This window comes from Pipra filicauda, unplaced genomic scaffold, assembly GCF_003945595.2.
Source record: "Pipra filicauda isolate LSUMZ 115617 unplaced genomic scaffold, ASM394559v2 scaffold329_size807674_pilon, whole genome shotgun sequence".
NCBI classification, from domain to species: Eukaryota; Metazoa; Chordata; class Aves; order Passeriformes; family Pipridae; genus Pipra; species Pipra filicauda.
The window spans coordinates 118,226-173,742 of record NW_024104453.1 but is presented as its reverse complement, the minus strand read 5'-3'; the positions used below and the strand labels follow the sequence as shown (position 1 = coordinate 173,742).

General features: G+C 54.9%; 1 long non-coding RNA gene across 1 annotated transcript; it reads left to right on the top strand.

The window, feature by feature from the left end:
- Positions 1–25,313: 25,313 nt before the first annotated feature.
- Positions 25,314–47,394, top strand: LOC120323722. The gene is made up of 8 exons (XR_005564493.1): positions 25,314–25,357; positions 34,895–35,026; positions 37,130–37,250; positions 37,705–37,871; positions 40,505–40,723; positions 41,929–42,083; positions 43,853–44,203; positions 47,319–47,394. It is a non-coding gene; the product is annotated as an uncharacterized LOC120323722 (long non-coding RNA).
- The last annotated feature ends 8,123 nt before the right edge of the window (positions 47,395–55,517 follow it).

Sequence of the window (55,517 nt, the reverse complement as noted above, 5' to 3'; positions counted from 1 at the left end):
TCCTCGAGCGGCTGGAGGCTGCACCCCTCGAGTGCTTCAGAGTGAATGTTTCAGAGATAAACAAGGGAACAATCAGCCCCTCCTGAACGAGGGGTGTGGGTGGTGGTGCCTGCCGTGCCTTTGAGACCTCCCCCGTTGTCAGTGTGCTTTCTTCAGGAGCCGAGGCCAACGGGAGGGCTCTGCCCCTGCCAGGTTTGAGCTGTATCCGAATGTCTCCAGATCTTCCCTACAGCACGGGCTTCCTCCTCCTGGAGCAGTGTTGCTGCTCTTGTCTGGGCGAGCCAGTGCATCCCAGTTTGGAGAGCCAGCCTTCAGTCTCTCTGCATCTTGGCTCCTGAAAATCGAGTGTTTGGTGGGTCTTGTGAGGGTGAGTCGCTCTTTAAGGCTCAACATCTTTCCCCCGGATGCCTCTTCCCACATCCCTCCTTTCCCTGTGCATTGGAGTGGGTGTGAAGGAGCTGCCAGAACCTGACCTCGAGTACCCGTTGGGGAGCCCCAGGGATGGATGTGGAGGCCCATTGCTGTGTCCTGGCTTGAGCAGTCTCTGGCTTTGAGGACACTGAGATTCCAATTCAGTTCCAGTGTGTCCTTGGCACAAGCAATTAATCTTCCCCTGCCTCACTCTGAAATCCCTCTTGTTCCAAGTGGGCTTCTGTATTCCAGTGCTGTTTTTCGAGGCTGATGGGAAAGCTGCCCCTGCTCTGATTGTCAGTGCTGCTGCTTTTCTATTAGTTTTCAGATGCCCTGTGTTTTTTTTGGGGGGGAAAAAAAAAAAAGTCCCAAACCTTGCTTTGTGATTTTTCTCTTCTCTGTAATTAGATGTAGCAGGGATCAAAATATGTTGCATTGCACTGCAAGCTTCTCCAGGCAGATGTTTCATCACTGGAGGAGAGATGACTTCCTCATTTACATTTGGGGAAAATCAAAAGAGAGGAAAAAAGAAAAAGGCGAAGGAGAATGTTGGATTTCCTGTTGTGTGAATGCATCTTGCAAGGCTTCAGGAGAGTGACGTGTGAGGGAGGAACCAGGGCCAGGAGAGAGAGGGAGGGCAGATGTTTTTTACCCTGCTGGCATTCAGATCTTGTCGTGCACCCCTTGGTGTTTATTTTGCTGCAAAACCCAGGGATGGTGGCTGTGACCCACCCTGCTGCTTCCTTGGGGAAGGATTTTTAGCACAGGGAAGTCTGTTAGCTCCACATTTGGACTTCCTGGGGTGCACAGAGCCCCTCAGCTGCTGCCACCCCTCTGCAGCTCTTACGTGGGAGCTTTCAGAGCCACTGGGGGGGTTGGAAAGGTGGCACCAAGTCCAATTCCTGTCCTTTGGCGTCCAGAGCTCTTTGGTGCTTGTGGTTTGTAGTAGTGATCAGAACGGATTAATTGCCCAAATATGACCAGGAGAGGAAGGTGGAGCAGAGAAAGAGATGGGAAAAGGCCTGTAAGTGCCCATTGTTTGGGAATGCCAGCACCAAACACCACCAGCTCTGGGGTTTGGCTGGGGAGAGGGTGAGCAAGCAGGGAGAGAGCAACTCCCACACTGGGAACACCGAGCACGATTCCTCACGCTCAGCTCAATAAAAGAGTCATCAAAAGTAAAAATGACAGCAATTCTGCAGTCAATATAATGTGGCTGCAGGTTAAATAAATAATGTTTGAATGATAATAATTGCAAAATGATACTATTTCATCTGCCACAAACATGTGGTTAAGCTCTCATTAGCTGAGGCTGGAGCTTTGCGGGAAGCAGAGGCTCTTTGAAAGCAGATCTTTGGATTATGCCTCTATAGAAATTCCTGGACTGCTTTTGCAAGTGTTTAATAATGCCTGTAAGTTTGCTCATGGGACTGAGAGGAGAATTGGAAGGGTTGGCACTCTAAAGTGAAGCTGGATTTGTATTTATTTATATGAGGTTTGCTTGTTTAGGTTCTCGGAGCTTCTAAAAACAATAGGTTTATAATTAATGGACTGTATTATAGTCCTTGAGCTCTGTAGGGAGAAAAATGTATTTATTTTCAAGTGGCTTTTTTACATATAAAGTTTTTTATTTATAGATATGTGTATGCAGGCAAGTCCAGGCACATCTAGCAGAGTTTTCTCTGAACTTCAGGTTTAGTAAAAAAACTGCTCTGTCTTTTCCCACCTCCTTCCTCCATCTCCATCCTGGAGCAATGCTGTCCATGCCCCCCAGAGATGGTGCTCAGACCCAAATTGGGGAAACTGGTGTGCTCAGCACCTCGCCAGACAGGGCTTATTTCAGACTTGGCTGCAACATTGATCCTCACTTAACATAGTAATGAGAATCTGCTTCCCTAATCAGCGAGGGAAAAATCTTATTTTCCAGCGGCTGGGAGGAAATGAGCTTTGCTGAGTCCCGTTGGCTGTGGGGTGTGCACAGCGGGGTGAGCTGGCCTGGCTTGGCTTTGTGGCTCAGTGGGAATGGGAGCCTGTTGCAGTCGCTTGGCTCGTGTGTCCTTCCCGTCTTGGCCTCCCTCACACCCCCGTGGTTGGGGACAGTCTCCCTCTCGCTCGTCCAGCCCGGCTTTCTGTGATGGAAACTCCTTCGCGTCGCTCTTTGAAGCCCCTGGGGCAGTGGTGGCTTTCCAGCCACGCTGGGTCGCAGAGATGCAGAGCAGTGTCCGTGCCAGCCCCTCAGAGCCCAGCCTCGCACCTCCTCTTCCTCACCCAGTGTGTTTTTGAGGAGGAAAAGCCGTATTTGCCCTCTGTTCCTGTCTCGGGTCTCCCAATGCTCCTGCTGTCCGTGCCTGCCCCGGCCCCGGCTCCTCACTGGCAAATTGTTTTTTGATGGCTGACTCGGTATAACTGAACTCAATTTGCCTTTCAAAAGCAGCTAATAGTCGCATTAAAAAATCCATTTTCACTTGTGATTGAATTTGACGGCGGCTCAATCAATAAGCGAATGGAGTGTTTCACACGCGGTGCCGAGCGGGCGTCGCCATGGGAACGCGGGAGAGCACCGAGCATCCCCGAGCAGGGGTGTCACTGGGGGTGTCACTGGGGGTGTCACTCGGGGTGTCACTCGGGGTGTCACTCGCTGCCGTCACCCGGGGCTGTCACCCTGCCAGGGCCGCCCCGGGCAGGTGACACGGCAGTGAGGGAGGCCCTCCCAGCGCCCCTGGCAGCGATGCTGGCAGGATTCATCTCCTTTTCCTCCCCCCTGCCGCTGCTGGGTGGGACGAGTGCTTTGTTGGTGGCTGGTCCTGTCCGGCCTGACGGGGAGAAGCTGTGGTACCACGGCTGGGCCTCGTGAGGGAGGTGCCCCTTCTGTGGCACTGAGGGGATGGCAGCCCTGGAATGCCCTTTCCACACCTTTCCTACCCGTATCTTCTCAGACAGGGGAGGAAAGTGGGAGAGAACAGCTGGAGCAGCTCTGGGGCTGCAGTTTAGGGCAGCAAGGCTGGGAATGAGCTGTCCTGAGGGGCTGGTTTTTCTTGGGAAGGGGGGGGAATAATGAATTGAGGAAATGGATATATATGTACATGTATATTTCTAATAGGGTTCATCCACGTTTGATGAAAAACGAACGTGGCACTTTGGTTCATGACAATCAAGCTGCTTCCTTTCAGCTGTTGTTTGCGTTCCTCTTATTGTGGTGCAAAACGGGGATGAAACGGTTCAGTCAGGAACTCTGCAATTGAGATTTTTATTTTTTTTTTTTTAGTTATTATTATTTTTTTCCTTCCAAAGCGTTTTTCTGGGAGATCTTAATTAGGAACTCTCCCTCTGCGTGCCCCGCTGTGGAGGCAGGGAAGCCCTCCTGCAGGCTGAGTGATGCCAGCGTGGGGCAGGACCCCTGCACGGTGCCACCAGCAGTGCTGCCCACCCGCCCTCACCTCAGGCTTCCCTCAGCCCGAGGGGGCCACAGTGAAAGGAATAAGCTGCTTTACAACACGTTGGTGTTTTCTCGGCAGGGAGTTTGCCTGGGGCTCCACTGCCTTAAATTGCCTCTCTAAGCATCCGCCAACAAGGCATCCTGTCTTTGAGCTCAATTCCAGGGATTGATCCACACTAGAGGAAGAAAAGAAGAGTCTGTATTGAATATGAGCTAAAAGAAGAGGGAATCCAGGCACGTTGGGCTCAAGTCAAGCTGGAGACTGGAGCCCACCCCACTGAGGACTGGCTGTGAGTTCTTTGCCTCCCCAGCTCACCTTCTCAGCCCCCCGTGCTGCTGTGCCAGACCCAGGTGGTTTCTCAGGGCTGCCTCTGGCCAGGCAGAGCTCTTGGCCGTGGCATTGCATTTTTCACCTTGCTCTTCCTTGGGGTGTGAGCCGTGTCCTGGGGGGACCTCAGAGCTGGGGGTCAGGACGTGGGGCTGAGGCTGTGCCAGCCCATCCTCTCCTCTCCCAACGTGCCAGAGGTCATGGTATTTGCTGGAGCAGGCAGAAGAGTCTCTTGAGTTTGCAACCCCTCTGCTGAAGGCTCCTCTGCTCCTTGTGGAGGAGAGAAGCCACTGCCATTAATTTCATAGGCTGTTTCCACCACGGCTGTGCTCAGTGCTGCTGGTGGCTGAGGATGATCCTCTCTTCCCACCCTCACAAGTAGAAACAAAGCCTGTGACAGCGGTGCTGGAGTGATCTGCAGAGCTCTGGAGGCAGCCTGAGGGTCAGGGCTTTGTTTCCTGACAGGTGCAGGGCTCCCCTAAACTGTAATTTCATTGTCGGTGGGAGCTGATCCTTTGTTTTCTGTGCTGGAGGGAGCTGATGCCAGAGCTGGTTTGGGAGTGGGGAGGGAGCCGTGGTGGGGAGGGAGCCGTGGTGGGGAGGGAGCCGTGGTGGGGAGGGAGCCGTGGTGGGGAGGGAGCCGTGGTGGGGAGGGAGCCGTGGTCTCTTCCACCCGAGCGGGCACAGCTCTGCTGCACGTGGGGCCTGCGGGGGACAGGGACCTGCTCCTGCTCCTGACGCTTCTGCTCAGCATCCTGAGCCAAACTGCTGTGCCCCAGCTTTGCCCCCACCATCATCTCCCCAGGGATTTTTTTACCTGGGGTCTCCAGGGAAGGAAGGGACCCCTCGTGCCTGTGCCTCCCAAAAATCAGGGACAGAACTTCACCCCCCAACTGCTTCCGTTCCCCTGAACTTGGACTGCTGGCACTCTGTGCAGGTTGGGGGGGCTGGCTCCAGTCCTGGGGTGCTGGGAGAGCAGTGGTGGCTCCCTGGACTGTGCCCAGTTAGGGTATTGCTGGGTACCTGCCCTTTCTGTTGGGAATCACGACTCTTCCAGAGGCACCGTGTTCTCCCTGTGAGAAGCCGAATGAACAGAGTGCCCTGGTGAGATGTCTGTGGGCTCCTGCCCTCCCTGCAGAGACCCCTCAGGGAGATAAAGAGGCCCCGACAGAACCATGCCTGTGTTTATCTCGGCTCCTTGCTTTCACAGCCGCGCCGGCCCTGCTCGAGAGCTGGCAGTGAGATGTTTCCCGGTGTCCCTTTCTCCCAGATACAAAGCTGCCGAGGTGTAATAAGCCGAGGGGAAGGCGATAAGCTGCTCGGTCAGCTCCGCGTGCCGCCGCAGCACGTGTGCTGTCATTAGCCCTTGGAAGCTGTATCTCGTGGAGAAGTCACTTGGGAATTAATGGTTGGCTGGTGCAGCTCCTGTGCAGAGATGCTGTTGCATCTTGGCTTGGGAGCAGGGGGAGCATTTGATCTGCCACCACAGCTGGACCCTGCCTGTGTGGCCGGGGACCCCTGGTGCCAGATGCTGCACCTAAACCTGGGGATGGTCTTTACCCCAGAGATGCAAAACCAGAGGAGAAATGATCCCTTAGAGGAAAGGAGGTACCGAGATCAAGTGATTTGCTTGAGTCGTGCAGAGATCCCCCAACGCTTGGGTGGCGAGCTCGAGGCGGTGCTGGAGCTCGGGCTTGAGGTTTACAGTTTGTGATGAGGCTTAACAAGCTTGGCTGGAGGAGCTCAGAGGGAGAAAGCAGCATCACAGAGGATGCAAGTGTGGAGCTCTGAACTAAATCTAGTCAGACTGGGCTGTGCCATGTTTTGGGCCAGGCCATCGCAGGCCAGAGGCTCCTAAAGCTGAGAACTGGCCCAAGTCTGCTGAATCCTCTTGAGGAGACTGCTCCTGGGTGTGAGTGTGCCCAGCGCTGCTGTCGAGCTCTGCAGAGGAGCTGTGACAAGGGATGAACGTGCTCTGACACCAGCTGGCATCCCTCCATCAAAGTCAGCGAGGACAAGGGATGCTCTTCCCAGTGCAGGGGCTCCAGCAGCTGTGGCTGTGGGTCCTGGGGTTGCCTGGAATACCTGTCACCCACCTCTGGTGTCCATCCCACAGCCAGCTGGTCTGTGTGCATTTACATGACCAAGGGGGGCTCCGGCACCTGTGAAATGATCTCCTGTCCTCTGTGGCCGTGTGATTGTTTCCAGATCTTTCCCCTTTGCAGTCGTGTGGAGAAGAGTTAAGTCACGAGTCTGGTGATAATACAGAAATAAATAAATGAACGAGGAAGAAGCAGAGAAGGCTCAGGCTGTGCTGGCACTGTCATTAATCAGTGGTCAGCTGTTGCTGTGTGTGTGACAGGGCACTGTCACAGAGGGCTGTGTGCACACTGCTGCAGGAGAGGTGTGGGACAAGCTGCCAGTGGAACAGGAAGGCATCAACCCTGGAAAGCATTTTCCTTCTGTCTTCCTCTGCTACCCTCTGCCTTGGGCTTATCTGTGTGCCAAAGGGCTCGCTGTCTGATAATAGAGCTTCCAGGAGAAATGAGGCCCTTGTGATTGCATTCCATCCGTCTGTCCTGCCCTTTCCACCCCGGTAATCTTCTAACACATTATCCAATTGGAGCCACATTTGAGAAAAGAATCATGGTCTCGGGGATGTGCTGTTTGGTAACTTAGCTCAGTCTTTCTGTTGACAGTAGTGAAAGAGGACTTGATCTCTGAGGTCATGGGGCCAGGAACAGTTTTCCTGTTCTAGAGTTCTTCCATAGCCAGATAGAAAGAGTACCGGTTGCCTGCTGATATCCATGGCATATCTCAAAGCAATTGGTAGCAAGGGGGCCAAGAAATAAGATAATCTGGAAATAAGGATATTTTCCCCTCCCTCATCTTTTTTCTTAGAGAGCCCTTACCCTGAGGATCTGTGCCATAATCCTTCCAGCTAAAAGCTGCTGATGACTCCTGACCAGGCAGGCCTTGCCTTCTGCCCCCCTGTTTGTAGGATGAATGCCTGGCTCCACAGCCCCTTTCCCTGGAGTTGCACCTGGCCCTTTTGCCAGCAAGGCCCTCACAAAAACCCAAAGAAAAGCATATTTTGGTAATTCCTTTAGGTCATCCCTGCTGAGGAGGAAGGGCTGTTCCTAAGAGTGTCTTATTCCTCCCTGGAATGCATCAGACCTCAGCAAGTGGGTCGGAGATGATGCCTGGATCCTGAGGAGCAGCACACACACACACATGGAGACTGAGCTCCTTCCCTGAATCCCCAGCTCTCGGGGACCTGCCAGGCTCTGGCAGGGCTGGGAGCCTGGTGACTCAGGCCTTTGGCACGTGCCCAGCCTGATTGCCCCATGCTGGATAGCCCTGCTGGGCTGACAGAGAGGACACTCTTGGAAGGGAGACCTGGAAAGAGATGGGAGACAAACATCTCTTGTGGGAGCAGCTTGGCTGGCCCTGCTGTACCTGCAGGCTCTCCTGTGCCCAGGCAGCTGTGCCAGCAGAGCTCTGGCACCCTCTGACCCGGTGCCTGTTCTGTTTGTGGCTGCTGCCCTCGGGGTTGGTGAGAGCAGAGATGATGTTCTGGGACAGGGCAGAGCCTGATGCTGACTGATGTTTCTGGACAGCCAGATAGATTCTGCTGCCCATCAACTCCCATACCTACCCCCCCTAAACTCGGGGACTTTCAGCTTCCTGCAGCCCTGCCCAGGCAGGAGGCTGGCACACACCTTTGCCAGCTGTGTTAGGGCACTGCAGCTCCTGGGTTTGACTCGTAGCCTGCTGCAGGGCTGTGGATGTGTCCTGCTGCTGCCTGCCGTGCTTTTGCTTTCTGTTCTCTGCATAAGTGCTGGGAAAGGAGGTGGGATGAGCTGTGAGTTGGGGAGCAGAGGATGGAGGATGTTTGTGCAGGGAGGACTGGCTGAGGCACTGGCAGCTCGGCCTTGCAGCTCTAATTGTGCTGTTAATGGCAAGGGAAAGCAAACATTGTCAGGGACCTTTTTCATTAAAACAAACACGGCAGAATTTATCACTGCCATTAAATGCCTTAAACCGTGTCTGGGGGAGGAGGAGGAGGCAGGGCAGTTCCAAATGGCGGTGCTGGCATGTCCCTAACCCAGCTGCTGGCTGGGAGCGTGGCAGGGGCTGTGCCACCATGCTCAGATGATGTTCTGTATTGCAGCCCTGGTTGTTGGAGCTGAATAGCTCTGAGCGATTCATGAAACCCTGTAACTGCCTGTCTGTGCTGTGTGTAAGCTCTCCCCAGGGGCAGGAGTGTGTGTTTGAATGTCTTGTTTTGATAGGGCACTGCTGCTGGGTTTTAGCATGCACAGAGCCACAGTCTGTGCCTGGGATCTGCCTTTGTACGAGGATCAAGAGAGATGAACCACCCTCTTTTATGAGCTTTAGAAAAATAGGCCTGCCTGGTTTTGTGTCTCTGTGTGTATGTATGTGGGAAGGGATTGTTGTTATTTTTATTTACTGTCCCCGGTTAAACACCAATCAAAGATCTGGTACGTTTTTTGCATGCCTAGTCCTAATTACAGCACTGGCACGTTTGTTTTCTGAGAGGCTAAGCTCTAAAGCAATTTTCATCTGTGCCTTTGTTTTCATCACCCTGCAATGTGAGAGATCTGAGCAGCTGTCTCGGGTGCTTTGCTCAAAGTGAAGAACAAACCCTAGTGAGAAGGGCAGCTGGAAAGAGAGATTAATTAACCTGGCCTTGGTCGGCCTTGTAAACAGGGGGAGAAATCTCTCTCAAACTGCTTGTTGCTTATTTAGCTTGTAAAAAGCCACCTGATCTCACACTCAGTCTTAATCCAATCTGCCTTCCCACAAAGCTAATTGCCAGTAATGTACTTGCACATCTCTGGTGTCCTTCCCTTCCTGGCCGGCTTTACCAGCCAGGGACCAACGTGATGGAGAAGTACCAGTGTCCTCTCCTTGGCTACAGAACAGACAGCAAAAGTCAGTTCATCAAGGCCATTTGTCTTGATAATCCCAGGAAGATACCTGTCTAAAACTGGGGAAAGGAACAGGGAGCAGAGGTGGTGGTGGAGAGTGCCTGTCCTCTGTTCCCGCTGTATTTACTGTGTGATGTAATTAAATGAAGGCTGGGCAGTCGGATCCATTGATTTTCATCAGGGGCAACCTTGCTATGTTATCAGAAGTGAGTAATCCCTGCTCTGGAGAGCAGACATTGATAGATCAATAGGAGAGAACATGCTGTACCTCCTGGCAGCTCCATCAACCTTGGAGGGAGAGCTATCAAGGGCACCAGCATTCTTGTTCTGCTCCCAAAGCTTCACCACTTCCTTCCCCACAGTTCCTGCACTGTCTCCTCCATCCTTGGGACAGGCTGCTCAGCAGCCCAGCCTGAGATTCCTCATCTCCCTGGAAGTTCTGCTGTTTCCTTCCTACCCCATGGGACGATCTGCCACTAAAGCAATCTCCCTCTTGGTTTGCCTGTGCTAATTACTGTGTTGGATCCATTATTTCCAAGGGCATGGCTCTCCAACAGGAGAGTTCCTTCTAGCCCAGACCTGGGCAGGCTTTAGAAGGCAAGTGTTGACTTTTTGGAGACCCATGGAAAAAAGAAGTGAGGACCTCTGGGGGGGACCTGGACCTGAAGGTCTCACCCGTGAAAAGACTCCGGTAACAGGGAAGGCACCTATTTTGTGTATGGTTTGAGCATATTCTGGTTTCCTTTGGGAAATGGGACTCTGAATGTGAGGCTGGCACTGAAGGCTTGTAGGACAGCAAATTGAGATGGATATTGATTTTGATTTTTAGCAAACAATTGTAAAGAGCAGGTTTTTATCTGACGGTGGCAGTCAGCAGAAGTTCTAATGCCATTAAGCGCTGGATACACAACTCAGCTGCAGAAAGGCAGTCACAGCTCACAGTGAAGGCACTTGGGACAGAAGGGAAAGGCAGTGGGGTGAGAAGAATTAAAGACTATCAAGGCTGTTACAACCCCCTCCGAGCTCTGCTGTTGAGACTTCTGATAACAAAGTTGTTTTTGAAGATTTCACGCAAAGCCGCTCCTGGCTGGGGAGTGAGAAGATGCTGCAAATTGTCTTGATAGAAAATAGTGGTACTTTGGCCATTAGCTGCATGAAGAACCACTTTGTTCTGCTCTCTAATCGCTTTGCCTATACATAATTTGGTGCCTAACACACCACTACAAATACTGTGATTATTCTTAACAGTCATATACAGTGTGTATAATTTGAGGGTGAATGTGGGAGCTGTCAGAAGGAAATGTCTATCCTGTGAGCAGCTGAAGGTCATGTCACTGCACTGGTAGCTCTTCCTCACGCTGGGAGAGGGAATGCTCTGTGCCAGGTCTTGAGCTGTGTGGGGCAAGCAGGGAGGCAGGAAGAGGGAGAGCACGTGTGTGGCAGGAGCCACGGAATGTGTCTGCTTCTGTCTGTGTCTGTTTTGGAGAAACAGAGCCCAGTTTTGTCCCAGGAGACTTCAGCTGAGGCTTTCTAGTGGGATGTGCTTGAGCAGTTCCTCCAAGTGCCCTAAGGACAGCTCTGCCCTCCTCCTTGGGTGGGCAGTGGGTGCTGTTCCCCTGGCACAGCACTGTCCCACTCTGTCCCCGCAGTGTGGGAGGGACATGTCATGAGCATGGGCAGCTGGAGCTTCCCTTTGCCACAGGAGCTGAGGAGCAGTTGTTTAAGCCTTACCTGGAACTAAAACATGACAAAGAGTCGTCTTTGCCTCACCTTCACAGAGTCAATTAGATTGAAAAAGACCTCTGAGATTATTGAGTAAACCTTGAGTTTAAAGGAGACTGTGTGTGACTCCTGTGTGATGGTGGGACTTGCTGTCCTTATCTCACAATCTAGACTTTCTATCTAATATTCCTTCCTCTGTTCATGGAGCAGATTAATAAAATGCTGCAGTCCAGGGGGTAGAGTCCTAGGAAGCATCAAAACCCCGAGAACAAACAGCTCACGAGTGGTTCTTCTCTCGCACATCTTATCTTCCAGCATTAGACACAGAGAGACAATCAAAGCCAGCGCCACTCTTGTTGTGCAATCTGACAGTGTGGCCCTGCAGAGGGTACAAAGGAGCTGGAGTTGTTCCCTGGATAAGTGACATTCTTTTCCCTTGCTTTGAAGCTTTCCAGCGGGGACTCTGCAGCAGGTGGGACTCACTGGGATCTGTGTTACCTGAGCAGGGAAGTGCTGGTCACGCTTGTGTTCCCCTTTTGCTCCTGCCTCTGGGAGACTTGGGAGAAACCCAGTGTTACCAGCAACCTGCAGATGCACTGAATGAAAACCCAGGCTTTTGCCTTTACTTAGCCATTGTTGAAAAATGAAACTTAGGGAATGCACCTGACACTGTGGCTCCTGGAAAGCTGGAGGACTGTGTGGGAGGCAGGAGGGAGAGGAGGTTCCCCCTGGGACCAAGTCCTCAGTGTTTGCTTGCAGCAGGTGCTGAAGGTTCAGTTTGATAACCACAGAGTTCCCGTGAGTCCTGTGTGCACCCTGAGCCCTTGGAACATCATCCCTCATGTGTCTGGAGCTGTGCTGAGGAAGAAACACCCCCACACCCTCGTGCACCCCCTCTCCACATTCCAGCTGTCCCTCACTGCCCTGTGCTTTGCAGGCAGAGTCTCTCGTGTGCTGAGTTTGTGCATCCCCAGGGGCCTCTCCAGCCCCGCTGGCTGGGCAGGGTGGGATCCCTGATCAAACAGTGCTCCTTCAGCAGCAGGTGTGCCTGGCAGAGGTGAGATCTGGGAAGGGTGGATGTGGAGAGTGAGTAATTGGAGGCCAAGAGGCAAAAGTGTCTGACGGAACAGGATTGATTTGAAGCTTTTCACTGGAACACTTGCACAAAAAAAAAAAATCAATGCTTATTCCCTGGACTTGAGAGTGTGTTTACTGTATTCAGCAGCCAGCATTAAAAGTGAATTCCAGCAATTGCAATTACAGCTTTCTCCTTCGTTGCCATCTCCCCTCCCTCCCCCTTTCCCCCCCTTGCCGCCTGGATTTCGTCGTGTTTTGGAGCCCAAGGCAAAGCTAATGCAGTCAAACCAGAGTGGTTTTATAAATTGTAAAGCCCAACTTCCCCCTTCCTTCCCTTTCCCTTGGGATTTTCTTCTCCTGGGCACTGTCAGACTGGATTCAGGGAGCAGTGGGGGTGCCTGGCCGAGTGTGGCTGGAGCCCGGCTGGGCTGTGAGGAGATGGCCCAGCCCCAGTGCCCCCTGTGGGCCCCTGTGCCAGCCCCTGTGCCCCCTGTGGGCCCCTGTGCCAGCCCCAGTGCCCCCTGAGGACCCTTCATCTCATCCTGCCTGGTGGCAGGAGCCCGAAGCACGGACTGTCGGGGATGGGGGAGCGGTGCAGGGTGGTGGGATGGGGATGAAGGAGCCTGTGCGGCCCCTGGGGAGGACAAGGCACTTGAGCAGGTACCTCACCTGTCCTGCACCCCCGGGGCACACCCAGCCCTCGGTGGAGCTGCACGGGGTGCCCAGCCCTCCCCCATAGACCCTTCTGACTGGTCCCAGTAGAGGGCACTGATGTCTCTGCTCTGATCCTCCTCATTAACCTTTAATTAACGTGCAAGACCTGCACTGGTGCCAGCTCTGGGCAGAGTGGGGAAGGGGGGTCAGCTGGGAGCTGTGTGTTCATGGGATAGACAAAGCACCAGATGTGGGGGTCCTCGGGACAGGCTCCAGAACTTGGGGCATCTTCCCGAGCCAGGCAAATGAAGTTGGTTGGTCTTTGGTTTATATTTTTAATTTTTTACCGCCTGGGGTGAGGGCTCCATTGGGGTCGGGGTGTGAAGTCAAATGGCTCAGCTTGACTTGCGGACCCCAGCCTGCAAGTCTGGGGGGCAAAACGCACTCACTTGGGCTTCTAAAGTGACTGGGTTTGATCTGGAAGTTGCTGGTGGGGAAAATAAAGTATGGGAAATCAAGAAATCATTGTTCCTGCTCTGCTTTTCTGACTGTAATGGTTTTTGGCTTGGTGGTTTTTGTTTTCTTTTGGTTTTGTTTTTTTTAACGTGAGTCTGTGTGGAATAAGACAAGGGACTGCTGCCTGTGTGCTGCTTGTGCTTTCCATCTCTGTATTGATCTAATCCACCTTTCTGAAGTGCTTCCAGAAGTGCATGAACCTGCTGCTTTTGGGTGTAACAGAAGCTTCTGATTTTGTGGTTGTTTTTTTTCTTTTAATGTTTTTGCCAGTTTAATCCAGAGACCCAAGCTGCTTCTCACTGAACCCAGGGGTTGCCACTCACAGGGATGCCCAGGGGTGCAGCAAACCCTGCTCAGTCCTTCAGGCAAACCTGCCAGGAGAGGTGGGCTCAGCACTGACCCTGCTGGGAGAGGTGGGAAGTCCTGTGGGAAGTGAAGAGGCTCCGGGCAAAGAAGGAGGGACTGTCGGGAAAGGTCCCTGTGCTGCTGTGGGAGGGTGTTCTGCACATCCTGAAGGTCAGGTGTGATGTGCAGCTCCGGTGCCACATCCTCCTAAACAATTGCCAGGCAGGACATGGGAGCACAGGGAGGGCTCTGGGTCTGCCCACGACAGCCCTGGACAGGCCCTTGCATTTCCTCTGGGTCCTGAGTGCTTTGCATGTGCTTAATTCCAAACCCAGAGCTCGAGGAAAATGATTTTCCTCTTGGTTTTGAGGGACGTTGAGCCAGGCACAGGGAAATGGACTCTGTGATGGCCTGTTGTGAACTAATTCTGGGCTACTTTCCTTGGAGATGCTGTAGAGATGGAAAATTCATGTTGAGCTTTCAGATGGAGCCGTTGTGCCTATTTGCATGTATCAGGTGGACTGGGCTGGGGCTGCTGGCTGCAGAGCCTTCAGTTAAACTGCCAGTCCTGTGCAGAGCAGAACACATTCCATTGGTCTTGGTGACTGCAGGGGATACAGGCAGGTCCCCAGGCTGCTGGTGAGAGCAGCTCGTGCTCCAGGGGAAGTCACTGGAGATGGTGCTAAGTCAAAGTGCTTTTCCCAGGCAGTGTGTGCAGGAGTGTTTGTTTTCTTGAGTCCCTGACTAAAGTTGCCATACACAGCGAATAAATATTGACTTAAACACAGTTGTGAAGACAAGACCCTGGTGAAGCAGAGGAATTCCTTTTCCAGCTATTTGCAGAAGCAGGGGATGAATACAGAGAAGGGGGAGCTGCTGCAGGAGCCCTTTCCCACCACTTTCCCTGGGTATCTGTGACCAGGGACAGAAGTGTCCCCATGACCTCTCTGACTCTCTCAGGCTGTAACAAAACACTGCTGCAGGAAAGAATTTAGGCTGGGATGGTCCAGTGGTCAAATCCCCTTCCAGCTTGAAAAAACATCTTCATTTGTCTTGAGAGGAAAAAATAGACAGACTTGGGTCTGGATTGCTCAGCCAGGGCAAAACTCCCTGTGCATGGCACAGGAGAGACCGTTCACCTGCCAGGGATCCTTCCCATCCCGGGAATGCTCCTGCTCCCTCCTGGAGAAGGGGTTTGGTGCCAGACAGCACACGCAGCCAAACCCCAGAGGGGCTGGCTGAGCACACGTAAACTGATGTTTGCTGGAATGGATCAGGGAGGGATTTGGAGCCTCAGAGCTGGGCTGTGTGCTCGGGGATCCCCCGGCACGTAGAGCAGCCTCTTTGCTGACACTGCCTTTCTCTGCAGGTTGTGCTGCTCAACCTCTGTGTCCCAAGATAAATCCCTTCCTGCTGTAATTACAGAAACTCATTTGCCCGTGATTAAGCAGTTTGGTGGAAGGTGTTGGAAAGGTGGGAGCTGAGCTCTGCCAGGTTGTGCTTTAATTAGGATAAAAGGGCTTCTCCCTCCTGCAATTCCCCTGGCCCTTCCATAGGTCTGACAGAGACAAGTTACTGTTGGCTTGACCAGTCACTGACTTAAATGAGTTCATTCAGCACAGTGCAAGCTGGAGGGTGTAAATATGTTGTAATTATTAGTGTTTGTACTGGCAGGATTACCCCATCCCTGCTGGGCAGCAGCTCCCTGCAGGTCACCTCTCCAGGAATGGAAGGAGGGTACAAACCAGTGGGTTTAAATAAAGAAAGGGTGGCCTGGGGTTCAGGAGCACTGGTGAATGGGGTGTGAAGGAACTGAGGTTCCTTCAAGCCCATCAATTGGCTTGGACAGACATGCTCAGGTTCCTTATGCAGGCCCAAAGCCACGAGGGAGTTTGGGGATGTTTGAGCCTGTGGGCTCAATGGGAGCCACTGTCTCGCTGAAGTCCAGGAGCACTCCTGCATTTTCTGGCTGCCGAGGCTGGTGACTGCACTGCCTGCTCTCCTGGGGTGGGTGGAGGCTGTGAGGGTGCCCGGGCCTGACCTGGAGGTGATGGGCAAGGCTGGGAGTCAAAGATTGGTCCTTGTTTGGCAAAACTGGAGTGTGAAAAGAGTCCTCTGAGAAGGATTGAGTAAATGCAGTAACCTCAGCTCCTTCTCTGGGAGAGCTCCCTGCCCTTCCCTGGGAAGTGGGAGCAATCTCACAAGCGAGGAGAAAACACTAATCTCCTGGTGTCAACAAACTAATCTGAGTTTCTGTGCTTGCGCAGAGCATGTTCCCTTTAATGTCCCCACTCCCCGGCGGGAGCCCGGCGACGCTAATTGCTTGCGAAGGCTCTCTGAAGTGTTCTGTCGGAGGATGTGTTTGCGTGATCTCCAGGCTGCACTTGCGAGAAGTGGCAATTCGTGTCGCCTGATCCGTCCCTGATCGATTCCTGTGGGCTGCAGTGCTGAGTTAGACGCTGCCAGAGCCGTGGGGGAGAGGAGAGGGTCACTGGGATGAGATGGGGAAGTTGTCAGCAACCAGTGCTCAGAAGAGTCAGGGGAATCCGTGGAGTTGTAGTAACTGCTCTGGGTCTGCTGTCTCTTGTTTCTCTCCCCTCTCGGCTGCAAGAGGAGGTCTAAGAACACTGCCTGGGCACCTCTGTGGGATGGAGACTGGGTCACTGACACTGAAAGAAGTCGTTGGGATGAGCAGAATGATCTTCTGCAGAGGGTCATCTGAGATGATGATCTGCATCTGTCTGGGAGCTGCTTTTTTTCTTGTAGTTCACATCTGGCCAGTGTGGGCAGCTGTCTCTGGTGTTCATTCTCCTGCAAAGTCATTTGACTTTTCTAGCTAATAAAATCCGTGGTTTATGAGAAGGAAGCAGTTGTTTTCCCTCCTCCCCGTGGCTGGAGCAGAGCCCTGGGAGGGCTGTGCTGGCTGTGCTCTGCTGACGTGCGTGGGATGCTCCATATCACACTCAGCCCTTCCCCTACACAGCCCATCTGCAGGGGGAGTTTGGAGCCGTGCAGGGCTGGAGGTGCTGGGCAGCCCCCAGCACATCCTCTCCCAGCCCCTCGTGGGAAGTTGGAGCCCTGGGCTGAGAGGAGAGGAGAGGAGAGCTCGGGTCAGCCCCGTGCAGCACAGCAGGGCCATGGCTTGTACCTGCTGGGACCCTGGGGAAGTACTTTAACCTCTCAAGCTCTTAAAGTTCCCTTACCCTGTGTGCTGGACATGGACTGTGCTGGTGTGAGGGCAGGGTTTATCCAGCCTTTGAAAAGCTCTTGGGATTAAGCCCTCAGCCTTTGGGGACAAGAAGGTGACTATAAAACCAGCCCTTTGTGGCTGTCAGTGTGGGCTCTCTGTACCTGTGCCAGCCAGGGCTGGTGGCTGCAGTTTGCTGGTCCCACTGGCCCTGCGGAGGTGGCAGGTGCCAGGAGAGGACCTGGCTCCCCGTGTGCCTTCTGCAGAGCAGCTGGAATGACTTGCTCTGTGTGGCAGGAGCCCAGGACAGGTGTCTCCTCCCAGCCAGCGGGATCAGCCCTTGGCTCTCAGATCCCAGCAGGAGAGCACGGCTGGGGCAGCCAGTTGTGCCAATGCAGGAGGGCTTAAAGCAAATCTGACTTGAGTTGCCAGGGCAGGAATGCCCACGGTGGCTCTCGCAAAACCCCTCAAAGCCAGGCTGCTTCTGAACACCAATTAGTCAGTAGTGAAGCTGCTTTCATCCCCTGAAATCGTTTTAGCAGTTTGTGGTTCACTTCCAATTCATCTGAAGCCAGGAGTGTGTTCTCTGTATCCCGGCGTGCCCTCTGAGTCAGGCTGGGGTGCCGTGTGCTGCTGCTTCCCCAGGACTGGGAATGCTGGGAATGCTGCCTGCTCCTGGCTCACTGCACAGGGCAGACCTGCAGAGACTGTGCCCTGTGTGTGGGTGCAGAGGCCTTGGGATGGGGAGGGAACCAGAGGGAAGGTGGTTGCCCTTTCGTTCCAGCAATTAGATTTTCTTAAACTGGAGCCGTCCGTGCCAGGGAGGGTGTGAGCTCTCAGCAGATGTGAAAGATGTTGCAATCTGAACAGTCAAGGTGGGCAGGCACAGGATGAAAGCACAGCTAAGGCACAGCAGGTCGGTGACAAACCCAGGACGTGACCCTGAAGTGGGTCATTGTTTCCATCTGCCTGCACCGGCCCAGAGTCCAGCACGGGAGTCTCTTGCTTATGCCTTGGTTCTGAGGCTAAGCTGCTCCTCCTCCTCCTCCTCCTCCTGCAATTCTGGCCTCATTCAGTCCTACCCAGGAGGAAAAGCTTGTGAATAGTGCATGAGCCTGTGGCAGGTTCGGGCTGTCGGCACAGCCACAGGGTCCCGTCGGCACTGGAGTGGAAGGAGCCCTCACTTGGGGGGTGGCTGAGTCACCGGTGCCATCCTGCATCCCTCACAGCCTCCTCCCTGGCCTGTTCCTGCTGGGAATGGGGCTGCCAGGGACCTGCCTGGGCTCGTGGGCACCCGCTGTCCTCGGGTGTCTGGGACCTGGGGATGTGGCTGGAGTGTTCCCTGGCACCCGAGGGCTGTGGGATCTTGGCACTGCCCGCCAGCCCGTGGGGCTCCTCGTGCTCGGGGCTGGCAGGATGGGACGAGAATCCCCGCGGCGGCACTTCCCAGTGCCGGGCAGTGCCAGGGCACGGGAGAGGATCCCATCTGTGCTGGGATCGCGGCTCGGGCTGGCTCCGTCCCTCCTGTCTGTTCCAGGGGATGTTAGAACGACACGTTAAATAACTTTATCTTTGGCACATCTCCCTTTTTCTGGCTGTAAAGTGATGGCAGAGGGAGAATAGGTGGTTGTTTGCGAAAACAAAGAGCACCCGAAATGGGCAATCGCCAGAGGAACAAGGGGTAGTGAAGCACCCGTAAATCTCCAATCTGGGTTTAAATGGTGCAGGGTTTGTTTTTTAATGCCCCTTTTTTTTTTTCTTTCAGTGAGGATTATATCCTAACAGATGGGCAGCACCAACTGTACCATCACTCACCAGGCTCTGGAGAAGGGCAGGATTTGTTCAATAGCTCGAAGCTGAAGTCTGGATCCCAGTAGCTCTATAATTTTTTTTGCCTTTTTTTTTTTTTTTTTTCCTTAGGACTGGCCAAGCCTAGCTTGGTTGCCTGGTTGGTGTGGGAGGGTGTAAGAAGAAATCTCCAGCTGGAAAAGGCCTCACCCCCTGGTGAGGCTGTACCTGGGTCAGGAGGGTCCCTTCCAACTGGGGTGTTGCTCCCTGTCGTGCTGAGTTGCAGTGGTGGAAGAGATTTAGAGCATCTGGGAATCTTATCCTTTAGTATCTTAGGCATGAATTAGTTGCAGAAGGATTGGAGTAGATTTGGCAAGAGATGATTTGATTCCTGGCTTTCCTTCCTTCCTCTCTGCCTGTTTTATTCTCCTGTAAGCATTCATCTGGAAATTCCCCCTGGCCAAGTTGGATGGATGGCCCTGGGACAGCCAGTTGCATTCTGCTGCTGTTAGTGGTTTTGAAGGCAGTAAAGTTGGGTCCTTGTAGTGCTGTCAGTAATTATTTTTATGGTGGTCAGATTGCTCATTAGCACATTTGTTTTCAGATGTTTAAGCTGGAAAGAAATCCATAGTCCTTGCATTTTTAACTTGATAACCACTCAATAGAACAAATAGAGTTGAAAATTAGAGCAGAGATAGACTGGAAGTGAGTCCTCAACACTCACCTTTTAGCCCAAAGGTCTGAGAGACAAGTGCTTTGAGAACAGAGCTTTGGGAATCACACCCAATATAATAATATAATATAATAACAGCTCGGGTTTACTGTGGTGATTAACCTGGAGGGGGGTCTGGATCTGGAGGTTGCCCTAAAACAGGTGTGTTGAAAGTGTCTGCTCTGGGTTTGGGAGGAAACCAATGGCTGGATCAGAACTTTCATGTTCAGGTCACATATCAAAAGAAACAGTCCAAGAGGTCCTAAATGATGGTTCCCAGAACTCGGAGGTAACTGGCTGGAAAAAAAATCCGAGGATGCGATGCAGGAGGGCCTTTTCCTGAAGGGCCCCGGCAGCTGGTTGGAAACTGTTCCTTATCCTGGTGCGTGGTGGGGGAGATGCCCTGAGGGTACAGGGTGATCTGGCTCCGAGCCGGGCACAGCTGAGCTCCAGGAGGAGTCAGTATTTCCCCACACACACCTTCAGTTCTGGCAATAAACCAGGAAAGGGCTGGGGGACTGTGTTGGGATAATTTTATTTTTTGCGAAACGTTTTGGGATTCAGTCGGAGGCAAGGTGCTGTGCAGATGCAAGCTCGTTAGAAGATCATTATCATTATTTACCTGCTGTGTCTGTCTGTCTCTAAATAGCATTAACTGTCAGCCTATTTATCCACGTTCCCCTCTTACCCTTAGAGTGGCAAAGCTCCAGCTTGCCCCGTCTGCCAGCTCCTCGCATCTCCTCCCTCCCCCTTTCCCATGCCCAGAAACACTGGTTGTACAGGGCTGCGTGTTATGGGAGCTTGAGGGAAAATTCAGAGTTGTTTCTAAGCTTTGAAATGCAAGGAGTGTTCCCAGGCAGAGCCTGTCCCCCCTCACCAGCCCCGCGTGTCCCCCACGTCCCCCGCAGCCTCCGCAGCTCCGCCGCTGTGCTGCAGCTCGGTCGTGTTGCTCAGGGAAGATAATTAGTAAGAGGAAGCTAAAAAATTTTGTCTTGCACTTTTTACAGCCTCTAACCCTATTAGTCAGGTCATTTGGAGTCCGGGGAGGGTTGTTTCTTGCTACAATAGATTGCAAATGAATTGAGTTCCATTACATTGTTAATTAAAAGGAATAAGGGAAAAAAAAAAGAAAGGAGGAGGAGAAGTGATGGAGTTGGGTGAAACTCTGGAAGGAAAATGAAAACCTCTTGGGGATTTTCCATTGATGCTCTCACATGTGTTGCCTTGGTGCTTCATCCACCCTGGGTTTTTGATCTTTTTTGGCACTGCCACCTTGCCAGGGACCCCCGGCTGCCCTGGCAGAGCCCGGTGGGGTCGGTCCCCGGGGCAGAGGGTGTGGGGCTGAGCACGGTGGGGCAGCCGGATGGGGGGCACAGCCGGGGGAGCAGCACCAGCCCAGGGCTGGGGACCCTGGCCCCGCTGGAGGGGGAGCGGGTGGTGCTGCCAGGGGATCCCCCGTGCCCCAGGCAGCGCTGCTGCCCTTCCCCGAGCGCTGTCAGTGCCCAAAGCGCCTGTTCTGTGCCAGGGTCCCGCAGCCAGGGCTGTGCCAGGCGTGGCTGAGCTGTCTGAGGAGCCGGGCAGGTTCTTATCAGCCGCTCGCACAGTCTCAGAACCTTCTGCTGAGCGCCTTTGGTCCCCTAATGAAGTGATAACCCCCCGTAATCCGCCGATGGCTGATGGCAGAGCTGCCCTGTGCTCCTGTGCCAGCACAGATAAGGCAGCTCCAGCAGCTGGAGAGGGCGGGCTGGGGGGAGCGTGGCCTGATCCAGCGCGTCCCTGGCTCGCTGGGAGAGGGGATGGGACGTGAGGACAGAGCGATGAGGGTGGACTTGTCCAGCCTCTCTGTTCACCTGACGTGGGGGTTTTGCATTGGTCAGGCAGCCAGGCTCGTGTCCTGGGCCTGTCCTGCAGAGCACAGGTACAACTCACCCTCCCAAAGCTGCTTCCCAGTCTGCAGCAATCCCAGGAACACCCAGCCCAGGCAAGGGACCACCGTGCCCTTTCTGGCCTCACATGCACACATTGGAGTAATTTAATTTGCCGAGCGATAGAGAGGGAGGGAAAAGAGGTATAATTCCATGTTTTTACCATCTTGTCAGCACTGTCTTCGAGGGGTGTCTGATCTTTGGCCTGGTACAGCCACAGTCCTTGTTTAACAGATTCTGGGCTTTTTCTCCTTGTTTCTTACAGTGAAAAACAACTCATTAGCACGAGGAACACTGGAGCCCTGGAGACTCTCCTCCTGCTTTTTTGCACAGCACAAGGATGGAGTCTCTTTCTCCTGGCAATGAGCAACACTGTGGGCTCACCCCCGTGTCCTCCTGCCCCTCCTCAGCTCCCGTGTTCGGGGTTAACGCTGGCTGCTCCCACTCTTTGATACAGGCTTGGGAGCTGGGGGCATCAAATCAGAAGTAGGATCAATTTTCCCCCTGCCTCCTGTCCTTAATTGCGAGTGTTTGTGCGTGTGTTTGGCGCCGCTGGAGCGCGGGCTGAGCCCAGAGCCCGCTGGGTGGGGATGGGAAATGAAGCACCAGGACGACGCCGACAGGCGGCTCGCGAGGGCCTGATCAATCAGGAGGTAATAGAAAAATGGCTCTGGCTCCTGGAGGGAAGGGAAGCAAAGGATTTGATTAAAAAGTAAGGCAGTAGCCGGTTGGAGGGGACGTCTGGGAGGCGGATGAATCACCAGCGTTAGAGCAGAGCGAGGGGACTCTTCACAGCCCTGGGCTGAGGAGCAGCACTGCCCATCACCGCCTTGTCCTGCGTCTTGCTGCTCTTTTCCTGATGGGGATCTTGGGTTAGTGGAGGCAAAGCTGAGGTGGGAAGTTGCCCAGAGGCTGTGGACAGAGCCAGGAGTGGGACTGCACTGCAGCAGAGGTGCTGCCTGGCATGGACCCTTGGAGCAGGACACAGGTCTTTAAACTGGGAAATGTCAAACCCCAGGCCTGAATCCTCTTGAGAAAGAGACAAATTGTACCCAGATGGCAAACCCCGGTGTCTGATGTGGTGTTGGAGGTGGCTCTGTCCCTGCTCCTGCCTGCGAGCTGCTGGGGATGGAGCTGTGCCAGGCTCCTCGCTGCAGGAAGAGCTGGGTGCAGGTGCTGGGACTGACCCTGCTGGCATTTGGTGTGGGCAAACAGGCACTAAATAATCGGCAGCTCATCGATCCAAGGTCACCCATGCCAAGGTGTGATCGATAGGAACGGACAGCTGAGTGGTTCTGTAATGAAGTGCCTTCACCTTAGTGGATTTGGGAGAGAATAAGGGTATGGGAGATTAAATCCTCCTGCCATCGACAGCTCATCAAGCAAAAGATGTATTAGTGAAGAAAAATTATGCTTCCCAAGCCCTGAGGGGAGGAATCGAGCTGCTGGGAACTGTTTGTGCTCTTTGAGGGAACATCAGCCAGGAGAGCAGCTCTACTGCCTCCCAGCACCCCATCCCAGCACAGCTGGTGGGGAGCTTCCTGAGCAGTGGCAAAACCTTTGAGGGCTTTGAAGGGATTAGGGAATCAGTGAGGGAATTTGCCACGGGTGCTGCTGCAGCCCAGCACGAGGCTGGTGTGGACCTGGCTGTGCCACGCTAAACCCCAGCCCCTGATGCCCTTCCAGCCTGATGAGCTGTGACAGCAGCAAAGGGCACTGTGACCCCCTGTGCCTTGGGAGAGAGAGAGAGACTGAGAAGCACCGCGTGCCCAGCAGGCACCAGGACTCGTTCCCATCCCCACGTGTGGCGGGAGGGGTTGGCACTCTCTGGAGGGTCTGGTGTGATCAGGATGGTGACATCTGAAGAAGAGGAATGAGAAGTGCAGGGTTAGATTCTGCTCTGCCCAGCTTTCACTCGCTCCCCCCGTTCCCTGGCTCGAAGCCTGCAGCAGGAGGGCCAGGGAGTGAGTGACACTCAAAGCCGTGGGGGCCCGGGGTGACAGCAGCCCCTGACATCTCCTCCAGCTGTTCCTCAGGACAAACTGGCCGCTGTGATCCGTGCACCTCTTTATTGAGCTCTGTTTCCTCCGCTCTAACTGCAGCCAGGGATTGGCAGCTCTCGCCGGCAGCGCTGGGCCGTGGGCCCCGGGGCTTTATTGCCCTGCCAGGGCCCTACATCACAGTGACACGGACATAATTACATATCGGACCGGCAGGATGAAGCGCCCGGCACCTCCTAAACATGTCAGCATGATTTGAGAGGTTTGGGCTTGGCTGGACTTCTCAGGCATTAGATTGTGGACTCCAATCACACGGGCATCCGGGGGATCAATAGCCTCACACCTCAAGGCAGCTGGTGCACGGTGAGGGACGGGGGCACTGGGTGTCAGGGAGATCGATGAAGCTGATGTATGAGTTGTGTTTGGGGTTAGTCACTCTTCCTTCTTACTGAGAAGAGGAAATCTTGTGGCCAGACTCTCTTGGCAGCTCCATCCCACGTCAGCAGTTGCCAGCAGCTGTCCTGCAGCAGAACCCCTCGGCCCCTTTTCCCTCCTTCAACTTTCTCACCTTCTGACTCTCAGGTGGGCAAAGAGCCAAACTTCCCCTGTGTCTCCCTCTCTGCCCCGTGTCCCTCTCCACCCTCGCCATGTCCACAGGACCAGGGTCTCCCCTGCACACCAGGGAAGGTTTGCACGTGCTGGCAGGATGTTCAGCTCAGCCCCTCTCTCTTCCCATTTCGTTTGACATGACAAATTAATTTCCTGGTGCAGAGACTGTGCTGCAGCCCCGTGACTCTCCTGTCATGTCTCACAGGGGCCCTGGCTGGGCTGGGTCTGGGTCTGTGGCACCTGTCTGGGGCTCCCCTGCGTGCTGCCAGCCCCGATTACCCAGTGCCACTTAAGAGGAAAACACCTGCAAACAAATTGAATGTTTCTAAGTGCAAATTGGTTTTTCAATTGCTTGAGATTTAAAGTGGCACTACTGCAAAATAACATTATTTTAGGGCAGGTATCCTTTGAATACAGATTTTATTTTCTCTTTGGGTTGTCCTGGAGGAACGTGTTGTGTGGGGAGGGCGAGGGAGCTGGGAAGAGGCACGTCCTTGTGAAATGCAGTCATTTTTCATGTGGCTCCTGGCACTGTACAAGGCAGGCAGGTCCCGGGAGGCTGGTGGCGTTGGCATGTCTTGGATTGCCATCTGGAAACAGCCGGTGGGTGAATCTCACACCTGCTCGATGGTGCTCGTGTGGCAGGGGAGGGAGGACACGCAGTGCCCTGCAGGATCTGAGCTGGGAGGTGCCTGTGCGGGGGGAGGACGTGATCCCCTGCTCTCGAGGGTTGTACCTGACGGATCCAAACCAAAGGCTCCTGGTGAGGCTCTGAGCTGAGCTCAGCACCCTCCAAACCTCCCCTCCCCTCTGCCTGCTCCTCTCTGCAGTCGGCATTTCCCCTGCACCCCCTCGGCCGGCTCGCTGAGCGCTGGGAAAGCCACGCTCGGCATAGGATGGCTGATCTTTTATGACATTTACCACCATCCTGTCGGAGCTGGTGCCTGTTTAATTCACCTGTTGCTCTGCCACCCGTCAATCACTGTAAATGTTAGAGCAGTGGTGTGGCACAGCGGGGCGTGCGGGGGGGGGGTGTGGAGTGCTGGGTGATCCCTCTCCATTTTTTATAGAGGGCATCCAAGTGCAGCTGGTACTGCTGGTCCCCTGTCCCAGCGTGCTGTGGCCACGGGCTGCTCCGGCAAAGTTCATGTATTTGCTTGCACCTTATTGATTTGCTGTCTCAGCTGCTTGTCCCCCATCCAGCAAACACCCCCCCCTCCCTTTTAGGGAGCAGGAGGCTGCTCAGGAGATTGAAGCGGTGAAGGTTTGCAGGGGTTTGCAGCAGTTGGCATCCCAACAGCCCGTGTAACAGCCCATCCACAGCAAAAAGCTCAGCAGAAAAACAAATGAAGATAAAGCAGCCTGAGGTCTCACTTCTTGCCCTTTGCAAGAAGAGATGATATTAAAGCACCTGCGAGCCCTTGTGTAATAACAAAGCTGAAATCCCAGTGACACCCTGTTTGGGTGCAGGAGGGGTTGAGCTCACTGTTCCTGCCACGAGCCAGGACTGTGATTGATCTTTCAGCACAGGGAGGAAAATGCACCAACTTTGTGTGACTGATTTTTGCAGCGATGGTTTGTGTGGCGACGCTGCTGCAGCTGGAGCTGTGAGCAGGGCTGGGAGGTGCAGACCCTGTGCAGCTGAGGAGCCCTCTGTTCCCACCCCAGGCCCCCCTCCTGGGATCTTTGCAGGTCAGTGGCTGAGAACTGGGATCCAGCCCCACGGGAGCTGCTCTGACAGCAGGTGGGAGCAGCTCTGGACCGGCTGCCAGGGCTGTGGGACGAGCTCCGAGCCCGTGTGTTGCTCTGGGGGCAGGAGCAGCTGGTTGTGCACTTGCAGGCGTTTTGAGCAAATCTCTGATGCTCACATCTGGGCTTTGAACCTTGAGGGCTGTTCTCAGGCACTGGCACTTCAGATGTGAGGCTGGCTTGGGAATGAGCTGATGAGTGTTCCTGCTTGGGTTTGGGGTCTCAGGTTTTGAGCCTCGGTGAGCGGTGGGTTCTCCTTTGCTCCCCAGTCCCAAGGGACGGACTTGCCCCTCTTTCCAGGTGAAAGCCAAGACCCTCACTCCTTGTCTGAGGTTTCCCAGGCTCGCTGGGCATGGCACAGTGTGTGGGCTGCTCTCATCCCTCCAGCCAAGCTGTGCAGGAAGGCCTGGGTTACACCTGGCCTGCAGGTAGCTGAGACTGACCCTCCCGAGGGGCTGGTTTATGGGTGCTGAGCATGGGGCTCATCGTGGGATGAAAGGGGGAGGAGGGCTGTGCAGGAGTGAGGAGCTGGTGGCCAGCCTGGGAAGGGGGAGGCCGCGGGCTGCGGTGGGCAAAGGGGTGGCTGCAGCAAGTGCTCCCGGCTGATTCCCTAAACCCTTGAACACGAGGATTTATAAGGGAACGGCTGCCAGAGCAGGAGCCAGCACAGTGAATGGAGCTGCTCTAATGGATATTAAGTGATTTGCGAGCCTGCTGCTTGCAAACACAGCTGTAAATAGAAAAGAGGAGGGGGGAGCAGATGAAGGAGGCTCAGGCTCTTTAGTGGCGGCGTGTGAAAAATGGGGAGAGGTTCCTGGGCAGGGCCGGGGCAGCCAGAGAAACAAAAGCTGCGGCATCTATTTTCATATCTTTTATGTCTTCCTTGCACTTCATCTTGTTTAGCTCCGCAATTAAATTTTAAGACGCATAAGAGTGTTCGCTTACACACTTGGATTCTTCGCAGATTGAATTATTTAATAGAGTGTGGAGCGGCTCCACGATCCCGGAGCTCTGGCACCGAGCGCAGCCAAGCAGAAAATTAATAAACAGAGGCTGCTGCCTCCACGCTGCCACCCCCTCCCAGCCCTGCTCCAGCCTTTCCCTGCCATTTCCTCCTGCCTTTCCTGTCTGCTTCCTCCTTTGCTTTTGCTGTTTGTCCTCCTGCTCACCACCTCTCTGGTGTCGTTTCGGCCTCGTGGGGTCCCGTGGGCTGGAGGGTGCAGGGGGAGCGGAGATGTCCAGGGTGGGCAGGGATGTCCAGGGTGAGCGGGGATGTCCAGGGGGAGTGGGGATGTCCAGGGGGAGCGGAGATGTCCAGGGGGAGCGGGGATGTCCAGGGTGGGCGGGGATGTCCAGGGGGAGCGGGGATGTCCAGGGGGAGCGGAGATGTCCAGGGGGAGCAGAGATGTCCAGGGGGAGCGGGGATGTCCAGGGGGAGCAGAGATGTCCAGGGGGAGCGGGGATGTCCAGGGGGAGCAGAGATGTCCAGGGTGAGCGGAGATGTCCAGGGTGAGTGGGGATGTCCAGGGTGAGTGGGGATGTCCAGCCGGTGCAGCTGCAGGGGGGAACAGGGGACAGTCTGACTGGTTGGACCCCATCCATGTGGGAGCTGTGACAGTTCCATCCCTGTCAGCCTGGTCTGTGGGCGTGGGGGAAGCCCCTCACCCGGGGAGTGGGGCTGCCCTGCACCTTTTGGCATCCCTTGGCCTGGAATAAATTGTGTTTCAAACGCCGTCAGCTTTCTCTCTCCCCTTCTCCCTTGTTCCCCTGCCAACAAAGTTGTTCTTCTCTTCCTTCCTTTCTTTTGTGGTAACCTTTCCAGGCAACAAATTGCAGGGGGCAATTACGCCGTGTGCTAAGGAGAGCATTAAGGCAGGCACAGTTTCCAGGAGGATGTTGCTCGGCAAACAGCAACACAAAAGCGCTCTGTGAAATTCAGCAAATTGCCGCTTGGCTGAAGCACACATTTACAATGCACTCACAGCCCCGGTGAATTATCTGAAATCAGTTTGTTATTTCTTTTATTTCCTCCTTTTTACAAGGAAGCAAATAAAAAGGTTTGAAAATTGCTGTTGAAGAAGGGGTCTGGCCTCGGCGCATCCTCGGAGATGCCGGCGGTTTTCCTCCATCAGTTCTTGGCCGGGATGTGCTGGGGTTTGTGGCTTTTAGTGTGAGTCTCTATCACTCATAGAATCATTGAATCCTCAACTGGTTTGGGTTGGAAGGGACCTTCAAGACCGTCTTGTTCCACTCCCTGCCATAGGACACCTTCCACTAGATCAGGTTGCTCCAAGGCCTGTCCAACCCAGCCTTCTTCCCACAGAGCCTCCTCTCCCGGCTCCTGCCCCTCATGCTGCTCTTGTGATGGCTGTTGGACTTTGTGGTGGCATTTCATGGGGCCCCCCTATGTGGGTGACAGCAAACAGAGGCACCAGCAGGTTCAGCTGGTTGTGCCCACGGAGCCCAGAGGTCTCCTCATCCCAGCCCTGTGCCCAGTGTGGAGCCGCTGCCTGTGATCCCCAGCACTGCTCTGCTCAGGAGCATCCTGCCCTTCCCAAAAGCTAAGGGGGAAGCTTCCTGCTGAATTGAATCGAGATTATTTCTTCTCCTTTCCAGACTATTTTTCTTTCTCCAAACGCTGCCTTCCCCACTCCTCCCCGGGGCTTTTTGGCAAGTGTGAGGGTGGGGGGTCAGGCAGTGCTGCTTTCCCGGCTGGGTGGAAATAGCTCTTGTGGAATTGAAATTCTGGAGGGAATAGCAGGGACACAGCAGAGAAGCAGCTGAAACACCTCTCTAATTGCTAATCGATAACATAAAGAAGTGTCGCCCTGCCTGAAACCTGCTCCGGGGGAAAACCAGAAATGCACGTGATTTGTTTGTGATTCGAAGGAGGGTTTGTTTGTCTGGTTTGTGCTTTGCTGCTCCCCCTTTTGTGTTCTTTGGGGTCCCCATCCCTGGGCTGGGGGTCTATGAAGTTGTCACCTGCCCCTCGGTTCCAGAGCTCGTGGAGGAACTTTGGGCTGTGTGGACAGACTGACGCTGACCCTCCGTGTGATTGAACCGTCGTCGGGGCTGTCCTTGGGCTGCTGCGAAACGGTTCTGTTCTCAAGTCACAGTTTTATGAGCTTTGCTGTGGCTGTGGAGCGGGTTTTTCAGTAGTAATGTTAGTTCCTTGCTTTCAGTGCTGGCTGCAGCGTGGCTGCTTATTGATGTGTTACTGGGATTCTGGTCTGTCCCAAGACAATTCCCACGGGTGTGTGGGGTGGGGAATCCCCACTCCCTCCCAGGGGCTGTTCTCTCTCCAGGGGAGAGCCACTGAGGGACATGACCAAGGAGAATTTGCCTGCATGTGGCAGCCCCTGATCTCCTGACACACCAGCCTGCAGCTTGGTCCGGGCTGGTTTGCAGCTCAGCAGGGTTATCACCATTCCTGGGGGCTGGGTGGGATTTTCTCCATCCTTTGGGAATGGGGCACCCCCACCTCTGTGGGCCCTCTGCAGCCTGGATAATCCTCTCCCAAAATGCAGCTCCCATGCCAAGGGAAGGATAATCTGGACACCTGCCCTCAGGGATTGCTCCTGGGCAGGAGGAGACCTGGATCAGTGCAAGGTGCAGCCTGGGGAGGGGGCCGGGGGTCGGGCTGAGCTGCTGGGGCTGCAGGAGGGATTTGTTGAATCCTGCAATTGCCTGAATTCTTTTCGATTATTGGCAGAGCTTCTCTACAGAACTAAATAAAGTAAAATAAATAAGGGAAGCAGAAGGCAATCCGGAGCAGTTAGAGAGGATCAGTGGTGAATTGAATAATTCATTCAGGAGAGAAAAGCAGCTATTTGCCATGTCACTCTTATCTTGATTGTATTTACAGACAGGAACTTTTGACGAGGAAATTACCTGTAAATTCTTCTCCTGTTTATTTTTTTCCCTTCCTTCACTCTAGAAAATAACGGACAGCAACATTTCCTGCAGGTTGGTTTTTTTTTTTTTTTTTTTCTGAGGCAGTTGGATGGATTTCTGCACAAAAGCTGAAATCTTGTGACCTCCCCGTGAGCTCATGGGCAGCTGCTGCTCGGGTGGAAACAGAGATAATGGTGGCTGGGAGGGAAAGGAGGGAAAACATTCCTTGGTGCTTCCAGAGGGATGGAGGCCCCTGTTCGTGTTTCCTGAGCTGGGTTTGGAGCAGGATGGTCCCAGCTCCCTCTGTGCTGGTGGGTGGAAGTCACTGCTCTGGGTTGCCATCTCTTAACAGTGGGGATTTTGGGAAGGGGTTTGCAGGAGAGTTGCTGGTGGCGGGCAGGTTCTGGTGGGGTGCCTGAGCCAGCCCCTGTCACTGCCCTGGGACAGCCCCTGGTCTGGGCACGCCAGGGGTGCCCCGACTCCTCTGTGGGCACAGCTCCTCCTCCTGCACAGCTGTAGCTGCCAGCAGTGTCCTTTGATTCCTGAAGACATCATTTGGAGTGAAAGATGGCTCAAAAAATATTAATCCTATTGAGTTCCTTTGGCAGGGAGAGAGACCCAGGGGCTTAAAAAATTATTTCCAGCTCTCACGCCTCGTATTTGCTTCCCCTTGCTGAGCGATGGGGACTTCTGGGATCAAATCCTGCCCTTCCATGCTGGAGAGGGGCCCTGCAGTGAGTGGAACCCAGACTGTGCCATGCAGGAGCTCCAGTTCTGCCCCCGGGCTGTGATTGCTCTGCTGTGGTTGGTGTTTGGGCGGTGCTGGGAGGCAGGTGCTGTCCCAGCCCTCCCTTTGCTGGGAGGGGAGGCTCTGACGGGAGCGGAGCGTGAAGCGCTCGCGGGGAGCTCTTGTCTGCCCGAGCTCAGCCTCCTGGATAATTGAGTTGTTGTAATGAATTCTGGGCTTGGTTCTTCAAGGAGGAATTTGTTTTGGAAAGAGACTCTCGACTTAATTTAGATTTCACGCTGTTTCCTGGCGCTTGGCTGTCGGTGTTGTGGGTCTTACGGGCCGATTTCTCCTTGGGGTAGTTCCGTGGGTGTTGAGTGGGGCTGGGATGTGGCTCTCCGAGTAGTTTAGGGGTGAAATAACCAACTGAAACGGAGGAAATGTAGGGATGGACCTCCCAGTGCCTCCTTACCCAGGGAGACAAACACCATGTCCAGCATACTAGGATTTCTCCCTCTGCTGCTCTCTGGGAAAGTCCCCTCCCGTGGGCTGGCTGGATCCTTCCCACACCCCACAACTCAGCGGGCCCTCTGAGCAAATGTAAAAGCAACAAGCAAACAGGCTCCTTTCTCTTCGTTTTGTGTGTTTTGGTTTTAAATATTACGTTTCTAGGGATAAATGTTGGCAGCACTTGAAATAAGATGTATTAATTAATGAATGAAGCACTTAATTTCAGTTTAATGGGATAATCCTTTGCCGCGTGTTACATAAATAGTAATTGAATATTAAGAATGTATTGAACAAGATTTCACTACTGGGAGAGATGCAGTTATGGCATTCCTGTTAGTGCACAGCCCCAGCCTGGTCTCAGCGTGGGAAAAGTGGATTCAAAGGCTCTGAAAGTCAATGCAGAAACAGCTCTGAGATGTGTGTGGAGCACAGGGTGAGAAATTCAGGATTAGGCTTTTGTTCTTCATCAATCCATGAAGTTGGGCTGGACAGGAGGGACCTCCTTGCATTGACTGAGCAGCTGGGTCGTTCAGCAGGTGGAATCCAGGCATCCTCCTGAACACAAGGACAAATAGAAGCAGTGGTGTGGGGGATCAGCAGGTCTGGAGGCAGAGAGCTGCTGCAGTCACCACCCAGAGCCTGGGGGCTCTGCCAGCTGGGCTCGAGAGCTCTGCTGGGTCTGGGAAGCATCAGACCCAGAGAGGAGGGGGTGACTGAGCACTGGGGATGGAAGGATGACAGCTCTCCTTTGCAGGTGAAGCTGGGGGAGAGCTGTCCCAGGGCACTCTGTGCCTCAGCCCCTGGGTCAGCCCAATCTCCTCCTAACCCCCACCATAGCACCCCTGGGAAATGCTGTCCTGCCCTGCACCTTTCCTTGCTCTTGGGGAATCTGTCACCTTCACTTTATTCTGGGATTTTTTTATTGCCACTCGCTCAATCACATTATTGCAAAGTGTGAGTGATAAACCCCTTAAATTACTTACAGCTCATCCTTGTTTAAGGGATAATTAGTGTGTTCTAAACAGGGAGTGATTCCTCACAATGGGAAATTTAGTCTTTAAGGATATTTCCCCTGTAACTTATGTTGCATAATTCAGCCCTGATTACACAAGTATTTTATTCTGTCTTGCCCTGAAACTTCCCCTCCTTCCCTTGCCCTGGCCCTGCAGAGCATTGCTCAGTGAAGGGGCTGCACGTCCTGCTCAGGGACCAAGGGCTGTTCCAGCACCCTGTGACAGGGCAATGATGCTGGGTCCCCTAAATCCTCCATGGCTGGAGCAGCAGACCCTGAGATGCTCCCACTGGCTGCACCCCTGTGCTGTGCCCACCCAGCTCTGCCAGCTCCACCAACGCCCCTGTGCTGTGCCCACCCAGCTCTGCCAGCTCCACCAAAGCCCCTGTGCTGTGCCCACCCAGCTCTGCCAGCTCCACCAAAGCCCCTGTGCTGTGCCCACCCAGCTCTGCCAGCTCCACCAAAGCCCCTGTGCTGTGCCCACCCAGCTCTGCCAGCTCCACCAAAGCCCCTGTGCTGTGCCCACCCAGCTCTGCCAGCTCCACCAAAGCCCCACAGGCGGCTCGTCTTGGCTGAACCTTGGCCTGGGCATCGAGGTGACCCCAGAGTTTCTCTGGCTCTGATTGTGATTGGTTTTATCCCTGGTCACAGAAGGTGCCTCAGCCCTCCCCCTGTCACTGCAGCCCGTGGGGTGATGGGCGCAGCAGGGAGGGAGGTGATTTAGGGTTGTTTCACGCCAGGTGCAGGGAAGGGGGAGGATGGAGACATATTTCACTTGTGACTCAGATCCTGCCACCTGGGAGCGGCGGTGACAGGTAGGGAGAGCTGCTGCAATTCATCTCCAGGGCTGGGAGGAGCTGCAGCCTGGCAGCAGATCTGTGGCAGGAGTTTGGAGCATCTCTGCTCTTGCTGGGGACGGTGGCTTCGCTGGCGCGGGGGTTGGGGGGAGGAGAGGGGTGTTGGGGTGGGGGAGGCTGTGCCTGACCCGGGGCTGCTGTTCCTGCGTGGAGGCAGCAGCTCCACAGGGTGTGGTGAGGCCGTTCTGTGCAGCCCAGTTCTCTCTTGTGCTAATTAAATGGGACAGGAACACAGACCTGGCTTTGCTGAATGAGAAATCAACTGGAAGGTGGCTCCTTTCCCGAGCCCTGCTGCTTCAGCAGCCGGACTGGAGGGAAGGTGGGAGGAGAAGAATATCCCTGGATTAAATTTAATGAAAATAAATATATCAGCTCTGCGAGCAGCAGACGGGGCCTGTTTAGGGAACAGCAAGTCCGGCTCATTCTTCAGGAGCTGTAACTTTTGTGCTGGCTCAGAGCCTGCTCAGTGGCTTGGTGGCTTTTTGGGAGGTGCAGGAATGCTGCCTGGGAGGTAGGAGAGACAGCCAGAGAGACAATGATGGATGAAGTGATGCCTCATGGAGCTGCCATGTGCCTGACGATGAGCCCGTTATGCTGGATGTTAAATACCAAATGGTGATTAAATGGTGCTGGTGTGCAAGGACAGGGTGGAGGACAGGGAGTGTGACCTGTAGGGCAGCTCCAGGGGGCTTCACTCGCCAAAACTTCCTCCAGAGTCGCACAGAGGTGTGGGGGCTTCACGGGGCCCTTTGGTCCTTGGGTTTGCCACACAAACATTTTTAAATAACTTAAGCAAAGCAGTTGAAAGTAAGAAAGTTGTTCTCCTGTGGTGCTCTCCCAGTTTGGTTCTTTGGAGTCCCATAACAGCCAGCACAGGTTTGTGTCCGTGGTGAGGGAGCAGCACCTGCCTCCCCTCCCCAGCACCACTGCTGCAAACCCTGGGAGGTGGCAGAGGGGCCAGGACAGAACCAGCTGCCCCCAGGCCAGGCTGAGGGGTTGGTCCTGCCCTGGTGGAGCAGCAGGGGCAGCCCCTTCTCGGGTGGTTCAGGACAGATTTGCTGTGTCCTGCTGGCCCCAGCCTGGCTCCCCCCCTGTGCTCGGGGCTGTTCACAGGCAGGGTTGGTCTCGGGGCTGTTCACAGGCAGGGTTGGTCTCGGGGCTGTTCACAGGCAGGGTTGGTCTCGGGGCTGTTCACAGGCAGGGTTGGTCTCGGGGCTGTTCACAGGCAGGGTTGGTCTCGGGGCTGTTCACAGGCAGGGTTGGTCTCGGGGCTGTTCACAGGCAGGGTTGGTCTCGGGGCTGTTCACAGGCAGGGTTGGTCTCAGGGCTGTTCACAGGCAGGGTTGGTCTCGGGGCTGTTCACAGGCAGGGTTGGTCTCGGGGCTGTTCACAGGCAGGGTTGGTCTCGGGGCTGTCTCAGCCTCCCTGTGTCTCACAGTGACATTTCCCGTGAGAGGAGCAGAGCAGGGATGCTCGAAAGGCAGAGGGAGGAAGGACAGAGTGAGAGATGCAGGATGAAGGACGGGAAAGGGCTGGAGGAGAGGATTAGGGGAACAGTAATGGGAAGTGAAGGGAAAACAAAGTTCAAGTCAGGCCCCGTGGACGAATAAATGCCAGGATGGTTGGGTGGTCAGGAAGGCTCTGCAGAGGCTGTGGGATCCTTCAAAAGGCAATTAAATGCTCTCCTGGGGGAATGGCCTTATGGGAGAGAATAACCACTTGGGACTTTTTCAGTCCCTGCTATCCTTAATGATCTTCCAGCAACTCGAGCCAGCTGGTGGCTGAAGGCAACAGCCAGGGCTTCCTGGAGGAGTTGGGAAAGTGCCTGTGGGCAGGTTGGTTGGTGTCACACAGGATGGGGTGTTTTGGGGAACTATGCAAGGGAGGAATTGCCTGAGAATCTCTGCCTCAGGCCACAAGTGTCCCAAAAATCCAGAATCCTGGGGAAGAACAAGGGGATGGCCTGCTTGCCTTTTTTTTTTTTTTTAAACTTTTCCATTCCCGTAGGAACAAGTTACATGAAAAGATCTCAGGAAATAAGAAAACAATAATTATTCCCTTCAGCAAAGCAGTCCTGGGACAGATGATCTGCAGAGTGACACTCTGACACCTTGGAGCGGGTCGGGCTGGAAGAGGCTCCCCCAGGACACCCCGACCCCTCAGCAGTGCTGGCACCCTGTCCCCCATCCAAACACCGAGGTGGGGGCACAGGGTGTGGGTGCTGTTGGCACTGACACGTCCAGGGGCTGTGGCTGGAGCTGGAGACGAGCTCAGACAGCGCCTTGAAGTGCAATTTACATTTTAATAAAGAAAGTTGTATTTTTTCGGTAATTTGCATTTAAATCAACTGTGTTTCATAACTGAACGTCCCTCTTAAAGGGGCACTCAGGGCTTTACTGAGCTCAAGGGGAGGCTACTAGAGGGGATTTTACTTATCCTGCTCAAACTGGGAGCTAATAATGTCACTTCTTTGCTCACAGGTGGTACCTGCTGTGTGCTGGAGCATCCCGGACTCCTCCATGGTGCTGACCACATCCGAGCAGCCCTGGCATGAGCAGCAGAGTGGAGGTGGCACAGAGGAGACCAGGGAATGTGCTCTGGCACAGAGAAAGGTACCTGTCAACACCTGAGCAAAGGGGGGGCAGGTACAGACGTGGTGAAACTGGGAAACTCCCCTCATAGGGAAATGGGAGCAGAGGGAAACGTTTGTAGAGCAGAGAATGTAAGGGAATTATACATTTTTAAACCTGTTGGGCATGAACTGGGGTGTTCTGTTCTTAACGAATTTGAAGCTTTTCTCCTTTCAGTTCCTCTTTGTACTGACGCCGTTGAGGCTCCAGCACAAAGCACGAGATCTTGAGGAGAGCTGGCACTTGGGGAGGCAAACCAGGAGGAGATGGTCTGTTCTGAGCACCTGGAGAGCTTCTGCCCTTCCAAACGGAGTGAACTTTTACCGCTGTTGAGAAGTTTCTATAAAAAGCCGTTTTCCAACTGAAAACTTGTGGCAGTGGGGCCTGTTCCTCTGGGTGGTGGAGCCTGTTCCTCTGGGTCTGTGGGTGATGGAGCCTGTTCCTCTGGGTGGTGGAGCCTGTTCCTCTGGGTCTGTGGGTGATGGAGCCTGTTCCTCTGGGTGATGGAGCCTGTTCCTCTGGGTCTGTGGGTGATGGAGCCTGTTCCTCTGGGTGATGGAGCCTGTTCCTCTGGGTCTCCCAGTGATGGAGCCTGTTCTCTCCTGAGCCCACCCACAGAGCCCTCTCCCCTCCCCACTGCCCGGGGGTGCCCAGGCCCCCCTGTCCCCAGGAGCACCCTCTGGAAGGTGCCATCTCCTTGCAGTCCTGTTTGTTGGCAGGCAGTGAGTTTTCCATCAAAGCTGCTGCCACCTTTCATCCCTGGGAAGAGCTGCCTGTGGGCACAGCCTTGAACCGGCTGATTGAGCCATCGGGAGCCTTTCATGGTCCTGCTTTTATCCTGGGAATGGGGCGGCTCTCCTTGGATTCGAGGGTTTAGAGGGGGGGAGTGCAGTCGGGTGTGAGCTTCGTGCTCCATCCCTGGTTCCCTGAGGATGGGCTGCAGCACATTCCTGCTTTTCCCCCGGAGCTGCTGCTGCTTTCTCCTCAGAGGGCAGAAAGCTCAAACGTTCATTTTAGTGTTTAATGCTCTTCAGTGAGGTGAAAGCAGAGGGAGGAGGGGGATCGCTTCCTATTCAAGGGCCTCTGTCAGTGCCCGGGTGTTCAGGTGGGAGGGTCATGGGCTAAATCCCACCCCAATTAACCTCCACGCTGCAGTGGGGAGATGGTTTGGAGGAGGATTTGGCAGAGCAGCTGCTGAGCTCTGAGGCACAGGGAAATCTCAGAGCATGGCCTGGATGGGGACACGTCGCTGCCAAGGAGCTGCAGGGTCTGCAGGGCCAGCAGCCAGGAGGGGATGGGACGAGGGTGTGCCCTGGCTGGTCCCCTCGTGCTGGGGGATGCCGGGACAGCACACGGTGCTGTGTCACCCCCACACCTTCCTCTGAAAGATGGGAGAGGCGAGGGGGGGCTGAGTAACAGCAGGTATAATTCAGCTTGATTTCTTCCAGACTCTTCATTTGCTGAGCGTGTCAGCAGCCCTGTTGTATATGGGCTGTTCTGTATCAATTTTCTGCGATGCCAGGCCATAAATAAAGAAAATAAATGTTGGGCCCGTTAATCAGTTGCTGCTCACTCAAATGAGTTCCCTCTGCATTTCCCTGTTCTATAATTACTTGTCACCTCTTGCTGGTTTGTAACTTCTCGCTCTGTGATTCTGTTGGGTGGCTTTTCCCTGTCACTGACGGGATCAATCTGTTTTGTGCTGGGCTGGGATTTGTTTGGTTGGGTTTTTTTGTTTGTTTGGTTGGTTTTTTTTGTTTGGTTGGGTTTTCCCCGTGTTTGTTTTTTGGTTGTTTGGTTTGTTTGTTTGTTTTGGGGTTTCGTTTCTTTCCCCCGGGTGGAGTGTGCCAAAAAGCAATTGATTGTAGGAGGTTTGTTACAGCTGAGGAGCTGAGGGAGAACAGCTTCCACCAGAGCTGTATTTTAATTTCCAGAGCAGGGATTCCTGGTACTGGCTCTGCAGTTCCTGCAAACAGACGTTTTTAAGCCCGGGGTGGCTGCTGGGAGGTGGCTGCAGTGGGACCACAGGAGCAAGAGCAGGTGCTGAGTGCTGTCCCCTCTGTCTGTCTGTCTTGTTTTCTGCAGCTTCCCTGTGTTCTGGAGAAGTGGAGGCAAGGATCCTGCCTCACAGCCCTCCTCTGCATCAGCCTCCCAGGCAGGAGCTGTGGCTCCCACGTGGAGGAATCCCAGTGATGGATCACTGCTGGTGAGGACACTCGAGACCAGACGAGTCTGATGGGTGAGGAGCAGCTGGGGAAGCACAGTGGCATTTTTCAGCCAGGCCCTCCAGGCTGGAATCCAGAGCTGCCTTCCCTCCCTTCCCCTCCAGGGAGCTGGGCTGTGCTGTGGGGCCGTGGGGTGGGTGCATTCCCTGGGCTGTGTGTGGGGCCATGGGGTGGGTACATTGAGACAGTGGGGCTCCTCCCTCCCTGGTCATTAATTCTGCAGAACAGAGGGATGGGCAAGGATTTGGTTTCCAAAGAGAAACTCGAGGATGTGTCCTCGTCTGGTCCTCCCCTTTGGGGAATTTGGGGCCTGGATAGAGCTCCCCCAGGACACTGAGCACTGGGGTGGGGAAGGGGGGCTGATGGTTCATGGAGGGAATTCCTACTTGGTTTTACCTCCTTCCTCCAACTCAGGAGCTGTCCTTGGTTTTTCAGGCAGTGGAGAACTCGTCTATGCCCCAGGTCTGTTCAGGGTCTGGCAGGAGCCAAGGGACAGCAGAGCCCCCACAACCCCCAGCTCATCTTCTCCATCCCTGCAGCAGCAAGGCACGACAGATCCTTCCTCTGACCATTTAAAGTCTTTCAGGATGTGAGGATGACAGGTGAGGATCTGGGGTCTCTGGTGGGATTTGGAAGGACAGAGCCCAGCCACCCATCTGGCTGTGAGCTGGGCACTGCTGCACAACGTGCACATCCCCTCTGCCTTGGCTCCCCCAAACCCACGGCGTGTCTGGGGAAGGAGGGGGGATGGAGAACTGTTGTTTGCGTTCACAGAAGCTGGAGATCAGCTGCACCTGCCCTTTGGGGGGTTAAGGCTGAGGCTGATTGAGACAGACAAGGCTGTGCAGGAGCAGACTCAGGCCAGTCGCTGGAAAGACCTTATTGCCAGTCTGGTGCAGCCCTACATTTCCCCACCAATCATTTATCAGCATAAAAAAATTATTTGTCAGGATAAATAAAAAATTATTTATCAGGATAAATAATTATATATTGGTGCCATAGTGGATGCAAATGATTTAATTAATAATACCCGCTTCAAGAGGAATTTGCAATTTAAAAGGCTGTATAAAAGCCTGGTATTAGCAATACTTATTTTTATTAATTAGTTGCTGTCTCTCCAAATCTCCATGGTGAATAATTTTCCTGTCTTTTTCATCTTTAATTTATTTCAGTGGCTCTGGGAAGAGGGAAGACGACCTAGCAGTGAGCTGGAGGGAAGGTGTGGGACGGGGGGTCCCCAGCCCTGGCACACCCTTGGCTGGGTTGTGGTTTGTTTGTTCAGCCTTTGGTGCTGGAGACGTGGGGATTGGGGTCTGGGAGACTCAGGGTCTGTGATCTTATCCACAGCTTTTAATCTGTTCACTGTTTTGGCTGGTACCTGTCCCCTGGGACTGCCTTGCTGCTCTTTTGAACGGTGTGTTTGGTTGAAACTGTTTCCAAAATCAGGATGCGGTGCTCGTGCTGATTCCTTCAGCACAGCAAAAAGGGACCCTGGGTGGAATTTACAGCTTTGGAAAGCTCTGTCATCTGCCTGTTTCTGCTTCTCCCTTGAGCTGACGCCTCCAGACTGCCCTGCTGGGCCAGGACAGGCAGCCCCTGCTGTCAGCCCTGCTGGAAGGGGCTGAGCCGCTTCTCCCACAGAGGCAGGACCGTGCTGGCAGGAGCAGGGAGGGCAGGAACGGGTTCCTTTCTCCCTCTGGAGGCATCCTGAGGGCTGGTCTGTCCCCCACCGAGCAGGACCCAGGGGCTGCCGGGCGGAGGTGGCAGCTCTGCCCTGGCTCTGGTAGCGAAGTGCCTCGTGTGACGTGTGAGTGCTGACACTTCACTGCCTGTTCCTGTGGAGCTGGAGGAACCTGTGGGATCTGGGATCTGCAGCACATGGCTCCAGTCACTCTGAGGGCACCCGGCACACGCAGGCTCGGGAAAACAGGTCGGGGAACCGGGGGAGGAGGAGGAGGAGGAAGAGGAGGAGGAGAGGCGGGAGCTGCCCGAGGGTCCCAGGGCAGCCACCTCTGGGGAGGACGTGGGGACTGAGCCCATCCCAACTTCCTGAGGTGGCTGTGGAAGCTCAGCCAGGTTTCTCTAGGAGTTTGTCTTCTGCAGCCTGTGTTTAGGAGCTGGGATCTCTTGGCTGGGTCCTTCCCCCCATCCCTCACCGTGGTGTCGTTCTAAAGTCCTGCCTGGCTTTGCTCAGTCCTCCCCACCCAGGCGTGTGGCAAAGTGCCATCCTTCCTCAGGAGGGGGCTCTGGGGGGGACAGAGCAGCCCATTCCTCTTCATCACCACCAACAGAGCAGAGCAGAGCAGTTTGGCAACAACTTTAATAAATTGATTCAATTTGGCGAGGCAAAAAGAAAGCAAAAGAGAGAGATTAAAAAGTGAAGGAGGAAATTACCCGGGATGCTCCCAGCAATTGTGGCGGATGGTAAATCTCTTCTTTATTACTCCTTTATTATTTCCAGAATCTGAAGTTTAAATAATTAAGCAGAATGAATGGTGGATGAATATTTTTATTCAAGTTTTATTTATTTATTCTCACAGGACAGATATGCAGAGAGACCCAGGCAAAGAGGAAGCCAATTTCTCTGGTGGTGTAAATCAGGGCAGGACCATGAAGATGAATGTCACTTAGAGGAGATTTACCCCAGCTGAGCATTCAGCCTCCTAATTTTGGGAGGAAAGAGTGGGAAGCTACATAGATTTTAATAATTTTCTGTTCTGTCCTCTGTGCGAATAATTTATTTTCCAATTTAAAAGCACATCAGGTTTGGGTTTGGAGTTTTTTTTGTAATTTAAATACATTTGTTGACAGTGCTCCTCACTCTGAAGGTCTTTTTGGGAGCCTGAGACTGGGAAGGCTCCATGTGCCTGCAGGTTTGTGCTCAGAGCATCTGCCAGGCCAGCCTGGAACCCTGGCAGGGGAGGTGCTGCATCCCACAGCCTGTGCTGGATCCTCCCGAGCCACCAGCATCCCAGGGGCTGCTGGAGCTCTAACCTGGGCCAGCTCAGGGGTTGGGAACATTTACAGTGCCTGGGCAGGGGGTTCCAGGACCAAAGGCTTAATTCCTGATGAAGCCTGAAGTTCCCCTTGCTCTCAGTAACACCCACTTTTGCTCAGTATTTATTATTTTAAAAATCAAACGACTCTCCAGTGGCCTGGGACACATCCCTCAGTGCATCCCAAGGCACCAGGGTGGTTTGGGGTGAACATCTTGTCATGCCTTTGCTGTTCTTAGTTGCAGCTTCAGTCCCGGGTCGCTGCTGACCCTCTGCACACCCGGGGGTCCCACATTCCACAGGAATCTCTGGCTCTGGGATATTTGTGACAGGAGGAGGAGAAGGAGGTGGTGGCTGCTGCAGCGAGAGCAACGGGGCCGCTGAGAAGCAGAGGCTGTGAGCTGGTATTAACAGTGGGGCCAATTAAGGAGACCAGGAATTAAATCAGTCTGATACCTGTAAGTAAATAAACCCAAAGGAATTATGATGTTATGTGAAATTCCTCCTGCACAGAGAGCGACAGAGGAAAGAGCAGTCCTGTGAGCAGATGAATAGGTGGTTCCCTGTGTTATCCAAATTTGCACTTGTGTTAAAAACGATTAAAACAATCAGAGCCCGTCTGGGGTGTGTCTGGCTCTGATGGTGGTGGTGGGGCAGAGCAGGAAGCACTCCCAGGGTCCAGGAGTCCCCAGCTCAGGGCCAGTTCCATCCTCGAAGCCTCAGCATCACCTGAAGGAGCTTCTTGTGCTTGGGAGAAACACAAACACCAGGAGTGCCAGGCTGGGAGTGCAGCTCTGGCTTTCCTGGCTTCATCTCCACTGATGAGCTCCCGTGGAGCTGTGGGAGGTTCCCTGGGCCTGTGGAAGTTTCCCTGCCCATGGCAGGGGCTTGGAACGAGATGATTCTTAAGGTCCCTTCCAGCCCAAGCCATTCTGTGCTGCTGTGGTTGTCTGAAGTGACTTGGTCTCAGCAGGATGGGGGAGTCTCAGGTGTGGGGAGCTTGAGCTGGTCCCTTCCCACCTGCCCCAAGCCTGGCAGTGAAAAATCTGGCTGTGATTTGTAGCAACTGCAGAGGGGCAGAGAATCATCCTCAGTCCATTGCCCTCTGTCTGCTCGTGCTCCTGACGGGCCGTTGGAGTTTGGGGAGTGGGACAGGCACCTGCAGCCCAGTGTGCTGGGAGGGTGGTTCGAGCAACTGATGGAAAGCTGGGGAGTGTGAGGTTCCAGAGGAGCACCTGGAATTTGGGAACCATCGCAGGGTCCATCAGGTACCAAATGAAGGGGGATCCCTGTTGTCCTTGGAGCTGTGTTGGTGGTGTTATCCCTGCCTGGGAAGCAGGAGGCTGGGCTGCAATCCTGCCTCTGCCAAAGTGTGGCAAATCCATTGAGCATCTTTGAGACCATTTCTGCCCAGCTTTAAAACTGGGACAGTTGTCACCTGCCTTTTTCAGAGCGGGTTGGTGGAGCCAGACTCTGCCCCCACACTCACAGCAGGGTGAGGTTTGTCCCTTCAAAGTGTCACTTGAGAAACAACAAGTGATGACAAACACTTATTGTTATTCCCTTTCCCTCGTGGGAGTAGATGATATTGCTAAGTGACCGAATATTCATCTGACCCTTGAAAATGCAAGAGTCATGTTTAATTCATGTCTTTTATTTATAGGTTTGGGCTCTTCCAGCTTCTCTCCTGCATGGGCTGCTGCTCCAGAGCACAGGAGAGTGTCTGCCCAGAGCCTCTGTCCAGGAACAGCCCTGGGCACCCTGTGGTGGCAGGAATGCTCTGCCCATGGGCACAGGCCAGCACAGCCAGGGCAGGAGGTGGGTGCAGCACTGAGGGGTGTGAAGCCAAGAGAGCATTAATCACACTGAGTGGGGATGGACAGAACCAGCACGGGCTGAGTGGGTCTGGTGTGGCCTCTGGGACGAATCAGCAGGGAAAGGCAGTCCTGGGACACGTGGCCAGGACTGAGACATAATCCCTGAGCAAGGGACAGGGACGTGATCCTCTCCCAGCATGGCACTGGTTAAACCACTGGAATTCAGATGGCTGTGGGCAAAGCATCACAGAGAGGAAATGGAGAAGCAGCAAAGGGAGGGAATTGCAGCCTGGAGGAAGATAAAGGGTTTAGAGAGGATGGCTGTGAAGAAAGCGATTAGAGGAAATTAAACAGGGCTGGAGGTGCAGGCTGGTGCTTTCCCCACTGAACCGTGCAGGGCTGGGGAGGGAGAGCTGCAGGAACTGGAACAGGAGGCTGACACGCATCTGAGGGCAGCTGGGACCGGTTCTGGGCTGGAACCCAGCAGCACAAGGGCACAGGGGCTGGAGGAGGCAGGAGGATGTTAATTCCTGCCTGGCAAAGCCCTGGTGCACACGCTCCATGAATCCAAAGGAGCTGTTCTGCCTCTGGTTTTTCAGCCCGGCGATGAAACATCCAGTGTGGGCCTGGCACTTCCTTGGATAAAGCTCTTGCAAGGGACAGATCACCTGAGGCATCAACAGCTGCTTTGAACTTGGCAGCTTCCTCACCTGGAAAAAGCCCCACGTGTCATTCCCAGCACTTGGGAGCTCTGGCTGGACGCCTGCCTTGCCCTGGGATCCCTGGAGAGGCCGGAGGACTGATCCTAGTGCTGCCAACGCAGGGCAGGCTTGGAACGTGGGGACAGCTGTGGCTGCTCTTGCCTGTCCCAGCAGTGCTGTCCCCTGCAGTCACACTGCTCTGGGGAGGGAGAGGATGGGCTGGGCTCCCAGGGCTCCTGGGGCTCCCTGGGCTGCTCCTGGGAGGTGCACCATCCTAAAACTCGATTCCTAGAAATCGCTGCCAGCCTGTAGGAGCTCTGGGAAGCAGCAGGGTCACGCCAGGGCTGTTGAGTTGGTCCCAGGCACTGTGCCACGTCTCGGGAAGGATGAGGAAGGCCCAGGAGGGCTGAGGGTTCACAGCAGCCTGGTCTGGAGGAGGCTGCTGGGGGGAGGGCCTGGGTCGTGGTTTGACCCCAGTCCTCCTCTGCCACTGCCCCTTCTTAAAAACAGGAAAGAATTAAATCCTGTCAGTGGCTTTTAAAGCCAACTGAAAGTGTCCTTTATTAAATTACCACCCTATTGATCTCGCAGCCATCCAGGAGGGGATTGACTGAGGGCTTAAACAGACGGGCAGCCGGGCCAGACGTTCAATTAATGTGCATAAACGGGCAGTGGAGAAGCAATTTTCAGAACAAGTCAAGCAAAAGATCAGACCTGCTTTGCCTTCCATGCCGAAGTTGTTTCTGTATTTATTTTCATGTTATTTCATCTGTTTTTCCCCCCGTCCCTCTTATGATAAGCAGAGTGTTGAGAGGCAGCTCTCAGAGCACAGCCTGCTCTGCCCAGAGCACGTTGGCAGGAGGGTTGGGGGAAGCCACATCCCTCGAAGGTCTCATCCCTGAGGGGGCTTTTAGCCATGTAAATCCCAGGTTTCACACATGAGGGGGTTTTTAGCTGTGTAAATCCCAGGTTCTTCTTTAATTCCTGCAGAGAAGGCCCTGTGCAGCATCAGACCCGTCACCTGGTTTGAGCATTGATGTCTCTGATGAACCTTGAATTCCTCTTCCAGGTCTGGGGAAGAATTTTGTGAAGAAACCCCTGTTTCTTGATTGTCTCCTCCCAGCTGTTCACCATGTGATGATTCCAGCTGCCTGCCAGGGGCAAAGCCACCGATGGATGTACAAATATCCAGCTTTGCTCTGGCCTTTCCTGTGGATGCTCCAAGGAACCTTCAGACGGGACTGAAGCAGAGGACACTCTGGAAGGCAAATCCCTGCTCTGCATGTGAGAGCAAACCAGAGCCCTGTGTGGGGTTTTCTCGAGATTTAGCAAGAATCCTGATAAGAAACTCTGGCTCCAGTGCTGTCAGTCCAGCTCCCCCAGCTCCAGGGCTTTGCTCCTCGTCTCCCTTAAGCCAGAGGTGGGTGGCATTGCCCCAGGCACGGAGAGGGGGTCACCTGCAGTTTGAAGGGGTTTGAAAGGGGTCACCTGCTTTTCCCTTTTTTTCCCCCCTCCTTTTTTCCCCCCTCAAGATCCTTGTTTCCTGCTCAGGGATTGCTGTGCAGGAATAGCTCCGTGCCCCAGCAGCAGGCAGGGCTGTGCCAGCAGGGGAGGGGGGTCTGATGGTCTCTGTTAAATTAAGAGCTGGCCAGCAGTGAAAAGGCATTTTTTGTGTTTGCTTTTAAATTTTTAATAGCTCTGCTTTGGGCATTTTTGGAGCCAGGATTTTATTTTAGCGCGTTGCTTTGTCCCTGGTTGTACAGGCTGTAATTTAGTGATTCTGCATTAATAAGAGATTATTCCTTCTTCCTCTCTCACTTGTCCTTCCTCTGGTAATAATCAGGTAAATGAAGCGTGTCATGGAGGGGCTGAGCTCGGGAATGTGACTGGGGCCGTGGGATCCCCGCCCTGCCGTGGTGCCTCACTCTGCCTGCAGCTCCTCTTCCCTTTTCCTGGGTCTTTAGGGCTCTTGGGTGGGTTTTCTCCCCCAAAAGGTTGTCCCTGCTCCAGGGCAGAGAAGGGCACTTGGCTTTGTGTTGTGGGTTTCTGCTCTTTGCCACGTGGCTCTTGGGATTTATGCAGCACCTTCTGTGGGAGGCTGGGTCAGGGGCTGCCCATCACCCCCAGCAGCCTGGCAGGGTCCTCAGCTGTGGGAGCACCAGCAAAGTCACTGCTGGGGACAGAGCCCTGTGCTGGGGTGTCCTTGGGCTGCTGAGACCATCTGAGCTGCTCCTGTGATGACAAACAAGGGAACCACTTCCCTTCAGAAACCAAACTCACCAGAGCAGCATCACAGCCCTTCCCGACTGCAGGTCTGGGGGGCAGGGGGAAAGAAGTGATAGATATGTATAGTTGGGGGGTTATTTGCATTTTAAATCACACTCTCTGCTAAACTGATGGACCCCCTATTTATAGCTGACTCCAACCTAAAGTGACTGCTAATTACTACAATTAATACAACATTAAGGCTCCAGTCAAGGCTCCAGCCAACTCCACTGCCACGCACGAGGCGCCCACTCATTTTCAATTAGGGCACATTGACAAGGAAAATACGCAGTTATTAACGGCAGAGCCCTGTTGTGTAATTACATTTTTCTAAGGTCATTAATCTCCTGCAACACTTGGGTTTGCCCCCAAGGGACAGTGCAGCAGGGACAGGTGAATAAAGGTGAGGGGTTTTTAACGTTGTGCCCTCATGCTGTCAGAGCACATCCTTGGATGGGCATCCTTGGGTACCCCACTGGGCCATCCCATCCGTGGGTGTGCCATGAGCAGCCCATCCCCACCACGCTGCACCCCTGGGTGCCTCCATCAGGGTCAGGCAGAGCAGCCCCGGGTTTGTGGAGCTCCTGGGGGATCTCTCCTGCCTTAGTCAAGTTTCCATGGATCATCCCCACATTTATTATTATTTCCTGAGCTCTTTGCAGTCACTCAGGCTCAGCTGCCTATTGAAAAGGGCTTTTTCCTCCCCTCTGAGCAGGCAGCAGGATGGGAGGGGCTCTGGGCTATGTCCTGGGTATTTTGGGGGCCAGAGGGAGAGCAGAGGAGCCCGGGGGATGAATCCCACGATCGTGGCGAATTGCCGACAAGACTGGATCCTCCTTTCAGCCCAGGGGTGTCACCTCCAGCCCCAGCAGCTCTGAGCCCCCTCAGACCCCGGGTCAGGAACCTCCTCGTGCCCTTCTGGGCTGAGGGTCAGCGGAGGCACAACCGGCCGCGGAGGGGGAACCACTCGGTGAGGCAAAAGGAGAACAAACACAGAGAAGTCGGTATAAAAGGAGGCTGAACTGCAAACGTGAGCAGAGCCCCGGAGCAGTGGTGGAGCAGCGGCTGCAGCGCCTCCGGCAGCGGGAGGGAAATCATGCGCAAAATCCTGCGGCAGCGGGGCACAGGCGGGGACGGGGGGAGAGCTGGCTCTGTAATGAAGACAGACACGGGCCTTCAACACTTCCAGGCTGATGCTCTGATTGACTGCCCGGCACTCGGTGCTGGCAAAGCAGCTGGAGCCTGCTGGTCTGTGCAGGGAAGGAGGGCTGGGAAGGGGGGGAACAGGGCTGGGGAACAGGGAACGGGGAGTGGGGACTGGACTGGGGGCTGCCCAGTGGTCCCCCCGCTGTGGACTCCCCCCAGTGTGAGCTGCTGGGAGAAACCTGGATGAACCCAGTGAGGCCCAGGGTCCAACCCAGCTCTCCCTCACCTCCTGGGTGTCCAGGGGTCTCACCCAGCTCTCCCCCATCCCCTGGGTGTCCAGGGGTCTCACCCAGCTCACACCCCTCCCCTGGGTGTCCAGGGGTCTCACCCAGCTCACACCCCTCCCCTGGGTGTCCAGGGGTCTCACCCAGCTCTCCCCCATCCCCTGGGTGTTCAGAGCTCCTCAGCCCCTGCAGTGAAGTCATCACTTTGCAGGTCTTGCTCTTTCGTGGGTAGGTTTGGTTTTCTTGGAGCTGAAGCTGCTTCTCCGAGCTCTGTCTCCTCCCTTTGCCCCATGATTTGAGCTTTGCTCTGGACACTCTGCAGTTCTGTGTCTCCTCTGACCTCCTGGGCACTCTCTGAGGCAGAACTCTCTGCTGCTCAGCCGTGTCCAGCACTCCCTGATCCCCACAGCTCTGGGTTTAACACCCACCCAGCCCTGGGCAGTGAGCAGGAAATCTCCCAGTCTGTGTTTGCCTCTGGCTTCACTGCCAGGCTGCAGGAGCAGCAGGAGCAGGAGCAGGAGCAGTGTGAGGGTGGTTGGGGAGCTCTGTGCAGAGGGATGGACAGCAGCACACGCTGTGTCCTGGGCCTGGAGACACTGTCCTGCTGCTCCCTGGAGGGGGAGGCTTTCCCTCAGGATGCACACACAGGAGTGATGTGGCAGAAAGCCCATCCAGAGACCAGGAAGGGTTAGGGTGCTCCATCCATCCCCATCCCTCCTGCTCTCACTGCTGTGTAGAAGCTCTGGATAAGGTTTACTTGGATTTATGGCACTTTTGAGGAAGTTTCTAGGAAGCAATGCCTTTTGCCTGCTAAATTACCAACATCTCTCTCATCCCCAGGGCTCAGCTCCATGGCTTGACTGACACGAAGCGTTCCAGCATCAGAGACTGAGAGACAAACGAGCAATTTGCCGAGAAATTATCCTTTGGGATTCCTCTTCTCTCCAGTCGGTTTAATTGGGTGAGCTCAGGGTGGCTTTAATTGCTGTGCTCCAAGCACAGCTTCACCCCCTCCTTGCTTTTTTGTCTCCCATCTCTCTCCTTCCTCCTCCTCCTTCCCAGCACCATTTATCTTCTTCCTCCTACAGCATCTCCCCTTCTTGTTTTTTCCCCAATATCTCTTGGGAATGGTGACAAGCTGAAATGTTGTTTGAGTCTCTCCTGGCTGACAGGTTCTTTAAGAATCTGGTGCTTCTCAGAGGGTGATGGACTGGCTCGGGGATCCCTTGGATTCCCCGGGGGTTTGGGGTGGCTGTGGCAGGGAGTGGCAGAGCAGCAGTGGTGGCTGTGCCCGTGGGCTGGGCTCACACCAGCTGCCTTTGTGCCCTCATGCTTTGGGGCCTGTGTCTGCCAAACGTGTCCCAGCACAGGCTGAGGGTGCAGCAGAGGCTGTGACAGACAGTGTGGGACTGGGAGCCCCTGGCCATGGCTGGAGCCCGGAGGATGCTCCCTTATCCCTGCTCCTGCTTCCTGAGTTGTTAAAGGGGTTGGAGAACACCTGGGGTTCCTCCTGTTGGCACAAGGCAACCGTGGGGCACAAACTACACCTGCTTCATTTGCTTGATCTCATCCCAGAATTACCTCCAGGGCATTTTATGGGCCACATTCCCAGAGATGTGAATTGGGAGCATCTAGAGGTGCTCCCAGAGGGGCACCTGGAACTCAGGGTGGTGCAGCATTGAGAGTCCATCTCCCTGTCCTTCCCCTGGGGCCTGGAGTTCTTCTACTTGTCCCCAACATCTCTCTCCTCCCTGCCCCACCTTTCCAAGGAGACCCTTTGCTCCCCTGGCCCAGTCTGGCTGCTGCCCACAGTGCAAAACTTAATTTTGGGGAGTTCACAGAGCATTCCAGCTCAGTGCAGTGTTTGGAAATGAGGGAATAGGCAAGCCCAGTCCATGGCCAGCAGACAGCAGGTTTGTGGCTCACTCGTGGTCCCCAGGGACATGCACAGGCATCCAAGCAGCACGTTCAGCACGGTGATGGATGAGGGATAATTCCAAATGGCAGCTGAAGTCCAAATTCTGGTGGTAATAAATACATAAACTAGTTAAAACCAAATTGATTAGCCAAGGATATCCTCTTAACACTCTTTAAACTCTAACATCTGTTTGTAATAAATAATTCAAGCCGTGGATATTAATGAGGAGGCCGGGCTGGGGGGGGCTGCTCAGGGCTCCACGGGCACACACAGGCACAGGGGGCTGCAGGAGCAGGGGGGCTGCAGGGGTGTCCCTGTGCTTCCCTAGGGGCTGCAGGGGCTGCAGGGGTGTCCCTGTGCTTCCCTGGGGGCTGCAGGGGCTGCAGGGGTGTCCCTGTGCTTCCCTGGGGGCTGCAGGGGCTGCAGGGGTGTCCCTGTGCTTCCCTGGGGGCTGCAGGGGCTGCAGGGGTGTCCCTGCACCTCCCTGGGGGCTGCAGGGGCTGCAGGGGTGTCCCTGCACCTTCCTGGGGGCTGCAGGGCTGGCTGGGGCTTCCCCAGGGGCTCTTGGCAGCATCATGTGTGTCCAGGCGTGTCCTGGAGGACAGACCCGCGTGCAGGGGGGAGGAGCTGTGAGCCATGTCACACACGGTGACACACGTGTGCTTGGCGTGTCCCTGCCTGGCTGTGTGCCCACAGGGCATGGCACAGGGATCCTCGGGAGCAGCGGTGCCGGATCCCTGTGGATTTACACCCAGGAACAGCCACACTCGGGCGTCACCTCCTGGAGCCTGTTGGCTTTGGAATGTGCCCACTGTGGGCACGGTGGGTGTGGGAGCTGCACACACAGGCTTTCTGGCATATCCCTGTCCTGTTGTGGGGTCCAGGGAGGGATTGGGGACCCAGCCTCCCCCTGGGCTGGCCAGCCCCCCTGCCCTGTCCCCCGCAGCAGCACAGGCTGTCACAGCCTGATAATTGCTGGGTTTCTCTGTTTTTAATCAGCACTACCAGCTGCTGTGCCCAATGCACCAGGGGCTGCTCCTGGCACATGCCCAGCAGCCCAGGGCCAGCTCCAGATCAGTCAGAGGTGCCAGCTGGATCCAGACCAGGGCTGGGAGTGAGGAATGTTTGGGGGGGCAGGGGGACACCGGCAGCTCCAGACAGGGAGGGGGGTGAGGGATGAGCTGAGGTACCCAGATGGGCTGCTTGGGGTCCTCCAGCCCAGCCAGTGCCAATGGCATTGCTCCACCTCTTGGAAGTGCAGATCCTGCAGCATGGATACCTCAGGAGAGGAGTCCAGCTCCCAGTTCAGCCAGTTCTGCACTGGTCTTGCAGGCAGAGGCAAAACGGGATGGGACCAGAGGCCAGTGAGTGCTGGCACATCAGCCAGGTAAGGAGCTCTGTGCAGGAGTGAAGGTGACAGGGTGACAGGGCCCTGGAGCACCAGCCATGCCAGTGCCTGTGTTTGATGGGATAAGAGGGAGGGAAGAGGACAGGAGAAATGATGCCTGTGAACCTCTGGGAAGGACCCAGGGAGATGGTCAGAGGGACAGAGTGGGCAGGAGGGAGATAGACTCTCTGCCTGTTGTTCCCTGCTATCTGGTCTCTGCTCAGCTCCCAACCTCCCATCCTCCAGTCCGTGCTGCTCCATCCTCTGCCAACACAGCTCCCTGAGCTCCTGAGGCCACGAGGATGTGCCTGTCCCATTAATCACCCCCTCCCATCGGTGTCTGCTCAGGAATTAAACTCATTTATCACTGTTCCCACCCGCCCCCTGCCCAGCCTGCCCGCCCCGCAGGGCCCGTGGCCGCCCCGCAGCCTCTGTGCCCCCCTGTCCTCTGTGCCCCCCTGTCCTCGGGCACCATGGGCCTTATTCTGCCTCCAGCTGTTTAAAGATGTCCTGGGACACGCACGGAGCTGTTTTCTGGCCCCCATCTCTACATCCCATCTCAGGTTGGTGCCCCCGGACCTGGCTGTGCTCAGAGGCAGCCCCTGAGCTCAGTGCACACCAGTCCTGCTGTGTCAGGGCTGAACGAGGCTGAGGTGACCCACTCTCTCCACCAACCCCCCTGGCAGACACCAACAAGCCTCTTCCATCCTCCTTTTCCCAGGCTGAGGTGGCCATTTGTCCTGAGCTGTCCTGCAGCCCGTTCCTGTCCCTTCCCTGTCCCAGACCCCTCATTCCCTGCGGTGCCTTGGCTGGAGCGTCGCTGGCAGAGCAGAAGGTTCATTCCCAGCCTCCTCCATCCCCCCGTGCTGCTGCCTCAACACTCTCCCTCAAACCTGCTCTGCTTCCAGCCCGGCCCCTGGGAATGCTCCCGGCAGCCGGAGAGAGCCGCTCGTTAATGAGCCTCCCGTCCCTCCCGAGCAGCCCCGGCAATAACACACAGTCCTGCCTTTTAAGTACCTACGAGTAATCACTCAGGCTCCAATAAAACGGGAAGGAACAAGCCCCTGGTCGTGTTGTTAGCAATCATTTTCCTGGCTGTTAACCTGCTCCTGTACTCTCATTTTTCCCAGAGAAGCCCCGATGTGGTGGGGAGGGACGGGAGCCAAGTGCAGCCCCAATCCTGTTGCCAGCTGCCTGTAGCCACTCATCCAGCAGCTCCTGTTCCTCCCTGCCCACCCTCTGTGCACCCACAGGGGTCTGTGCAAGAGAGAAGTCCCACAGGAGGTGCTGAGCCCAGTGCTATGGAAAAGGAAGGAAAATGGGAATGACCGTGATGGGGGTTTTGTGTTAATCCTCGAAATCCCGTTTGGGCCTCGGGAGAGCAGTTGCTGCCCTGATACCCCTCCTAGCACAGGGAAATAGTCCTGTCTGCACTGCCAGCCTTGCTGGCTCTTCCCAGGGGATGGCTGTTTTCCCAGGGGATGGCTGTTTTCCTCTCCGTGCCTGTAAATCCCGACGTGCCTGAAGCCTCTCCCTGACGGAGTGAGCGCCTGAGCCCCGATAAAGCCCCAAGGCTCTCCAGCTTAGCGTGGCAAATGTAATGTTCTTAGTCAGCCTCATCGCAGCAAATCTCCACATTTCTCAGGGATAAACACTCACCTCTCCTCCCTGCCTCCTTTGGGCCTGAATTCCTGCTGCAGCGCCGGGCTGGGACTGCAGGAGGGTTGCTGAGGCCACTGAGGAACTCTGCTCCACTGTACCCCCTCTCCCGGGGGGGGTCCCCACCCAGCGCTGTTTGCAAACAGATCTTTCCTTAAAGGAAGGGGGTTTGCAGGGAAAGGAGCTGGGGAACCCTCCCTGAGCCCTCCAGCGAGGTGGGTGCTGGCCAGCACAGTGCAGGGAGCTGGGGAGTGGTTCTGCATCAATCCACCTGCACTGGGTGCTCCCTTTGGAGCTTCAGGTGCAAAGGGAGCCAAAATCCCCTCCCTGGCCCACAGCACGGCCTCTCCTGAGCGGTTCTGGTGCAGAAACCAAGCAGGGCTCAAACACCATGCACAGACTGGGCTGTGCAAAGGCAGGACCAGGCTGAGCTCAGAGCTGTCCCAGTCTTGGGAACAGCTGGAGCTGGGCTGCAAAACCTGGCCTGTTGGGGCAAGGGGATGGTCAGGGCTGCCTCAGCCACCCAGGGAGGTTCGAGGGACCTGCCAGGCTGGTGCAGCCCTGACAGGACCTGGTGGTGATTTCCCTCCTGTGCTGTTGCTGGGGTGGTGAGTCAGAGCTGTGGCCACGGATTCACCTGCCCCAGGCTCTGCAGCAGCCTGGAGGTGCCACTGTCCACTCCTGGCCGAGCTGGTGATGCCCACAGGTCCCCAGCCCAGCTTGGTCCATGGGGGTGGACAAGTGGAAGAGATGGTGGTGGAAGGAGAGAGATTGGGGAGCTGTTGGGAGGAGGAGAGAGACAGGCAGGGATTGTTTCTAAAACACTGGGGGGGGGGGGTGAGGGTGTAGATCACCAGAATTGGCGGGGGACAGGCCATAAAGCAAAAATAAAAAGGTATTATAATTTATGATGCACAGTAAAAATATCCTGGGAACTGGGTTATGAAGAGGAATTCATTCTCTCGCCAACTCTGCGTATCTTTAAAGATGATAAACGATGTTATGATTCTTCCTTGTATCTGAGAGCTGGAAAATTCACTCTGCCTTGGAGCTCTGTCACGTCCCCTCCGTGCTGCTGCTGCCCCAGAAGACAAGGGGTGCTGAGCCCTGACCTGGCAGGTGACCCTGTGGGGAGGGTGAGGGACCCCCTGTCCTGGGCTTGGGGGGCCACAGCAGAGTTGGCACTGAGCTGTGTGTGTGTTACAGGCTGCAGCCAGGACCTCTGCCTGCACTTCTGGGGTGCTGTTTGTCCCCTCATCCCCAGGCACAGACCCTCCTGCCCATTGGGAGTTGCTGCTGTTGTCTGTCATGGTGCAGGGGGGTCTGAGTGTCCCCAGAGGCCATGGCAGAGCTGCTCCGAGGATCCCCTGGATGGCCATCCTGTGCAGGGGGAGTGAGGGGGAGGAATTCCCTCTGTCACGTAGATCCGTGGGGGCTTTGACCCCAGACCCTGAGCCAGGGCAGAGCAGAGGGCAAGGACAGTGGGGCTGGAGCTGCTGGGGCTGGCCTGGCTGCAGCAGGAGGGTTTGGCCTCTACCCAGCTGTGTAAATGTGGATTAGTTGTTCACAAGGTGCATTTGAAGAGTTAGGAGAGGAGAAAGAAGCCAGAACTTCCTTTAAACCTCTCCCTCCCCCTCCCTGCACGGAGCCAGCCCGTTGGCTCCTGCTTTGATAAGAGCCCTCGATGCCTCCTCGCCTCCAGGCACCGAATAAAAGGTTTAATTACCCACTGCCAGGCTCGGCAGCCCTGCTGACAGCCAGGAGGTGCCTCCTGCCCACACCTCGGGAAGGAAAAACTTCCTGCAGCAGGAGCCATTCCCGTTCCAAGTGCAGAGCATCTCCTCCTCCGCTGGGGGCTCCGGGGCTGGTGGGCAGAGCCCTGCTCACCCCTCTGCTCCTCCAGACCAGGGAGGGGACCTCCTGAAGGTTCTGGATCTTCCTAAAGGACGTGGCTGCAGGACAGTGGCCCGTGCCAGCTCCTGACATGACTGGAATGTCTCTGCAGGGATCCCACCATGGGTGGCTCTTTCTGGGGCGTTCCAAGGCACCATCCTACAAAGCTGGGCCAAGTCCACCAGCACAGAGGCCCTTGGCACAGCGATGGCCACTGGAGCACTTGCAGGCTGGCCATGCAGCAAAGCCTCTGGCTCACGGTGGCATCCCCAGGGGTGGATTTTTGGCAGGAGGAGGGGGGTGAGGTGGAGCCTGCACCCCCACAGCTGCCTCACCCCAACCTCAGCTCAGGGAATGGCAGGTGTCCTGTGCCTGGCAATGGGAACACTCAGGGCACTCCTGTCTTTCACCAAAAATCTCTGGTAGGAAGGAGACAACGAGTCTCATTTTCCTCCCTCCAGCTGGGCTGCAAAGGTCAGGCACTGCTGGCCAGTCCCCCCCTTGGGCTGGAGGTCGGGCTGTGTCACACCTGGAATTTTCCAGCCTTTCCAAGCTCATCAGCAGTGCAGCCAAATCCTGCACTGCTGCAGGCTGGGAACAGCTTCCTGGGGCTCCAGCTCCAACCCTGCTGTGGAACATGATCCCTGTCCCTCGGGGCAGGGGTGAGGGGCTTCACTTCAGGAAGCAAATCCTTGTGGGGACCAACAAGCCCCACTGCTTTCAGGTGCTCAGGCTCCCCTGGATCTCCTCCTCTGCTCATGCAGAACTTATTAAGCATAGAAGAGCCTCCAGAATTCCCCAGATGAGTCATTAACCGGGGCCTGGTAACAGGTGTTCCTTTAAAAGGGCCTCTGAAGGGAAACAAGGGGAGTGGGAGTGCTTGGCTCTAGTCATGCCCAGGCTCACTGTCACAGCGGGATGGCAAACTGCTGCATCCCATAAAACCTCAGCATCCCATGGGAGCAGCTCTGGGCCCGGCTGCAGCGGGGCTGCCTTCCCAGCCACGGCTCCACCCACCCTGCTTGTCATTTCTTAATCTAGTTTTGGAATATTTTATTACTCCCGGCTCTCATCTGCTCCTTCCTCCCTCCTCCCCTCTCACTCAATTCAATTACGGGCTGCAACCCGCCCGGGGCTGCTCCACCTTCTGCTCCGCCTCTCCTCTCTCAGCGTGTGCTGCTGGGCAGAGGAGGGGCTGCCTGGGACCCTCCAGGCCACAGGGACACTTTTCCCTCAGGCATTTAAACCCACGAGGGTCCCACTGCTGTCCCTGCACCTCCTGCAGCCCGAGTCCTGTCCCAGCAGGCACCGTCACCCACCCCTGGGCTTCCCTGGGCTGCCCGAGCATGGAGGTGAGTTCAGCCCCCTCGGGGTGAGTTCAGCCCCACTGGAGAAGCAGCTTGGGCCACCTGAAAGCAGAATTAATGTTTTCTAAAGCTGTGTCAGTGAATCTACTCCTTTCTCTGCAGCTCTCCTGTTAAAAAGTCTTTATTTCCCAGCGAGTGATGGATGTGACAGCTGGAATGTCCCCCCTGCCTTCCCTGCCTCGAGGTTCTCCTGTGCCTTTGTCCCTCTGACACAACGAGGGGGCTGCAGCCACTTTTCTGCAGAGGAAAAACTGATCATTCAGGGGAGTTCTCTGCGTTTTTATTAACTTGAATTTTTACTGTAGACATGAGAGGAGGAAAGGCAGGAGGATGTTTGGCAGAGAGTGCACACCCCTGCCCACCTCCCGACAGCCTCTCAGCCACAGGGGTTGGAGAATTTGATTTCATTTTGCTGCCACCCATAAAATACACGTTGAAGGGGAACTGTGGGGTGGAGGGAGGGAGGGGACAGAGGAGTCGGTCGCTGGGAGGCAGCTGAGGCAGAGGGTGGGGAGCAGCCTGAAAGGGGAGTGAGCAATAAACAGGGGTGGGGGATATTTGGCAAGATAAATGGCCCTCAGAAAATCTGCTTCTCGCAAACTTTGTGGGGATAAAAATGATTTAAGGAGACGCTGTCAAGATAAAAATCATATCTATTCAAGAACAGCTCCTTACAAGTGTTATTAATAGTGCTGGAGATGGTTATGCTGGGAAGGGCTTTAAAACCCTGCCTTTGCTTTGGGCTGTCAGCGCTGCCCAGTGTGGTTCCTGCAGGGTGAGGGGCTGCACAGGGGGCAGGTGGGACTGACAGAGAG